The sequence below is a fragment of the Hevea brasiliensis genome, chromosome 4 (genome assembly GCF_030052815.1).
Source record: "Hevea brasiliensis isolate MT/VB/25A 57/8 chromosome 4, ASM3005281v1, whole genome shotgun sequence".
Classification (NCBI taxonomy): Eukaryota; Viridiplantae; Streptophyta; class Magnoliopsida; order Malpighiales; family Euphorbiaceae; genus Hevea; species Hevea brasiliensis.
In genome coordinates this window covers 82671767-82743855 of record NC_079496.1, presented here as the reverse complement: position 1 = coordinate 82743855, position 72089 = coordinate 82671767, and the positions used below count along the sequence as shown (strand labels likewise).

General features: G+C 34.9%; 1 protein-coding gene across 7 annotated transcripts; it reads left to right on the top strand.

Annotated features, from left to right (window-relative positions):
* The first annotated feature begins 25588 nt into the window (after positions 1–25588).
* On the top strand, positions 25589–60553 carry LOC110663802 (vacuolar protein sorting-associated protein 54, chloroplastic). Of its 7 annotated transcripts, none has more exons than XM_021823220.2 (19): positions 25593–26730; positions 27468–27530; positions 29274–29353; positions 29775–29892; positions 30581–30655; positions 32142–32298; positions 32436–32524; positions 33825–34081; positions 38561–38732; positions 38819–38902; positions 38992–39410; positions 39748–39901; positions 40091–40172; positions 40905–40984; positions 53499–53660; positions 56783–56850; positions 58411–58491; positions 58621–58871; positions 59619–60022. In XM_021823220.2, exons 1-18 carry the CDS (start codon positions 25900–25902, stop codon positions 58754–58756), a joined length of 3108 nt encoding a protein of 1035 aa, XP_021678912.2. In that variant the 5' UTR covers positions 25593–25899; the 3' UTR covers positions 58757–58871; positions 59619–60022. The 7 variants fall into 7 exon arrangements, with proteins under 7 accessions (XP_058001704.1, XP_021678913.2, XP_021678912.2 ...); XM_021823219.2 differs by having other exon boundaries at positions 59610–60022; XM_021823217.2 differs by having other exon boundaries at positions 59601–60022.
* The last annotated feature ends 11536 nt before the right edge of the window (positions 60554–72089 follow it).

Below are 72089 nucleotides of genomic sequence, written 5' to 3'. Positions count from 1 at the left end.
ATTCTTTATAATTCCAAAAAGAGACAAGGACCAGTTTTCAAAACTTAGAGAATTAAAAGAGCCAACTAGCTTCTTTAGTGAGTAAATTAGAAGCACAAGAGTCAGGTAAGCTTCCTTTCCAAACTCTTATTAATCCCGAACAAAATGTTAGTGCAATTGTGTTGAGGAGTGGTAAAGAGTTGGAAGAACCACCAAAAAGGACCATGGAAAAAGAAAAAGCAAATGAAGTAGAAAAGGAGTTTGAACCATCAAAAGAGGCAAGTGCATCAACTTCATCATCTAAGGTAACACCTCCTACTTCTAATCTTGATTTTAAAGTTCCACCCCCCCTCCCCCCCTTCCCTAGTAGATTTGCAAAGTCTAGGAAAGATAAGGAGGAGAAAGAGATTCATGATATGTTTAGAAAGGTGGAAGTAATCATTCCCCTCTTTGATACTATTAAGCAAGTGCCTAGTTATGCCAAATTTCTAAAAGAATTGTGCACTTTTAAGAAGAAGTTAAGATGTAATGAGAAAGTAAGTGTGTGGGAAAATGTTTCAGCTATCATACAAAAAAAGCTTCCCCTCAAGTGCAAAGATCTAGCTATGTTTTCTATTCCTTGCAAGATTGGTTGCACTAGATTTAAAAAAGCTATGTTAGATTTAAGTACATCTATAAGTGTTATGCCTAGATCTATATGTGCTTTATTAAACTTGGGACCATTGCAAAATAGTGGTGCCATCAAACAATTTGCTGATAGGTCAAATGCATATCCTGATGGTGTGACTAATGATGTTTTAGTGCAAGTGAATGAATTAGTCTTTCTTGCTAATTTTTATGCTCTTGACATGGAGGATGATCATTCTTCTAGTTCATCTCTAATTTTAGTTCATCTTTAATTTTATGAGGTAGACCTTTTCTTAAGACATCTAGGACAAAGATTGATGTGCATGATGGTTCACTCTGAAATTTAATGGTGAGATTTGTAGGTTTAATATTTTTAATGCAATGAGATATCTTGGTGATATGCATTCTGTTTGTTATCTAGATGTTATTGATGAGTGTGTTGATGAGATGCATGAGTTAGGTGATGAGAACCAATTAAAGGAGTAGCTTTGCCATGATTTGGAAAAAGGAAACATCACCAATTCCAAAAGGGAGCTTACCATTAGTGAAAAGATGGAGGAGATTTTGAAATTCTTTGAGGCTATATCAGAAGAAAGGCATGAAGTCAAGCAAACAACTTTAAACAAATGCGTTGCTTGGGGATCTTAAATAATCAGATTTTCTTTCTTTACCTTTTCTTCTTTTATTTTTTGTTTCTATTTTCCTTGCCCTTACATTGAGGATAGTGCAGTTTTAAGTGTGGGGGAGGGATTAGTGTCTTTTTCCATGAGTTTAGGAAAAAAGAACAACTAAGAAAAGGAAAAAAGAAAGAAACAAAGTAATTTGCATTCATTCCTATTCTGTCATTTCTATAAGGAAAGAACATCAATTGTTATAATTTTTGTTGTTGAAAAGGTGTGAATAAGAAAGTTAAAGCTAGAAAAGAGCTTTGTTGTGTAATGTGATGAACTCTATTTAGTATATGTTTTATGTTGTAAATTCATGAGTTTTGGATGCTCTACTAGTTTCTTTGATTCTTTAACTTATATATCCTTTGTTCCATACCTTGTCTGTAGCCCAATTACAATCCTAATAAAGACCTTTTGATTTATGATGTGCATATAATCTAAGTTGTGGAGATGAGATGAACAACAAGCATATGGTAGGTCATGTTCATGGATTAAATTTTGAGACCAAACGCTTTACCCAAACACATGAGAGATGGAGTGATTCTTGTGCCAATGTGAGGATCCTCCATTTTGGTATGTTTAGCTTTTTTATGAGATTGCTATGTTAACTGAAGGTCTAATGTATGTGGAGAGATTTTTTCTTCATGATATTATGATGCTTAGAGAGCTTGGTTATGTTCATGCTTATGATATGCTTGTCTTTGATAACCTTGGGAAGTATAGATTGAGTCATTGTTCTAGGTTTTAATTAGTTTTGATCGAGAACAACTAAAAGCTAAGTGTGGGAGAATTTGATAGTTGCTTAAAATGTCATATTTTTATCACTACATACTTAGCCTTTTGAGTTTGTTTCTTGTTTAATTAGCTTATTAATGTTTGTTTTTATTTTATTAGGTGTCTAGAGCTTATGAAGCACAAAGAGATGAACTGAACACAAAAAGAAGTAAAGCACACATCAAGCACTTTAAGGCATAAGGAGGTGTGATTTTGATGAGGACTTAGCCAATGACAAAATGGGCTCAGAGGTGTCTTATTCATGGTATTTAGAGGTTAATGGTGAAAAACGAATAGATTCGAACATCAATCCATATTGAGCTTTTTTCGACAGTCTTAATAGAGTTTGTATATGATCCACTATTCAGAGTGTAAATTTGACCTTTTAGGCTTAGATGGACCTTAATTGACAACTGGGCCAGATTACATTAAGGGTCACATATTGAGTGTGTTTGAGCTCTTTATGTTAAGTTATGTGGGATAGGAGTTAAAGCCTTAATTGATAGGTTTAATCATTTTATTTAAGGCCTAAAATAAGTAAAATAGAGGTGTGTGGTTCCCTAAGGTCATACAAGTGGCAGATCTATATAAGAAGAGTTGTTTTTAACTTGTTTCCTACTTTGACTAAGATTCTTGAGAGAGTTTTAAGTCAGAATGCAACTATGACTCCCAAATCAAATCTGGAGTCTTAGTTAACCTATTTTTCTCTATAAAATGGTCCAAAATACATATCTAGAGCTAATCAATTCTCTTCTACTCATAGTTGGCAAATTCCCTCTTTGTGCATTCAAGGGTCTCAATTACTTGATCTAGTTGTTGGGATGATTTCTTCTTCTTCTTTGGCTTATGGAGCACTTTTACATTCCTCTTGTCACGACCCAGGGATGGGGTTGGGATGTGCTTGTTCAACCAGCAATGCACTGGGGTGGATTCGTGTCCCACATCAGAAACGGGAAGGAAAGATTTGGGCCATATATGTGAGAGCCTTCCTTACCTGGTCAGCGCGCTTTTGGGAATGAAACCTCCCAAGGGACAAATCTGTGAGGCCCACGGGCCAAAGCGAACAATACTGACTGGAGATGGATTGGGCTGTTACATTGTGGTATCAGAGCTGGACTCCCTCTAGTACGGTGTGTGGTGCGAGGACACACCAGGCGGAAGCTGGTGGGCTTGTCACAACCCAAGGATGGGGTTGGGACGTGCTTGTTCAACCAACTACGCACTGGGGTAGATTCGTGTCCCACATCAGAAACGGGAAGGAAAGATTTGGGCCATATATGTGGGAGCCTTGCTTACCTGGTCAGCGCGCTTTTGGGAATGAAACCTCCCAAGGGACAAATCCGTGAGGCCCACGGGCCAAAGCGGACAATACTTACTAGAGATGGATTGGGCTGTTACATTGTTTGTGCGCAACTAACTATTTTGTTACATTTTACTTCTAAATTAATTTGAACAAGTTTATTTTATGATTTATAATTTTGTTGTGTTGAGGATTTTAATTTGTTGAATGAAATTGCATAAATTAAATGCACATTTTCTTATGCATTTAAGGATTTATTGCCAATGTAACAGCCCAATCCATCTCCAGTCAGTATTGTCAGCTTTGGCCCGTGAGCCTCATGGATTTGTCCCTTAGGAGGTTTCATTCCCAAAAGCACGCTGACCAGGTAAGGAAGGCTCCCACATATATGGCCCAAATCTTTCCTTCCCGTTTTCGATGTGGGACATGAATCCACCCCAGTGCATAGCTGGTTGAACAAGCATGTCCCAACCCCATTCCTGGGTCGTGACAAGCCCACCAGCTTCTGCCTGGTGCATCCTCGCACCACACACCGTACTAGAGGGAGTCCAGCTCTGATACCACAATGTAACAGCCCAATCCATCTCTAGTCATTATTGTCCGCTTTGGCTCGTGGGCCTTACTGATTTGTCCCTTGGGAGGTTTCATTCCCAAAAGCGCGCTGACCAGGTAAGGAAGGCTCCCACATATATGGCCCAAATCTTTCCTTCCCGTTTCCGATGTGGGACACGAATCTACCCCAGTGCGTAGCTGGTTGAACAAGCACGTCCCAACCCCATCCCTGGGTTGTGACGCCTTTGAAGTGTGTGGCATCATCATCAACATCAGATTTAAGTTGTTCAAATTCTATTCAAAAAGGGTATGTAACACCCTCCCTGTACCAACTCCGTACATTCTACTGTTCCGGTGACCGGTGTCGGTCCGGACAGCTAGAACGTCCGGAAAAATATTTAAACTAAAGTCGGGAATCATAATTAACTCAAATATTAATAAGAAAAATTTAGTAAAAATTTTAGAAATAAAATACAACCAAGTTAAACGAGCTGGTGCCCTAGCGATGGGTAACCAGAGGGAAGTTGCGGTTCTCGCAACGAGGAGCCCTAGACCCGGGGGAAAAATTATAAAATAATTTTTGGGACTCCAGAGAAGGGTTATTGAGGTACCCATGGCATTAGAATGCCAAGAAAATACCTAGAAAAATTTTTCAATCGGTACAGACACTTTTGACCCGTTAAGCCAAACGGAGGGCATTTTGGTCATTTCGCCTTCAGAGGTGATTTTTGGCCGACATGTCTAGTTGAGTAAATAATTAATATGACATAAAATATGAATAAACATTACTAAAAATTAAATTGAAAATGAGTAGTGGAGAAAAGAAAGGAAAATAGGAAAAAGACTTATTTATGACATCATTGTGATGTCATTTAAAATTTTCCACCAATCACATTTAAGCAATTAATTGACTAACAAATAAAAGAGACTAAAAGAAGACCAAAATAACAAAAATTGCAGCAGCCATCTCCCTCCCCAAAAGCCAGCCGAAACATGCCCTAGACCCCTCCATTGATTTTTTTTCAATCAAGCTTAATTTCTCCCTTTATTACACCACTAAACCCTAACCCCTTTCATTAAACATTGACCATATCACTTGGGGAAGCTTTTGGCAGCCAAGAAGAAGAAGGAAAGTGAAGTTTTGAGCTTGGGAAAAATCTCCCTACAAGAGGTTAGTGCATTTATGTAGTTAAAACTCATTAATTCCATGATTGAGGCTTGTAATGGATGAGAAATTGTGAAATAAATGAAACAAATTCATGTGTATGTCCACCATAGAATTCGGCAGCCCTAATAGAGGAATGGTTTTGATTGTTTTAATGGACTTAAAGTGAGCTAGAAATGGTGTTTAAGGTATGAATATGCATGGATGTTGAACTAGTGTACTAATTGAGGTTTATGGGTAAATTGAGTTGGACATTAGGGTTTTGAGAAGTGAAACTTTGACTTGGCTTATGAAACTATTAAAGAACACTCTAATGGTCAATTAGTAACCATTTGAGGTATGTTGACCATAAATTGGACTGAAAAATGGCTTGGCAAAGAGAATGACTATGCTGCCTAAAGACAACAGAATGGGGACTGAGAATCCAGTCCAATTACACAGCCATAACTTTGGCTGTGTTGGTCCAATTGGTGTTTGGCCAATTGGACATGAAACTAGGCTTATAATGGCACATTTTTGCTGAAGAAAACATGCCCAAAAGACCAAAGCAAGAGGACCAAAACTTGGCCCCAATCCGGATACCCTGCAACTGATTCTGCAGAATGACCAAATGAATAATAATTGTTCATTTGGCCATAACTCACTGTAGATTTGGTCAATTGACCTGAAATTTTTACAGCAATAAGTTAAGACATAGACAAACAACTTTCATGAAGGAACTTACCCCAAATTATGGCCAGAACCCATCCAACCAAGTGACTCTAGTTACTGTTTATGTTACTGTAGATATGGTCAATTCTGCAGATTGGCAATCCGGCCAGCTGTGGTTTTTGGACCATATCTAGAATTACAAAACTCCAAATAGAGTGATTCAAAAAAAGAAATTCAACTAGACAAAATAAAGAACAACTTTCATGTTTGTCATTTCCTCAAATTCCCACTGAAACAGGGCCCAATGGAACAGTATAGTTGGGTCTCAAAAACTGAAATTTCTGCCCTCTTAGAATTAAGTTGAGAAATGGAAATGGCAATCAATTCCAACAAGTTTTAAATACAAAATGTGGTATGTTTGGGGTGTTAAAACCAATACACCTATTTTCTATCCAAAAGTCAATATTTTTGTTGACCAATGAGGTGAATAGTGACATCAAAACTTGAAATGCACAAATTGAAGAATTTAAAAGTTTCAAATGCCCTAGTATACCTAACATGATTGGTTTGGATAGTTTGGCATGCCAATAGGGTTCGATTAGCGATCGCACATGGCAACATGCCATTCGTGATTTTATGGCTTTAGCCATTCGACCTTGTATTGAGATTTGGCATTGTGCTCGATGTATTTACTGACTTGTTAGTTACATTACTGCACACCGAGATGCATATGTGACCGATGGTGTGACGGCCCGAGGTACTAGATACCCAGTGCCAGTTTACCCGTTATCCAGTCCAGTCGTCTAGTGTAGGTTACTTGGGGCAACCAAATGAATAAAAGTGGACAAAGTAAATGATATACAAATACCAAACAAATAAAACGTAAACATTCACTACACATTTAATTTCTTGCTATTTTCTTTTATTATATTATTGCACCACTAAGCATTATTGCTTAGCGCGTTGCTTTTGCCACGCGTAGGTACTGGAGATACAGATCGTGAGCCCCAGTAGACCACAGACTGGGTGAGTCCATCCTGCAGTTCTACATAGTGTCCTTGTCACCTCAACTTCTGCAGTGCATTGGTAGGACACTAGGTGTCATTTTGATATTTTGTAGCAAATTTTTACTTTCTCATATGTATTTGAACTTATGTAATATATTTTGATGTTCATGTAAATAATGAAAGTTATGACTATGAATGCAAAATTTGAGCATTTATTTATTGCTTGTATATGAGTATTATGAGAAATGGATGTTTGAGAAATGAAAAGGTTATTGAGAACTGAAATTGAGAAATATTGTTGAGATTTTGGATATTGGAGTTTGAGATGATTGAATACAAATATTGGAAGTGTTTTTAATAGGTTCCGAAGAACTGTTTTCTCCATTTTTAGCCGGTACTCTGCCGGATTTTCTATAAAATTTTCGGAACCTCAAATAAATTATAATTTCAATAAATGAACTATATTTCACAAACTATATTCAAAACTTTGATAAAAATTAATCAAGGAAAAATAAAGTGTGCCGGTACACCGTGTGGCATAGCCTACTCGGCTACACTGTAGACGGGTAAGGGGATGTCACATTTAGTGGTATCAGAGCACGGTTTAGGCGTTTCTGGTCCTAGATTGAGTCCATACCATGCATTGCATTTGTAAGAGTCGAGGTGACACTAATGCAGCTCTGTTTGTTTTTCTTATTTTAAATAGGATATGGACCTTTCATCTCAGAGGGCAGTTGAGGAGGAAGTGGAGAGTCATGCTCCACCTGTAGCAGCTGAGACTGGGGGTAGGGGAGAACCTACTCCGCCAGCTTAAGCAGAGCCTGCTCAGCGTCCACAGGCCATGTTCTAGCAAATGGCCGATTTCTTTAGACAAATGGCCGGGGTAATGCCAGCACCACCACCACCACCACCAGCTCCACAGCAGAAATCACACCTGGAAAGGCTAAGAAAGTTTGGAGCAGTGGACTTTTTCAGTAAGAGAGAAGATGACTCATTGCGGTAGAATTGGTTGAACAGAACGGGCAGAGTCTTAAAACAACTCCACTGCACCTCAGAGCAAAATCTAGAAGCTGCAGTATCCTTGTTGCAAGATGATGCCTACGAATGGTGGGACACTGTGTCCAGTGAAGTGCAGCTAGAAGTCAGAATTTGGGACTTCTTTCTCTCGAGTTCAAGAAGAAATATGTGGGTCTTGTATACGGAAGAGAGAAGAAGAGAGTTCATTAACCCGAGGCGAGACAGTATCGAGTATGAGAAGGAATTTGTCCGATTAAGCCGCTACGAAAGGGAGATAGTCCCTAATGAAGTTGAAAGGTGTAAGAGATTTGAAGAGGGACTAAATGATAACATCAAGATCCAGCTCACTGTCTTGGAAATCACAGAATTTAGCAAGTTAGTGGAAGCTGCAATAAGGGTTGAAAAAGTGAGAATCAGTGAGCAGACTGTAAGGGAGAGCAGGAAGAGGAGCCCGGGTCGGTCTAGCTCATCTCCGCACTGGGAAGAAGTTCGAGGTCCATCTGCACGCAGTTCAGTCGGCCACATGGTCGTGGGTCTCAAGGGCCCAGCCACGATTCACCCCTAGGAGAGGTCGGTCCACACCATCGGTGGGCGCTCTCCGAGGATGGGGTTCAGGGACCAGCCCCAACATCTTCTCGCATGTCCACCATGCGAAATGGCACAAGGGGGAGTGTTGGAGAGTAATCGGTGCCTGTTTGAGATGTGGGTCGAGAACATCACCGAGAAATGGCGCCACGCAGAACTACTACAGCTGCTCCAACACAAGCAGACAGACCTGCTCCTGCACCACAGAGAGGTAGAAAATCTGGTAAGTCTAACGCAGTGGGACCATCACAGAGGCCTGCATCTGAGCCAGCAGAGAGGCCAGATAACAGACCACCTGCCAGAAATTATGCCCTGAGAGCTCAGGAGGAGCAAGATGCCCCGGACGTCATCAGGGGTACGTTCTCCCTCTACAATACACCTGTGCATACATTGGTAGATCCAGGATCTACTCATTCCTACATTTGCATCAACCTACCCGTAGAAAGGGGGATACTGGTAGGGGAGAGTGACCAAGACATTCTGGTCACTAATCCACTGGGCCTCAGTGTAGTGGTGAACAAAGTATACAAGGGTTGCCCATTAAGGATTCAGGGGTATGAATTCTTGCCCGACCTTATTGAGTTGCCCTTCCACGAGTTTGACGTGATTTTGGGAATGGACTGGTTATCACGTCATCAGGCAATAGTTGATTGTAAATTGAAGAGAATTTCTCTGAAAACTCCTGAGGGTAATGAGATTACAGTTGTGGGTGAAAGAACAGATTTCTTGTCCAATGTCATCTCAGCCACAGTTGCAAGAAGAATGATGAGAAAAAGGCTGTGAAGCCTACCTAGCACATGTGGTGGATACTAGGCAGGCTAAGCCAGACCTGAGTAATATACCCACAGTAAGAGACTTCCCAGAGGTATTTCCTGAAGAATTGCCTGGTTTGCCACTAGAAAGGGAAGTTGAATTTGCTATTGAGACACTGCACAAAGACCCATTTCCATTGCTCCTTATAGGATGGCACCCACAAAATTGAGGAGTTGAAAACTCGATTTGCAAGAGTTGCTTGATAAGGGGTTCATACGCCCAAAGATGTCACCATGGGGAGCTCCAGTCTTTGTTTGTGAAAAGAAGGATGGGACTTTGAGGCTTTGCATTGATTCTGGCAGTTGAATAAAGTGGTATGAAGAACAAATATCCGTTGCCTAGAATTGATGACTGTTTGATCACCAAGGAGCAGGAGTATTTTCTAAGATTGATCTCGCATCGAGGTATCATCGATTGAGGGTGAAGGATGTAGATGTGCCCAAGATCGCATTCAGACCCGGTATGGGCATTATGAGTTTCGTGATGCCCTTTGGCCTAACAAATGCACAGCGACATTTATGGACCTTATGAACCGTATCTTCCATCCATACCTAGATCGGTTCGTAGTGGTCTTTATTGATGATATTCGGTGTATTCCAAGACCGAGGAAGAACATGATGAGCATTTGAGGATTGTTCTGCAAACCACGAGAGAAAAGAAGTCGATGCTAAGTTGTCCAAGTGTGACTTTTGGTGAATGAGATTACATTCCTGGACACGTATTGTCACCGATGGGATTAGGTGGATCCCAAGAAAATAGAAGCGATGATGGAATGGAAGCCTCCCGTAAATACAACCGAGGTTAGAAGCTTCTTGGGGCTAGCTGGGTATTACGAAGATTTGTGAAGGATTTTCCTTAATAGCCGCTCCAATGACCAAGCTATTACACAAGAATGTCGATTTGGATGGAATGACAAGTGTCAAACCGCTTTGAGAAGTTGAAGGCTATGTTGACAGAGGCACCGGTGTTAACACACCAAGATCGTGAAAGGACTTTGTGGTCTATAGTGATGCTTCTCATAATGGGTTAGGTGTGTCTTGATGCAAGAGGGGAAGGTGGTCGCTTATGCTTCCGCATACCTAAGGCCACATGAATGTAACTACCCTACCCATGATCTAGAGCTTACAGCAATTATCTTCGCACTGAAGATATGGAGGCATTACTTGTATGGTGAAAAGTGCTACATTTATACAGACCACAAAAGTCTCAAATATTTGCCAACCCAGAAGGAGCTCAACCTTAGACAGAGGCGATGGATTGAATTCTTGAAGGACTATGATTGTGTAATTGACTACAATCCTGGGAAGGCAAATGTAGTTGCTGATGCTTTGAGCAGAAAGTCCATCACAGCTTTGAGATCATTGAATGCCCGTCTCACTTTGATTCGAGATGGAGCTATTTTGGCTGAGTTGCAAGTGAGGACAAACTCACAAAGCAGATTTTAGATGGGCAGAAGGTAGATGAGAAGCTAATGGCTATTATGAGCAAAATCCCAGAGGGAAAAGCAGCTGACTATGAGGTGAAAGCAGATGGGTGTCTGCACTACAAAGGAAGACTGTGTGTACCAGATAATGGGGAATTGAAAGCCAGTATTCTAAAAGAGGCACACACCAGTGTATATGCTATGCACCCAGGAAGTACAAAGATGTATCATGATCTGAAGCTTCAGTATTGGTGGCCTGGTATGAAGAAAGACATAGCTGACTATGTGACTAAATGCTTGACATGTCAGCAAGTCAAGGCAGAACATCAAGTTCCATCGGGTTTGCTACAGCCTATACGCATACCTGAATGGAAATGGGATCGGGTCACCATGGATTTTGTAAGTGGTCTACCTCTCACCCGGAAGAAACATGATGCAGCATGGGTAATAGTGGATAGATTGACCAAGTCAGCACACTTTCTGCCAGTTAGGACTGACTACTCACTGGAGAAGTTAGCAGAATTGTATATCAGTGAGATAGTTAGACTTCATGGAATTCCACTTTCCATCATATCTGATCGAGACCCAAGGTTTACATCAAGATTCTGGAAGAAGTTGCATGAATCCTTGGGTACACAACTCCACTTCAAAGATGACTTTCCATCCTCGACGGATGGGCAATCGTAAAGAGTAATCTGTAAACAATTGAACCAATTGAATTAATACAAATATTGAACTGAAATGATAACAATAACATGAAATATATGTCAGGTCCTTGAGGATATGCTGAGGAGTTGTGTCATTGAATTTGAGGGAAGTTGGGATAGATACCTCCCACTGGCAAAATTTGCATACAACAATAGCTACCAAGCTAGTATCCAAATGGCCCCATATGAAGCACTGTATGGGAGGAAATGTAGAACTCCAGCAGTCTTTGGATCGAATTGGGTGAAGACAACTGGTAGGGCTGCACTGTGAAACAGGCTGAGGAGAAGGTAAAATCAATCAAAGCCAACTTAAAGGTTGCCTCAGATAGACAGAAATCCTATGCCGACTTGAAGAGAAAAGAAATAGAATACACAGTTGGCGACAAAGTGTTCCTCAAGGTGTCACCGTGGAAGAAGGTATTGAGATTCGGAAGAAAAGGTAAGTTAAGCCCTAGGTTCATTGGCCCATATGAAGTCATTGAACGTGTGGGTCCAGTGGCCTATAGGCTAGCTTTACCACCAGAGCTGGACAAGATCCACAATGTGTTCCACGTGTCCATGCTTAGAAGATACCGCTCAGACCCTTCACATGTCATCTCCAGAGAAGAAATTGAAATACAACCAGATTTGATGTATGAAGAAGAACCTCTACGGATCCTGGCTCGGGAAGTAAAAGAATTAAGGAACAAGCAGATTTCACTGGTGAAAGTGCTTTGGAGGCACCACAACACCGAGGAGGCAACTTGGGAAAGTGAAGAGACGATGAGGCAACAGTTCCCTCAACTGTTTGCATCAGGTAAATTTCAAGGACGAAATTTAAATTAGAGGGGAAGAGTTGTAACACCCGTACATTCTACTGTTCCAACTCCGTACATTCTACTGTTCCGGTGACCGGTGTCGGTCCGAACAGCTAGAACGTCCGGAAAAATATTTAAACTAAAGTCGGGAATCATAATTAACTCAAATATTAATAAGAAAAATTTAGTAAAAATTTTAGAAATAAAATACAACCAAGTTAAACGAGCCGGTGCCCTAGCGATGGGTAACCAGAGGGAAGTTGCGGTTCTCGCAACGAGGAGCCCTAGACCCGGGGGAAAAATTATAAAATAATTTTTGGGACTCCAGAGAAGGGTTATTGAGGTTCCCATGGCATTAGAATGCCAAGAAAATACCTAGAAAAATTTTTCAATCCAGATGCACAATTTTGACCCGTTAAGCCAAACGGAGGGCATTTTGGTCATTTCGCCTTCAGAGGTGATTTTTAGCCGACTTTTCCAGTTGAGTAAATAATTAATATGACATAAAATATGAATAAACATTACTAGAAATTAAATTGAAAATGAGTAGTGGAGAAAAGAAAGGAAAATGGGAAAAAGACTTATTTATGACATCATTGTGATGTCATTTAAAATTTTCCACCAATCACACTTAAGCAATTAATTGACTAACAAATAAAAGAGACTAAAAGAAGACCAAAATAACAAAAATTGCAGCAGCCATCTCCCTCCCCAAAAGCCAGCCGAAACATGCCCTAGACCCCTCCATTGATTTTTTTTCAATCAAGCTTAATTTCTCCCTTTATTACACCACTAAACCCTAACCCCTTTCATTAAACCTTAACCATATCACTTGGGGAAGCTTTGGGCAGCCAAGAAGAAGAAGGAAAGTGAAGTTTTGAGCTTGGGAAAAATCTCCCTACAAGAGGTTAGTGCATATATGTAGTTAAAACTCATTAATTCCATGATTGAGGCTTGTAATGGATGAGAAATTGTGAAATAAATGAAACAAATTCATGTGTATGTCCACCATAGAATTCAGCAGCCCTAATAGAGGAATGGTTTTGATTGATTTAATGGACTTAAAGTGAGCTAGAAATGGTGTTTAAGGTATGAATATGCATGGATGTTGAACTAGTGTGCTAATTGAGGTTTATGGGTAAATTGAGTTGGACATTAGGGTTTTGAGAAGTGAAACTTTGACTTGGCTTATGAAACTGTTAAAGAACACTCTAATGGTCAATTAGTGACCATTTGAGATATGTTGACCATAAATTGGACTGAAAAATGGCTTGGCAAAGAGAATGACTATGCTGCCTAAAGACAGCAGAATGGGGACTGAGAATCTAGTCCAATTACACAGCCATAACTTTGGCTGTGTTGGTCCAATTGGTGTTTGGCCAATTGGACATGAAACTGGGCTTATAATGGCACATTTTTGCTGAAGAAACCATGCTCAAAAGACCAAAGCAAGAGGACCAAAACTTGGCCCCAATCCGGATACCACGCAGAATCGATTACGCAGAATGACCAAATGAACAGTGGCCATAACTCACTGTAGATTTGGTCAATTGACCTGAAAGTTTTACAGAAATAAGTTAAGACATAGACAAACAACTTTCATGAAGGAACTTACCCCAAATTATGGCCATAACCCATCCAACCAAGTGACTCTAGTTATCATTATGTTATCAGAGATATGGTCAATTCTGCAGATTGGCAATCCGGCCAGCTGTGGTTTTTGGACCATATCTAGAGCTACAAAACTCCAAATGGAGTGATTAAAAAAAGGAAATTCAACTAGACAAAATAAGGAACAACTTTCATGTTTGTCATTTCCTCAAATTCCCACTGAAACAAGGCCCAATGGAACAGTAAAATTGGATCTCAAAAATTGAAATTTCTGCCCTCTTAGAATTAAGTTGAGAAATGGAAATGGCAATCAATTCCAACAAGTTTTAAATACAAAATGTGGTATGTTTGGGGTGTTAAAACCAATACACCTATTTTCTATCCAAAAGTCAACATTTTTATTGACCAATGAGGTGAATAGTGACATCAAAACTTGAAATGCACAAATTGAAGAATTTAAAAGTTTCAAATGCCCTAGTATACCTAACATGATTGGTTTGGATAGTTTGGCATGCCAATAGGGTTCAGTTAGCAGTACTGCACATGGCAACATGCCATTCCGTGATTTTATGGCTTTTAGCCATTCTGACCTTGTATTGAGATTTGGCATTGTGCCTGATGTATTTACAGCTTGTTAGTCGCTCGCTGCACACCGGGAGATGCATATGTGACCGATGGTGTGACGGCCCGAGGTACTAGATACCCAGTGCCAGTTTACTCGTTATCCAGTCCAGTCGTCTAGTGTAGGTTACTTGGGGCAACCAAATGAATAAAAGTGGACAAAGTAAATGATATACAAATACCAAACAAATAAAACGTAAACATTCACTACACATTTAATTTCTTGCTATTTTCTTTTATTATATTATTGCACCACTAAGCATTATTGCTTAGCGCGTTGCTTTTGCCATGCGTAGGTACTGGAGATACAGATCGTGAGCCCCAGTAGACCACAGACTGGGTGAGTCCATCCTGCAGTTCTGCACAGTGTCCTTGTCACCTCAACTTCTGCAGTGCATTGGTAGGACACTAGGTGTCATTTTGATATTTTGTAGCAAATTTTTACTTTCTCATATGTATTTGAACTTATGTAATATATTTTGATGTTCATGTAAATAATGAAAGTTATGACTATGAATGCAAAATTTGAGCATTTATTTATTGCTTATATATGAGTATTATGAGAAATGGATGTTTGAGAAATGAAAAGGTTATTGAGAACTAAAATTGAGAAATATTGTTGAGATTTTGGATATTTGAGTTTGAGATGATTGAATACAAATATTGGAAGTGTTTTTAACAGGTTCCGAAGAACTGTTTTCTCCATTTTTAGCCGGTACTCTACCGGATTTTCTATAAAATTTTCGGAACCTCAAATAAATTATAATTTCAATAAATGAACTATATTTCACAAACTATATTCAAAACTTTGATAAAAATTAATCAAGGAAAAATAGAGTGTGCCGGTACACCGTGTGGCATAGCTTGCTCGGCTACACTGTAGACGGGTAAGGGGATGTCACAGGGTAACATGTTCTTCTTTGCTTTTGTTATTTTGATTGTGTTTTCTTTTATTACCATGAGTGAGTAGTTTCCTTATTCAAAGAGAGGATTGTTGAAACCATGGAATAATCATCATGAGACTATTTTGAGCTATTAATTAAATCAGTATTTTCTTCACTTAAATATCTATGTTTCTCTTGTGATTTATAAAAGATGGCATGTTTAATTATTTAGGAGTCCTACTACTTAATTATTTATGTATGCCTAATGCTACTATAGTTGATTAAGTCCATAATTGCTTGATTAACTTTACATCAATAGCAAAGGCGATATTGTGTGAATTCATCATATTACTTAGAGATTCATAGTCTAGGTTAAATGATTATGCCACTTGTTGTGTAATTGTTATCTATAATTAATGATGTTTCTTTAAAGCTACCAATGAGCTAAATCTTATTCTTGACTAAGGTTGTTCAATTGGTTAGGGGTTAATTAGATGCTTGCTTTGATTAATCTAATAAGTAAGGAAAAATAGGGAAATTGATGCTTGTTTGGCTTCTACAGCCAATTTGTTTAAGTGAATAAATTATTGAATTAGTGTCAATGATTGATATTGAATTCCTATGGTGGATACATATCCCTCTACTAAGTCATTTACCATGTTGTGTTTTTTGTCTTAATTGCATTCTTGCCAATTTGCATACTTTTAGCTTTTAGTTTAATTTGCTTAGTTTAGTTTCCTTAAATTTAATAAAATTAAAAACCTTCTATTTACTTTATTGTTAATGTGTGTGAGTACTTAAGTTCACCTTACTAATTGGTCAATCATTCTCTGTGGGATCGACCTCTACTTGCTCTTGCTACAAGTTGGTTAGTTTAATAGAGTATTTTATTTAATTGGTGTATTTGACATACCTCAATCAGCCTTTGTTCTAAGGCTTCAATCTCATCTTTTTTCTCATGAGCTAAGCTCACCTAAGACTTTGTTTGATCACCAATAAATAAAGGCCCACCTTTTAAGACATAAAGTCCTGAATTTCTCTAGTTAGAGACTCAACCACCTTCTTCTTTTCCATGTTCTAAGGAAATAGATCAGACAACTGAGCTCAGAAGTCACCAAACTGATTAGAGGACTCAAAAGTAACCAAGGTAGAAAGAGAGGTGAAGATCATGCCATGCTAGTCCTTAGAGATATTACTAATCTCTAAAGAAAAACACCCACCATTTCCCAATGTCAGAATTTCTATCGCACATGGAATTTTTGGCAAATTCGAAGATTTCGCAAATGAAGGGAACGGTGGTTGAAGGTGTATATGTTTATGCGTATGTGTGTTTGAGATGTTTAAAATGTATTTAAAAAAAATGTTTTAAAGGTTTTCTTTTCTAAAAGTTTTGAGTGTGTGTTTTGAGCAAAAGGAACTTTGGTAGCCAAAGGGTGGACTTTCGGCAGCCAAAAGATAGACTTTCCGTAGTTGAAGCCCTTTTTCTTATTCAAATTCTATTTTTGGATAAAATGGAATCTGGTAACCAAAAGCTGGATTTTTAACAACTGAAAGTCCCTCGACATTGAAGGTATAAAAGGGATTGAAGTTTGTGTTTTTGCCAAAACACTTGGATTTTTCTTTTTTTTTCTCCTCTCTTTCAACTGCTGGAGCATGCAAGGAGGGTTTGGAGAAGATTTCCTTGATTTTTTTCAAAGTTTGAGGGTAGATTCTTCCATTTAGAAGTTTGGGAGAATAGATTCAAACTTTGGGTCTTTGATTCTCTTACCTCCAAGCTCTAAAAAAAGAGGTAATATTCTTTTCTTCTTGATTTAATAGATAGATCCAAGCATGTTAATGAGAAATTAGGTTTTTATAACTTTAATTTCATGTAAAGTTGTATTTAAGATGAGATTTAGGAAGTTTATACATGTTAGGGTTAGTGTTTTGTGATTTATGTTGAAATTGCATGTTTTTATTATTAGTTTAGACATGTTTAAGTGTTATGGGCCTCAAAAGGCTAGTTTCCCTTGATAGATTTGAGGGAATCCTTATATATATTATGTTAGGTCTGGGAACAACCTAGGATTTGAGTTTTTGGTTAATTTATGTGGGAATTAGGTATGATTTTAAGTTGTTTTAGGCCTTAGAAACTTGTTTATATGTTTGGTTTAAGTTTTGGAATTTTGGAATGAGTTTGGGTGTTAATGGGAGAAGGATTCTGTAGGTTTTTTACTTGAGAATTCTAGAAATTCCCAAGTTTAGCTACCAAAAACCATAGTTTCAGCAACTAAAGCATGCAGTTTCTCAAAAATCTGAAAAATTTTCAGGTTCGGCAACCGAAGTCTAAGACTTTCGATAACTGTGGTCAACACTGGACTAAAAGGTCATTCGAAGCCTGAGACCTCGGCAGCCAAAGTCCAGAAATTCAGTAGTCAAAATAGATTCTGCCTGACTTTTTCTCCTTTCTTTTCTAAAGTTCCAAAACATGATTTCATGATTCCAAAGGGCTTAGAATAAGATGTTTATTTTGTTTATAAATTGTTAGAACCTTATATAACTTTCTAAGGTCCAATTTTATGGGATCGGGCCTGAAAAATTCGAAAAGTTAAGGATCTAAGGATAGCTACCATTCGAGATAAGATGTTACCACCCAATTTCTAAGCCAGACCAGTATTAGGACTTTGGTCAGCGTAAGGCCTCTAAAGCCCATAGTAAGCCTAACTATTTCTAATCCATTCATAAAGCCCATTATCCAACAGGAAGCATTAATTCACTCGACCAGTAAATAAATAATATCAACAATATGAGGAGCTTAGCTCACCCTCACAATCCTCAAATTACATATATCAATATTTAGAAGATCAGCTCCCTCAACAATCAATAATAAATATCTCATACATCCGTGCAATCTCACATAATTAATTTTACAATTCCATAACTAAGTTATTACAACCCAAATAAAAGTACAACTATTGGTCCATGCTGAGTTCTAGGTTTAAATAAAAGACAATAAAAGCAAATCAAAATATTATCTGTTTAAACCTGAGGGAAAAGAAAGCAAGATAATTACAAATAAAGCCACCTGTCACCTAAGAAAGAAATAGTTGAATACGAGTGAGCGTTCGACTCAGAGAGTAAGTTATTGATTTTAAATATAATTTCTATAACTATCTAAATCTAATGTATTCCTTTGTATGAAATACAACACGTTCATATAGTTCAAACAATTCAGTGAATATTCACACAAAAGATAACTTGGAGCACGCACACACCCATATGTCACATCAATATGTATATGAGAGCTGATCCCCTATACAGCTTTCTTAATCCAATACCTACTAGTGAGGTCAACTCAAGCCAACACTGTAACACCCCTATTTGCATAGCCTGGTATATTTTACTGTTCTGATGACCGAAGTCGGTCTGGACAATTAAGGGGATTAGAACCACACTTAGGACAACTAGATAAGCCATAAACACAAATAATTAGTAATTGTCAATTAGTTAAGTATAAATAAGAAAAATAGAACATAAGAAGTTAAAGCGAGCCGAGAGTCACAGCAATGGGTGACCTTCTCGGGAACGACTACGAAGTCATCTTAAACTCAAATTTCGAACCGTAAAATGTGACGCCGCTGTCCTTAGGACCATTACGAACACAGTGGAAAAGAGAAAATCATGGAAAAAGGTTGTTAAGCTAGTCAAATAATTAGGTCAGGGAGCCGAAAGAAATATTGAATTATTTGCAAACCGGGTTGAACCGGCGAGGGGCAATTTGGTCAATTGACCCCGAGAGTTGACTCCTGACCTAACTGTCAAATAAAATCGGAGAAAAAAAATTTTTGGAGTCGGGAATTAAATTAAAGAACTAATAAAAAAAAAGAAAATGAAAAAGATGTAGGGAGATGACATCATGCATGATGCCATAAATGTTATAATTAATAAATTTAATTATATTGATTTTTTGTCTTCCATAAGATAAAGACATAAAGAAAAGAAAAGAAAAAAAAAAAACTAAAAGTCTTCTTCTTCTTCCCTAGTGCCGCCTCACCCTCTCCCTTAAGACCACCATTACCACAACTCCATTAAAGCACTTTCAAAAATTTTCTCAACCACTACTTCAATTTCACAATCAATCTCAACAATTTCTCAAATCTCAAAATTCAACAGTCAATATTTCTCAATTTTCAAAGTTCAATCATCAGTAAAATAATATCTATCAATCTCATTCAAATTAAAATAAAACATTTCCATTCATTAAAGACAACAAACTATATATATATACATCATACCAAAATCTACAGTATGAAAATTGTTTTAAAATCCCTTGTAGGGTACTTAATGAGTTATCGGTAAGTGAAGTTCAGTAGTTCATTAGGTATTCTACGGGATCATGTTATGCCTTACAGAGGGGTAAGGTGTGACAAACGCACACACACAGAGCTCCAAGTTATCTTAAGGTGACATCCATAAATAAACTCAATAACATATGCAGCAAAGGAGTGTGCCTAGCATTTAACTAATTATATACATACATATAAGTGAATGCATGAACATGCCTTAAATATAAATTAATAATATTGAAATTACAAATAAAATCAATATCAAACTCATAGTATAACCCAATACTTATTGGTTCTATTGAGAAGAAGAAAACTGTTGATTTGGATCACCAAAGCAAACATACCAAAAAACTATCAATAATAGACCAACAATAATCAATTAAAGAAACAAAAGATTTCCTAGGTTTATGTTGAAAATTTGGTAGAGTTTCTCCTATATTTAGGATCTAACCTCTTTGCAAGAAAAAATTTATTTATATCTCAATAATCCAAAGGCCTCAGGCCCATAATAGAGCACAACATAATACAATACAATGCACGCTTGAGGCCTACAAGCATCCTAAGCTACGTCCAAAACTTTGATCTCCAGCTCGGTTCCTAAACTCTACTACAGTCTAATTAAAACCACAATCTCAAAAGTTTTTACTAAAATATCATGATATAATTATAATCAGGTTAATTAATAAAACTTCAATTCCATATTAAATTTCTAATGAATATTCGACAACATTCCCTCTTGAAATTAGACGAAATTTCCTACCACAAAACTCAAATCAACTATGCAATAATTATATCAACTTACACAAATTTCTAACTTTTATCTTCATACAATTATTAATTCCAACACTTCATACTCAAATCTAAATTAAAATATTTCACAATATATCCATATCACCAAAAATTCAACTAAATATTTATATTTATTTCTCAAAAAATATTTCACAATGACTTAAAAATTCATTAAATCCCATATACTATCTCAAAATAATTTTAGTTCTATCAAAATAACATATTCAATTTAACCCAATCCTTCATACCAAAATTGACAATTTATTCATTCAAATTTATATAAAATATTCTAACCATCAGATAAATTTCAAATTTTAACTATATGTTCAAGACATCCAAATACAACTTCAGTAAAAATTTTAGTATCAAATTATCTCTACATCATGAGATATTAAAATATCTATCAAACCCTTCAAATTCTGAATTTTTCATAATAGCTCTTACTCAGATAACTAATATAAAATAATTTATATCTCATAAACCATAAGATCAAAATTTACCAAATTTTACCATAACAGCTCTAACATCCTAAAGATTATCTCTACCAAATTTTATAATTTTTTAAGTATCCTAACTATTTATTTTCCTCAAATTTTAAAGCTAAAAATCAGAATTTCAAATGCAGATAGCCTATGTTTAATAATTTATTTCTCTAAATTCAACTATTAAAAAATTACTAAATTTTAATCATAACTTCTACATATATAGACCTCAAACATAACAAAAAAATCGACAGTGAAAGATGTACCAAACTCACCTAGATGGAAAATAAAATTACTGCCCCTGCTCAACCCTTGTTTCTGCTCCTATTCTTCATCTTCTTTTCCTTCTCTCTCTAATTTCTTGGTTTTTAGATCACTCTTCCTCTTTTCCCCTTGTTGGTGTCCTTTGTTGGAGAAATCTCAAAAATCTAGCCATTATCTCCCTCCTTCCCTTCTTTTTCTTCTCCTTCTCTCTCTCTCTTTTTCCTTTTCTCTTTCATGATTCCTCTACTCTCCATTTCTTTTTCTTTTTTTAAATTTTAGAGAAGGAGCTACTAGCTATCCCTCTTTTTAAACAAATTTCATTTTGATCTTTGAATTCTCTAAAAATTATATTTTTCACTCTAAAACTTTTAAAACTTTACTTTTAGGTTCAAAATTAAATTAAACTTTTCTCTCCAAAACTTATAAATTATATTTCCATTCAAATAAAAACCATATTTAATATTTCTTCAAAAATTTGGGTGTTACATAGGAGGTTGATAGGCTACAAGAGGTGAGTAACTCTAACCTTAATAAAATGGAAACTATTTACATTTAATTTATGATCATCCTTATACATCATATCATATTTATTTAGGACATATGTATCTAGAATACGAATATATTGCATAATTGCATAATTATTGTTGGTGCATTTAATGGATGATGGATGACCCACTAACTCTCCCCATGTTATGACTACGTTATGTTTTGTACATTATAGATCCATTAAAATCCAAGGGGAGCTCTTTATGATGCCCTTAGTGCATGACACAGGTCATGTTTTAATTGAAAGTCTTGAGGAGACTATACATGAGCCAGCACATTGGATATATTTGTTAAGCAAAAGTCTTGAGAAGCCTCTGTATAAGCAGAACACATTGGATTTGGGGAGTCACTAGTGACAAGTCTATCATATGTGAAATATTTATGATATGAAAACCCACTTGGATGATGCATACGTGAAATGTTTATGATAACCCACTTGGATGATGCATTGCATATGTATAAAATGAATGATATAATTAATATTTGTTAGTTTACTCACTGAGCTTGTATAAGCTTACCCCCTTCCCCTAACCTCTAGGTGCAGGTTTGCAGAATTAAAAGAGTTCTTTGGAGAAAGAGAGTAATAGGGGTAGCTTTAATGCTCTTATTTTTTTTATGATGTATGGATAGATGGATATGCAAAATGAGAATAGATAATACTGTACTGGTAATTATAAAAAAATTAAAGTTATGTAACATTTTAAGTATGAATGATTATGTTAAGTCTTTTAGGAGTATATATATGTTGAACCATTGCACTTTAGAGCTTATTTACATTAAGGTTCAAATTATAAATCACTTTTATGTTGAAGACATTTATGTGTGGATGAAAACACTAAAGTGTATGGTTTGTTATATGTTTGAGTGTTAATAGAACAGGTATTAAAGGTATGTTTACAGTATTTAGGCTGGCTATGAGTTCTAGCGGCTTTAAGCTGACTCGATCTTTAGCGTCGGTAACAGCCCTAGCTTGGGTCATTACAAAATTGGTATCAAAGCTCTAAGTTAGATAAGTGGACCTAGATGCTAGTAAAAGTAGAGAATAGAGGTGAAAGGAAGTATGTTAACCAGAATAGTTAGGAAAACACATGTCCATTAAGGTTGAGTCCCTGTATGATTACATGTTATACGTTATATGTATGCTATGTTTGATGATATGTTGTGTGTTCATATGACTCCATATGAACTTTTTATATACTCAACACTTCTGATTTGCTTTTAGAAATGTGAGGTTCAAGATGGTCTGCTAGGTTGACTATCGCTCCACTCGAGAAGAAAGGTATTAGTACACTAATAGCTAACCTTATCGCCAGAGAGAGAAAGTAAGCAAAAGTGGAAGGGGAGAATCTTCAAGAGGTCCTAAAAGGCCTTTTAAAGTCAACAGGGAAACTGCAAATGCACCCAAAATGTATGTAGATACACAAAGGAGTTTTCATGGCTTTTTCCAACAGAATGAGAATCCTAAGTCTGCGAGCATGGGAAGAGCAGAAAAAGATAGTTTCGTAGAGGGAGGAAATGAGTCAGAGTTTATATCTCCTCTGCAGCTAAGAACAGAGTATAGGTTTGAGTATTAACATCCTTAATAGGGAAGTTCTGGAAACCCTGGGTTTATGAGTTATCCCTAATGCCCTCCTTTCATACTCTACCCACCTTACTTCTCACCGTTTAACTCATATCCCATGTACCCTCCATAACAGCATGCCTAAAGTTCTTCAACCACCGTGGGAACTTAAAATCCCATGGAGGGAGTTACAAGAGAGCAAGTACCACCCCTTGCAGCCCTTATAGTTCCTACACAAGAGACCAGGATAAGTAGTAAAAGTAAATTAAAGATGATGGACTGCTTAAAGCTGGATGCACCCAAGTACAAGAAAGGAGATGATCCTTAAGGTGGTAAAAATAATAGCCGATGAATTGGACACAATAACAGTAGGGCCATTTAAGTGGCTGGCTTTTACTTTGAAATGTAAGAAGGCGAATGATTGGTACAAGTTCTATGTTGTTAACAGGGTCGGCAGTATGACCTGATCTCAGTTTATGGTAGAGTTTACCAATTGGACTTTCTAAGAAAGCTCTAGGGAACTGAAGGTGGTGGAGTTTGAACAGTTAAGACAGACTGTTGATATGAGTGTCAATGAGTATACCGATAAGTTTATTGACCTTTTGCAGTATGTGGGGTAGGAGTATGATACTAATAAGAAGAAAGCAAAAAGGTACACTCAGAGGCTACACTCCATACACTCTTCATTGATTCCATTCGATAGTAGATATTATATGAAAGATGGATGCATGGGCTATCATTGAAAAGAGTCTGGAGCTAAAAAGTACAAGGGCTGAACAGTTCACAATTCCCATAGCTATAGATGCAGGGAGGTGAGGTTTGAGCGTGAAAAAAAAATTGTCCATATTAGAATGGCCTAATCGGCCAACCAATGTGTGGGGGACAATTATTTATATCAAAATAATTAATTCAGCTTATTAATTATTTTTATATTTATGATTAATTAAATTAATTTTTTGTAAAATTAACTTAATTAATTTTGTTATACTAGTTTAATTAAGAGGTCTGAAATAAATGTGATTAATTATTTTGGGTGATTATCAAATATTTATTAAAGGAAGTTAATTAATTAACGAGAGGTTATAAGGAGTTATCAGGTCATAGGAAAAGTTATAAGTAGGTGCAAGAGAGTTGTGGCAACCAGTTGATGTACAGAACGTGAGATGATGCTAGTTCCAAATGTTTCCAGGGTCAGTTAGGTTTGACTATAAATAACATGTACTATGCAATGTGAAAAGGACCAGCTAATCAACCAGTAAATCCAACAATAGACTCTAGCAATATATCTATTTTTATTTTATTAGTCATTTAATTTTGCAAGCCTTATATTTTACTTCCAAACTTTGTACTCAATTTCTAAGCAATAATTTCTTTAGTTCTTTGTCCAATTTATTGTAAGATTTAGATAAAACTGCATTCAGTGTAGTCAAATTCCTATAACTGTTTGATAAAAGTCAAAAAGAGCATAGTTAATATACTCAGTATCTGATACGCTTGCGTTTTTCTAAACTGTTAGCTAGCCAAAATTGTTTTTTAAGAAAACAATAGCATGAACTTGCAAGGCATTTTTGCTTTTGGCATCTATAATAACAATAATATAAAAAATTAGGGCCAATTTAACTAAGATTGTCAATATAAAATTTGGGATAAATCAAAGCAAAATTATATGAAGAAGATTGGACAAAGCAAAGAACTTCAATTGGCAACACTACCATTTTAATCATTAATTGCCTTTACCAAAGTCGAAACTTTCTAACCTAGAAGGGTTAACATGACCATGAAGGCACTTGATGATCATATCGCTCGTGGAATTTATGTAGCAAGCATCTAGATTATGATCGTAATGTATAACCAAATCTCAACCCATAACTCAATTAATTTATAGAAACCCATATGAATAAGTAGAAAAGTAATGAAACAGGAGCAAACTCATTTGTAAAAGCAAAATAATACAATAATTTAAGATAAAATATGAAGAATTACAATAATATCCATTTCTAAAGTCATACTTGATCTGACTACTTAATAAAAATTTCGCTAGTTTATTGAAAAGTTAAGTGCGGAAATATTCCTCAGCTCTAACAAGCTTTTGGCAAAAAAAAAAAAGAGTAAAACAAAGTTTAAAAAAAAAACTAAGATGTCAAATAAAGCATAGGATGAAAACTACATACGGATCATGGCAAAGGAAAAGGGCATATTGACAACAAAATTATCAAAGCGATGCCATTTTGCTTGTTGAGTCTATAAAATGGAAATGAAAAGAATGATATCGTACAAAAGGAGGTGGTATTTCACCCACCCAAAGCCCACCCCTCAAATTCTTCACAAAAAATTATTTAATATATACATCGAGGCCCAAACCCAGTTTTGGGTCCAAATCCTGATCAGAAACCCAATCTCTTTGCCTCTCTCCCCCTCCTCTCTGACTCCCACCTCTGCGGTTGGATCCAAGTAGCGTGAGAGAAAGAGAGAGACAGAGAGACTAGATTTTTTATTTTATTTTTACTTTTACATATAAAGCAAAGCACCAAAGCACATAACATTCAGCGACCAGATCTAACTTGAAGCCTGCAAAGGAAAGCTCAACATCTGCATCATCCTTCTCATTTTTTTTTAAATAATTATATTATTAATATAATTCACAAATAATTTTCTCTTCTCTTATCTCTTAGATCTGTCAAATTCAATTCTCAGATCTCCCTAGGGTTTTATTTGCTCATTTCACTCTTTGATGGTTTTCCAACCTTGAGTATGGATTCGCAGCCTTCCCAATTGGGAAGGTATACAGTTGATTCTCCTACCTCCACCTCCACCATCACCTCCACTGCCAGTTTCCTAGCTAGTTCCTCCTTGTCTAAATCTATCTCGGATGCTGGCATCCAGAGTCTCTCTTCAATCCTCAACAATCCTCACGTCGGCAAATCCGGTGTCTACGGCTCTGATGCATCCTGGGTCGGCTGGTGGTCTTCCTCCACTTCCGTCGCTCCACCGGAGTTCGCCCCGTTGATTCCCAATAAGGCATCATCCGACTTGTCGAGATCTGATTTCCAAAGCTACTTGTCGTCCATTGCTGAGCCTTATCACCGATTTGAGGACGTTAGGAATCACGCCAGCAAGGAGGAGAATTTGGACTTAGAGAGCATCGGCGGCCAAGGCGAGGCACTTGTGGCGTGTTTGCGAGAGGTACCCGCATTGTATTTTAAAGAAGATTTCGCTTTGGAAGATGGGCCCACCTTCCGCGCTGCTTGCCCCTTCTCCAACGTGTCGGAGAATGTAGTGCTGCAAGAGAAGTTGTCGCAGTATTTGGACGTGGTGGAATTGCACTTGGTGAAGGAGATTTCGTTGCGATCTAATTCGTTTTTCGAGGCGCAGGGGCAGTTGCAGGATCTCAATGTTAAGATAGTGGGAGGATGTAGTCGGATTCGGGAGTTGAAGGAGACTATAAGGCTTTTGGATAAGGATCTGGTTGAGTCCGCAAGGCATATTCAGGAGTTAAATGCTACCAGGAGTAATTTGTTGGCTCTGCAGCACAAATTGAGGGTTATATTATATGTTAACCAAGCTCTTTCAGCTCTCAAATTGGTAAACTTCTGTTACTTCAATCTGTCAGTTAAAAAAAAAATCTAATCTGTTTAGTGCTTACCTTCTTGTACTAGCATTGTAATTTTCTTTGAAAATTTTTGGGTCATAATGTCCCATGCTTGTTATGTTTCTGTATTGTAGTGTACAAGGAAGCGCTGGCAGTTGGCAATGGCATGCATATTTTTGTTAATTTTATTTTATTTTATTTTGTCTATAAATGAAAGTTCGATTCTGTGAAAATAGACAAACTTATGGGAAATTGGAAATGAACCTCAATTTAATTCTCTATGTGTATAGCGAAGGCCATCTTCTTAACTTAATGGCCTTCTTGTTTTGAAGATGGTTAGTACAAGATTTTAGTGTTAGGACTATTGATTGCTAGGTTTGTGACTTTTCTAAAATCAAAATGCATTCTGCCTGTGTTATTTACACCTAAAAATATTCAGCTCTGTGGATTCGCCTTATGGCTTTCTTCTGCATGATCTGCGCAACAAACCCAAATTATTATGCTTTCATTTTACTCTTACATTATATTTTTACAACTTTGGAAAGATATGTTGATTACTTGCAGAAATTGTTTTAGAAAATGTATTCTACTTGCATGGTCCTTTTTTGGTAGCTCATTTCGTTTATTATATTTAATATTCTTGGAACTTGAGGCAAAAGTAATGTGTTTTCAAGTTGTGATTTTCTTCGCGATTGAAAATATAAAAGTAATTTTGCTTTTTGTCATGCAGCTTGTTGCATCTGCAGATTGTGCTGGAGCTTTGGATGTTACCGATGATTTACAGCATCTGCTGGTATGTCTTGGTTTATGGATGAAGTTCCCTTTTTCTTACATTATAATGCTAATTGTTCTGGTAAGTTCGTTTTTCTGGGAATATTTAAGTTTATCGAATTTATTATACTTGAGCCAAATCCTATCAAAATTAGTAAATTTGCAAATGAATTCTACAGGGAGAATAGTGTTTTGGAATCTTTAAGTGGCTCATAATTTAAAATGAATTTATGTATTAAAAAGTAAGATACCAAACTTGAGACATTCTATATGTTTATTTGCAAATGAAATGAATTGCATATCCATTTGGTTCCAAACACAATGTTATAAGAAGTTTGAAGTCAAATTTTTATATTGCAAGTTGAGAGTTAAATTTGTATCTAGATATACTATTTTGCCCAGAATTTGGGCTGGTTTTATATATGTACTTGTGGTGGAAAATCCATGTGCTTCCTACTACCTCATCGTTTGTTTGCAATAGGATTGTGCAGTCTGCTTCTATCTTATTTTGTGTAGATTTCGTGGTTATGCCTGCTTCAGAGGTTTGGATATTAGCCAGTGGATAGAAATTATTTTGATATCATAAGAGTGGGGCTGTTTGGAGGGTGATTCCTTTGTCACTATTGTGGAGCTTGTGTTGAGAAAGTGAGAGATTTAGGTGCACTGTTAAGAAATGGTCCGCAAAATCTCCTTTTAAGATTGATATTTAGCTTGATTCAAATATGGTTGTCTCTTCCTATTTTCAGGTTTTTTTGGCAACTCCTTATTTCTTTTTTATTTCACACGCTCTTTGTTATCCTGTGGGCAACCTTATATATTTACTGTGCACTAGGGTGGCACCCCTTTGTCCTTTGCCTGTGGGACTCCATTTGGATAGGTTTGAATTTCAAATGATTTGATGTTGTGTTGAAGTTTTATACTCTTTTGCTTGAAACATAAATCTAAATCCTTGAATTTCAAATGCACATCTATCCAAAGAAGCCTGAATGTAGTTGTTAATTTGAGAGAGAAAATTTTTCGCATTTTTTTTATTTATCATTACAGTTCTTTGAACTTTGATCCATATATAACATGTAAATATTTTGATTGGTGTAATGTCCCTTGCTATTCTCTCTCTCTCTCTCTCTCTCTCTCTCTCTCTCTCTCTCTCTCTCTCTTTTCTTTGGGGAGAAGAATATACACTGCCATTCTTGAGTTGAAAGTTATGCCAAATAGATCTTATTAGCAGTTGGCAATTTGCATTTGGCAGCTGAAGTGATATCACATGACTATGAGGTGATGAGCCACTCGTGTTCGACATCCCTACTTCTACACGTTGAATATGTTCACGTACACCCTCTTCCATTGGTGTGTTGAAGTCGGGATGTGATGTACGGTGATATGGGGAACTGTAGCAGAAGAATTTGAATCTAGATCATTATACCATTTGCTACATGTTTATGCCAAGGCTTATCTTGTATTTTAGTCTAAATACTTAATTTTCTGTCTGTCCTTGCCCCACAAAATTGTGGGACACTTTTTTATGGTGCCAATAATCTTGTGAACTACAACAAGTTAAATGTGGCTCTTTTCCAACATTTCTTCAGAGAAATAAAAAACTGAAATGTTTAGATACAGTTATTTTCTTTTTCTTATAACTTTACTGGCCTTAACTGAATCTTTGCTCTTTATTTTTCTAATTTTCAATTTCTTTCTTCTATGGAACTTTTCTTTTAGTTAAGCTTAAATTTTGGGCAAAATCTTACTCATTATATATGTTTGTTAGGATGGAGATGAGCTGACTGGTCTGCATTGTTTTCGTCACCTTCGGGATCATGTGGGAGCTTCAATAGATTCCGTAAACTGGTATAGTTGCTTTAAAGACAATAGCAAAAAATTAGCTACTTTGGTTTAGAATCTGTTATTAAGCTATTATTTTCTCCTTTTTGTATAATCTGTGTGTGTTATTTGCTGAAATGAAAAAAATTCTTTGGCACATTGCATTTTATATTCAACACTTTGCAACATTTTGCCTTTTACTATTAAACCTATCTTAATATTCTCTTTATTGTAGTGTTGCTTCAGAGAAAAACTGTTAACACTTTGGCCACTGAATAAATTTTATTCTTTGATATAGTGACATTTTGCCAATTAAGAGCTCAATTAAGTAATACTGGTCTGTGTTTAGCTTGTACTTTGAGTAAGAAATGCCTTGTGATTTAATATGGTAAAGGAAATGAATGACATTCTGTTGGTGTATGGTAACTTACTGGATTTATTTTTATAGCATTCTCTCAGCAGAATTTATGCGAGCTGCAATACATGATTCTGGGGATGCAGATGTGGTTATTTTATCTAAAGCTAAAGTCAGGGCTTCCATTTCCCCAAATGGAAAAGATGATGAAGTAAGCTAAGTTTCATATATCCATTTTCTTATTTTGAAAAAGTCCTGCACTTTTTTCTTTTGTTACTCTGGTGTACTTGATAAGTCTATAGCTGTAATTCCATAATTAATTTATCCACTGAACGTTTATTAAGTGGGGGATAATAATCTTATGTATCAGATATGGTAATAATACAAGTTTGTTGCCTGCAATAGTTTTGTATGGGTTTGAGAAGAGTATGTTGCCTACTATAATTATCTATGGGTTTGAGATGAGTTTGTTGCCTACTATAATTTTGTATTGTACCATGATGACTTGCATTATGCTGAATATGTTGCCTAAAGCAGTATGCTCAATTATCAGATTATGATATGAGTACGTTTCCTGCTATAGTTTTGCTTATCCTTCTGTATTTTGCTAACAGTCTCAATTAATCATTTTGTATGAGACATCTAATTCAAGATCTATATTTTTTGGTCTATTGCGCACATGATTTATTAGTGGCGCCTCATATTAAGATTTTGGATGTAGATTTAGCGCTTGACTCCCATTAGTTCCTTGATTCCTGAAACATATGATAGCATGATACATATGACTTAATGTGAATTTTCATAGTTGTTTTCTTTGTATAACTTTTTGATGGTTGTTTCTATTTTAGTTAACTATCTTTAATGAGACTTGTGCGCTTCATTAACTATCATGTGAGCAGGTTAAATTAGATGAAGAAGAGACCTCTAATTTTCGTGATCGACTCCTCCCTCTCATTGTTGGGTTGCTGAGAACAGTAAGTATCATGCATAATAATTATTGCAGTACATTTTTGTCACTGAAGTTGAAAATTTTCACCTCAGAATTTAATTATTTAAGCTGAGAGCTGGCGGCATGCAGTGCATGTATTCGACAGACTTCCTTGAGACATTGTTACTATCAAGTATAGTAATCTCGACGTAGTGGTGAACGTCATGTTTCTGTATTTGACCTTCTTTTAATGACAATTCTGACTGTTGTTTGTAGGTTTTAAAATTGAATATTGTTATGTTCATGTTTCTGTCTTTGACCTGCCTTTAATTTGGGAAAACAGTGAGATTTACAACGTAAAACAAATTTATGTTGGCATCTCAAATTGTACGGTGTAATTTGATTTTTATCTTTAGGAATTCTAAATTGTGACCAGTAAATGTTAAGAAAATTCTCTGGCACTAAAGGTTGAGTACCTTGAAGTGGTAGGAGATCAGAAAGGGGGGAGCACATCTAAGATGACATGGAGATAAACAGTGAGAAAGGACTTAAGAACCATAGATCATTCAGAAGTTGTAGTCCTAAACTGGGTGGAATGGAGAAAATGGATCCATATAACGAACCTCAACTAGTTTGGGATTGTGCTTAGTTGAGTTGAATACATGCAAGATTTTGTTAAATTGTTTGACACCTCCTAGGATATTTTGATGATTTAACATAGCAAAAGTTACATATGGTTTTGGTTTCATGTGTGAATGCTGTATCTATGTGTGTATGTGAGAGTGCACTTGGCGTGGCCAAGTGTTGCAGTTTTAACTAGAGAAAAACCATATTTTGGTGTCTGAGGCTTGCATAAATACTTCCATGTGACAGAAAAGAGTTAGGCTCTATGTTCTAATTTCCCTGGATTGTATAGAAATTTTGTGTATGCTAGTCCTGCCTTTAATTTATTAATTTCTTAGATATATTATGGATTAATTTCTTAGATATATTTCTGCATCCCTGAGAATTACGCTTGGGTATCACAGGTTGGGAGAATCTTTATGGTTAAAGACCTGGTTGAAGGTGTCATTTATTTAGCATCTCTCAAGGGTCGGGAACGGCCATTGTAATCCTTTCTGTGGGGATTCAAATGCAATAACAAAGCCTGAAAATAAGTTTAATTGAAGATAATAAGCTACTGGTAGAAGATTATCATGTTCCCCCTCCCCTCCTTCTCTTTCATGCTCTCTGTTGGTCTTTCTCTGAGGTTCTTGTAAAGGAAATCAACTAGTTTAATTGTTCATTACTAACCCACGTTAATGTGTACTCTGACATCTTCACGTTTTAAACTCCACAGTTTTTTATTTTTATTTTTATTTTTTATTTTTTTTACAGCTAGTGAATCTGTTAACTTCATTGAGACCTGATGTGTCAAACACTTTTTTGTAATCTGCATTCCTTAATTTATTATGTTATAATTTAAAGTGGTGTTTTGTTTTAGGCCTGGATTCATTGTGTAATTCTCTCATGTACAATTATTTTTGTTTCAGGCTAAGCTTCCTTCTGTGTTGAGAATATATCGTGATACACTTACTGCTGACATGAAAACTGCTATTAAAACTGCAGTTGCAGAGCTGCTTCCCATTCTTGTGGCCCGGCCTTTAGAGTCAGATTTTACACCTGGAGAGCGAACAGTAGATGCAGATGGTAAGTTCTTAATGCCAAGTTCAGTAATTTTAGAGTGCTGGAATAGCTATTCTTTTAGATTGAATTCAGTTGCCGGTGAGAGGTTTATTATGTGCTTTTGTTACATTTCTTGATATATCCTTTTGTGTTCAATTTAGGTGGAGGTTTATCACTTGCAAGCAAGTTAAGGAGCTTGTCATCTGAAAGTTTTGTTCAACTTTTAGGTGCTATTTTCAAGATTGTACAGGTAATGTATACATCACTAGTATCCTTCTGAACACTGAGTTTTTTGAGGCCTCTAGATGATTTATCGAAAAAAATGCTTCATAAATTCTTTCTTGAATTCCCAAATATTTTATTGGTTGTCGGAATATGTTGAAGGTGGTTTTTTGCAGATAATACAAATCCTATTTTTGATTACATGAAAATAATGGTAAAAGTAGGACAAGCTAAAAAAAGTTGAGGATTATATATTATACAGAGAAGTGCAACTTCTGTACTCAAATCTGGAATGCCATAGTTTGTTTAAACTGTGTGATACTAGAAACAGTACGTGTCCTATTGATTGGGTGATGGCAGGGCTTTTTGTGATTTGATCAATGACTTCAATGAACTATTGATTTAAGTGAGGCCCAAATTCTTAGCCTTGGGTTCTGACGTTGAGCATGGATGACTAGCTTGGAGTTCCCGGGTCAAGATTGTAAATTATAATTACTAATTTTTTTGAGGAAAGAGATTTTGTGGAGAAATAAATAAGGATTGTGCACTGTGGGGATAAAGTATCCTTCTATATATCTCAACATACATCTAAAACCAGAATATAAAGAACAAATTAAAAGAGTAATTCCCTCCAATCAAGTTGAATAATGAGGAGACCCCCTTAAAAGCTCCAGCAACAGAAGCTCAGATAAAAGCCAAAAAAACCTTGTCCCAATGGCCACAACAAATTAACGGCCACACTTTTTAAGTTCTGATAAAACAGTGATAATCTGTTCCACTCTATAGGGCTTCCCAATGGTCCCAGTTATCTAGAGAAGTGGACTTTATACCACACAAGAAGGTGCTGTAACAATGCAGCCAGCATGGAAGGTGGGTGTTTTATAGCCAAAGCCAATTGAAAGCTCTTTTTAAGACACAGATTGAGGAGCACTTTTTAAGAGTGTTTCACATTAGGCATACATGGATATATAAAGTGTCAATGGCATGAAGAATTAGGTATATCTGCATATGCGCATGAAGTAGGTACATATGCATATGCACACCTGTTTCACCTACCTTTTTTTGGGTATTCTATTCTTCCACATAGTTTCTCCCCCTCAAAAGCATTTGTCTAGAAATTTTCTTCATTATAAATTGAGATTATGAGAAAATTCTGGAAATTATTTTCTATTAAATGTTGTATGCCTTTATATACTGATAGGGTGAACTTAGTTGTGACTTCTGGATAATTGGTCTGATTGCTGCTCCAAATTTGAACTTATATTTTTCTCATTAAGTATCATTTTAACTAAGATTTAATATGATTTATTTTCTTTTAGTGAATGCAGGCACATTTAGTACGGGCTGCTGAAGTGAAAAAGGCAATTGAGTGGATTATGTGCAACTTGGATGGACACTATGCTGCTGAATCAGTTGCTGCTGCAATTGCAGTTGGTGCTGCAGCTGCTGAAACTTTACAAGAGAGTGACATTCAGGGCAGTTCAGTTCCTTCTTTTTTGCCTCAAAGAAGTTCTGTTAAGGTTCCTTCATCTCAGGGGAAAACAAATGATGCAGCGAGTCCCTCAAATATGTCTAGAAACTTCAGGTGAATGTTTCTTTTTTTATTTGTTGAATTTATAATTTTGCTCATATGATGTTTAATTTTAATATAAAATCTTCCTTCTCTTATTGGAAACTTTTTTTAACTTTATTCTAGAGCTATATGCATTGTGCAGTCATGCGTGTTATTTACATAGAATAATTATTAGGTATTTTTGGTGGTATCATAAGGTGTGACGAAATTTTTACGCTGATTGTCACTTACCGTAGCCCTCCTCCTTTATCCGGGCTTGGGACCGGCTAAGCACAAACTGCTTAGGCGGAGTTATTAGGTATTCTTGGTGGTAATTTCACTAAATCTTTTCTCTTCATTAACGATTATTAGGAAGAGATAGAAATAAAATATGTTTTGATATATTTTATAGTTATAATTGAGCTGCAATCATCTTTGAGGTTTCAGTAAAAGAACTTAATTCCTTGGTAGAAAAAAAGAACTAAAGAACACCTTTTGAATGATCTATATGATAACAATTGGATAATTTCCAATTGGAGCATCTCTTGTGGGATGATCAAAGAGAACCTCAGTGCAGTATTTCCAGCCTTGTTCAAATGGAGATGGTGTTAATGCACAATGCAATGAATTCCATATTCTTAATTCTGAAATGCAATTATAGTTTTGTGGGCGTAGGTTCCAGCTGCACTCTGGTTCACTGGATGACTGAATAACATTTCACACAGCAAGATTGGTCTCTATGGCAGTACATATGGTGTTAAAGCTGGAGCTTTTTATAGCAATAGCAGGAATACTAGTGAATGATTTGAATGAATATCTTATTGACTGCAGCAATTATGCTTATTTAAGGATAGAAGTATTTTATGTTCCTAGGAATAGGATCTCGTCACTATGGCTTTAAATCGTGCTTGCGGTTGCATTCACGGGTAACGGTAACGGGCTTGTAATTGGCATAATGTAACGGTAATGGTCTAGCGCTACGCAAATTTTTCAAGTTTATGAAATGAGTAGATAATGGTAAATACAAGTAAAATTAAGATACACAACTATATAAGAAGCATAAATACATCAAATTAGATGCTATTTTGTAATTAATGATGTATTTTGTTAAAATTAGTTCTAAAAATAGTTCAAATTAAAAAGTATTATTGGGGTAATGGCCGTTACCATTACTTAATGGTAAATAACAACCATTATCATTACATAACAATGGTAACAATAATGGCCGTTAACGGTGCAAATCAATATATGCCTTTAAATAATGGCTTAATGGGTAACGGTCCCTCTAAAAACCTGTAAATGACAGTCATTACGTTATGTAATGGCTGTTATTTAAAACTATGCTCATCACAGGTCAATGAACTCGGAAATCCTCCTCAAATCTTGCTGTCTTTCCTTTGTTCACGTTCCTGTTCTTCCTTGAAGAACCTATGTTGAAAAGCTAACATGAAGGCTCATTAGAGAGAACCCTTCAATCTCATCGACACTTTTTAGATAAAATGATGCTTATTTTATTAATCATAATTGATGCCTTATATAAAAAGGCTACAGCAGAATAAAAGAACAAGACTTCTAAAAAAGAATATGTCATAACTAATTGTTTTTGAAACTTGAAATAAAAATCCAAAATTAAAGTTGCAGATGAAGATTCTGGTTGAAATAAAAATCTAAAATCAAAGTCGCAGATGAAGATTCTGGTTTGGTCCCTTGATTTTCGAAACAACCTCTAACTGAAATGGATTTACTGCAATTTTAAATTTCAAACAAGTTAACCTACCCACATAAGCATCCACAACACTACTCCTTTCTTGAAGATGAAGTTGGTCCTCAAGCTTGATATCTAAATAAGCAGCACGAAATTTATTCAATGGTTCCCACCAACTTCTACGCCGTCCGACTCATCAAAAAGTGGTCTAGGATCCTTTAACTGCACCCCAAATAATTTCGTGCTGCGATGGTTGAGTGTATACAGCTTATCATAGTTGTAACATAATCCCTTTGCATGATGTTCTGCCATTTCCGTGCTGCTAAGCCGTTTAACAAATGGAGTTGAAGCACTATCCACACTCGAAGTCACTGCACCGCTAACTTCCACTCCCTTTGATTCTTGTGAGGTTGGTTAATTTTTCGAATGACCAAGTAGAAGTTGTTTGTTTAGTGTCAAATTGAATTGAGAGCTGCTACGTCTCAAAAGCATGAACAAAATTCATTGCAAGAACCAAATTCGAAGGATTCTGTAACTCAACTTCTAACTGAGTATTTTCAGATAATCCTGTTATGAATAGGTCAACTTGTTGGTATGTTCGGACGGAAATTGCCCTTGCCAACAAGGACCGGAATTGCCGTTGATATTCCTCTACGGTCCCAGTCTATTTTAAGTTAATTAGTTTGCTTAAAGGATTGCCGTTGATAATCCTTTATGTTCCCATTCTGTTTTGAGTTAACCAGTTCGCCCAAAGGATTGCTATGCAAAGGCAATCCAAATCGCTAGTTACATTATTCCTTAAATGCTTGCCATGCCAACCCCGCCTCTTCTTGTTCAAGTCTATAGTACCATAGCTGAGCCTCACCAGTCATGTGAAAGGCAGCTAAATTGACTTTTTTTTCTTCTGCAGTACATTGGTTATGAAAAATTCTTCACATCGGTTAAGCCATCCAAGCGGATCATCGGAGCCATCAAATGAGGGAAAATCGAGTTTTGCTTATCTAGGCACCACACACCTTTTAATCTGCTCATTAGCCTGCTGGCTGAAATTTTGTTGACTACTACTTGTTCCATCTGGGTTATGATTTATTCCTCTTTTAAAGGTTCGAACCAGCTCGGAAAGTTGTCGAGCCAAGTCATGGTATCGCGGATCATCGAAGCCATCAAACGAGGGAAAATTGAGTTTTGTGTATCTAGGCATCACACGCCCTTCTATCCGCTCATTAGCCTGCTGGCTGAAATTTCATTGATTGCTACTCGTTCCATCTTGGTTCTGATTTATTCCTTTGTTAAAGGTTCGGACTAGCTCGGAAAGTTGCCGAGCCAAGTCATTGTATCGAGCTTATTGTTGCAAGAAAATATTTAGCTTCTCTTCTAGACTTGTTGGTTCACCCATGATGATCGGCTCCAATATCAAGTTGTCATGTTTCTAAGGATAAGAACTGGTCACAAGTAGATGAACGGAAATCCTCCTCAAGTCATGTTGTCTTTTCTTTGTTCGCGTTCTTGTTCTTCCTTGAAGAACTTATGTTGGAAACTTAACGTGAAGGCTCGTTAGAGAGAACCCTCAAATCTCACAGATACTTTTTGGATAAGATGCTACTTATTTTATTAATCATAATTGATGTCATATATAGAAAGGCTACAGTAGAATAAAAGAACAAGATTTCTGAAAAAGATTATAACTAATTGTTTTTGAAACTTGAAATAAAAATCTAAAATCAAAGTTGTTGATGAAGATTTTGGTTAAAAAAAAAATCTAAAATCAAAGTTGTAGATGAAGATTTTGGATTGGTCCCTTGATTTTTGAAACAACTTCCAACTTAAATGGATTTACCGCAAAATATGTTGAGAAAGAATGGTAGAACCTAATGTCTTGTTTCTAAACTTAACTGGACTGCTCGTGATTGCAAGTTCTCTAGTGCTTGGATTCTGAAGTGGCTTTTATACCAACTGTCACGGGCTCAGTGTAAGAACGCCCTTGGGACCGTGTGATACTTGGCTTGAACTCTTTCAAGACAAGTTAGTCAAGAGAATTTCACGATAATTTGTAGTTCTCTAGTGCTTGGATTCTGAAGTGGCTTTTATACCAACTGTCACGGGCTCAGTGTAAGAACGCCCTTGGGACCGTGTGATACTTGGCTTGAACTCTTTCAAGACAAGTTAGTCAAGAGAATTTCATGATAATCTGTTCAACAAGATGAGTATATTAGCATAGCTTGGCAAGCCAATTGGGAAAAATATCATAAGCATCGTATATGATCAAGTATCTCAAGCATAATAAATAACGAGACAACAAATATATCAAGAATGGGCTACTTATTTCATTTATATATTATAATCAATACAATTAGATTGGTTGTCCTTACATCACTTGTAGGCAGGAGGGAAACCTACAAGGAGTAGTGGAACAGAAACTCACTATGGCATTGGCTAGCTATATCTGTCGCTCCACAGTAGTCAACTAGTCACTCCCCTCTAAAGAGCATTAGGGACACAATGGGGTGTGGTAGGAGGAGACATCACCGTGCTTGAGCCATCACATCCCTAGAATTACATAAATGGAAATAAATAGAAAATATCCCATTTAATCCTACTTCATGGTATTAATTACTGCTTTGGCTTTTATGGACTTGTATTTGGCCAACCTCTAATGCCATCCCAGCCTTGGATGCCATGGCATTACCTGCATGAATGAGTTTTGCAGCAAACATTTGCTACTATCAGTTTTCCTTCTTGAACTCATCAGTTTAGATTCTTTAATTTGTGCTGAAAAGTTAATGATCTGAAGTGATTGTTTTTGTCAGGGCTGATGTATTACGAGAGAATGCTGAAGCTGTCTTTGCTGCTTGCGATGCTGCTCATGGAAGATGGGCAAAGCTCCTTGGGGTCCGTGCTCTTCTACATCCTAAGTTGAGATTGCAGGAGTTTTTAAGCATATACAACATCACACAAGAGTTTATTACTGCTACTGAGAAGGTATTTTTCTTTTCACTTTTCCATATTTGAAGCAATAGAATTCATCTGTCAATTGTGACAGTATTTATATTGCTAAACCTAAACAGATAGGTGGAAGGTTGGGGTATAGTATTCGTGGAACACTACAATCACAGGCCAAAGCATTTGTTGATTTCCAGCACGAAATGCGAGTTAGATTTCGAACAATCTTTTTTTGGCTTAGTTTTTATGGGACCTCATCATTTTGTTATTTGGCTAACCCTCACATTGGAAATTGTAGATGACAAAAATTAAGGCAGTGCTTGATCAAGAGACGTGGGTGGAAGTTGATGTCCCTGATGAATTTCAGGCCATTGTTGCCTCGTTCTTTTCTTCTGAGGCATTGATATCTGGGGACCTTGATGATGCTCAAGGTATCATGACAACAAGATATGGTGAAGAGGTCACAAGCAATGATGGTTCAATTCTGGCTGACAATGAAGCACAAAATGCTCAACATCCACTTGGGAGGAGGGACTCTGGTGAGATATCTTTACAAAACACCGTGCAAGTGAAATATGCTCCTTTAGCTGAAGCAACGGAAAGCAATAAAGTAGATGTTACTTCAGCTCAGAGCAACAACACTAATGCAAAGGAGCGTGGAAAGTTGGCCTCTCAAACGCTTATATGTGGAGGTGTTGGATATCACATGGTAAACTGGTTAGTTACCTCGGTTAGCATTTTTGTCTGGGTTTTCTTTTTCTTATTTATTTATTGCGTAGTTTTCTGCATGTCATCATTTTCATTTCCCTTCCTTGAAAGGCTGTATCCATTTGTTATTAATGCAATTCTAGCTACTGGCATGTAGTACCTATTGGTTAAAAATGGATTGTGGTCTTGATAATATTTTACCTTCCTCTCATGTTATTGACTGATTATGATCTTTACATTCTGTTTTGTTTGGAAAATATTTCTAATTTTGCATCATTTAAGCCAACTTTCTGAAGTGAACAATTCCTGATGCCAATTGTGATCTTTTTTCCCCCTTCTTCACCAGTGGCTTAATATTGCTGAAGATGTTGTCAGAGTACATTGATATGAATAATTTTTTGCCAGCACTGTCTTCGGAAGTTGTTCATCGTGTTGTGGAGATATTAAAATTTTTCAATACAAGGACTTGTCAACTTGTTCTTGGAGCTGGTGCCATGCAGGTAAAAGTCTTAAGTATTTAATATCTTCATTCTCCAAAGTGTTGCTTGTATATTAACACACTTTGACACTGGTATGGTATCATCAAAGATGAACTGCTCTTTCATCCATGTTTTTTTCTGCTTAATATAAACTTGAAGAAATCTTGGTCATTTTTCTAGCTCTTAATTGGGTTTTATGCCATGTTACAGGTATCTGGATTGAAGTCTATTACTTCTAAACACTTGGCCCTTGCAAGTCAAGTCATCAGTTTTACACATGCTATTATTCCTGGTAGGTTGATATGCTAGATGTTGCTTGTATCGTGGGATTATTAATGGGGATTGTTTTTATGTCATAGCGAGTTTTAGGCAATTAAAATGAATTTCCAGATTGTTAAATGTTACACAAGGAATTTGTCTGGTGAAGTTAAGGATTGTTCTTCATCTCCCCCTGTTTATCCATCTGTTGGATATTTTGGTTTGGATTACAATTTATAAAAATGGAAGTTTGCATGGTCAACATGTGGTTCTCATTTTTACTTACAAGCACAAATCAATTATTGTACTTAATCAAATCTCTTTTGATTTGTTTAACATTTTTCCAGGGATCACATTGGAAAACTTTGAATCAACATGGGTGCACTGATGTTTTTATTTACAAAACCTTATGTGCTAAAAAACACCTATAAGTTCCTTGCCTATGACAAGTTTGGGTCATGCACTGCATGTGGACTGATTTTCTGGATATGTTTTGCCTATATTTTCACAACAGCTTTTTTTGTTAGAAGGCATAAACTAGTTTTTTTTTTTGGTTTCATCATGTTATATGTTTTTACTCCATTCTCCTCTTGTGACTTATGTACTCATCTTTTATTTATTTATTTGTTTATTTATTTATTTTTTTTTGTCATAATGATTCTTCCCCTGAATTATACTAGTTTACTTTTGAAATGAAGAGAATAAGTATAATTCATTGATCGGCCTTTCTGAATAGTTTACCTTTGTGCTTTGTGTCTGGACTAAGAAATCAGGCGAGTTCTTTTCCTTAAAGTACCCGAGATAAGAAAGCTATTGCTGCTCTCTGAGATTGATCGTGTAGCACAGGTATATCTTTATTATTTATTTATTTACTTATTTTACAGCTTCTCTTATATTATTCGTACTTCTAGATTTAGTTCACTTTATTTCCCATGGAAGGTGTGAAAGAAGATGTTGGGCTGATATTGGAGTACTTTGAGTACAAAATTGTATTTGGTTCAATAGATTGGACCAGACAAGACAATTCCTTCTTCTTCTACGTTTTGTGCACCAATTGGATGGAACAAAAGTGGATTTATATCTTTTCTATTAACTTTTTTTGCCCTCCACTAGATTCCCATTTCACACACATGCGCGCGCGCGCACACACACACGCATATTAGTTCCTTCAATGCCTTAAATATTGTAAATTGAAAAAAAATTGATTTTCTGGATTTTTTTATTTAATTTTCTACATGCCAAATGACCAAAAAAATCCAAAATCCAAATCTTTGCTCGCATTTTCAATTTTATCCAATGCTTATAATTTTATCAATTTGATAATCAAACTTTGACATCAGTTTCAATTATAGCAATGGGTCATTTATATGCAAAATTGCTTAAGTTGAAATAGGTATTTAAATTAGTAAAATATTTTTTAATTAAAAATATTAATCTTATTATTATTATTTTTTGTACTAATCAGCACGCCATGTTAGCAATTTCATGTATTTTCATCTATCAAATAACTTGATTGCTAAAATTGAACAAATGTCAAAGATTGATCAAATTGATAAAATTAAAAGTGCATGCAAAATTTTGGATTTTTTGTCATTAGGCCTTTTTTTATACATTATAATTACATATTAATATTAATTGATTACATATTTTATAAATTGTATAATTTATGACAATGACATATTAATATTAATTGATTACATGTTTTATAAATTGTATAATTTATCTACTATATCAATTATTTTTTTATAATTTATATTTAGCATTTATTAATAAATAAGATATTAGATTTTTTTTTTCTGTCTCATGGCTGCATTACTGGTCCTTTAATATTTGACTAAAAATGCAAGCTTTACCATCTATATGTAAAATAAAATAATATTTTGGCATATTTTTAGGCATTTTTCTTATTTTAATTTTCTATAGTATCAATTACTATACGCTAGGGTTGTAATCGAACCAAGTCGAGCTAAGCTTTGGCTCGTTCAAGCATGGCTCGCAAGTATATGTTTCAAGCTTGAGCTCGAATCGAGCATTAATATTAAGGCTAGAGCTCGGCTCATTTAAATTTTATTAAAATCGAGCTCGATTCAAGCTCGGCTCACTTTAAGTTCATTTAAATAATAAATGAGCCAAGTTTGAACTCGGCTCGTTTAAATAATAAACAATAAACAAGCCAAGCTCGAGCTCAGCTTGTTTAAATAATAAACAAGTCAAGCTCGAGCTCGGCTCGTTTATAATTATAAACAAGCTCAATTTAAAAAAAAATTGTAAGTATTAAAGAAGTCATTATAAAGACTTAAATAAAATTTTAATTTAATTAAAGTCTCATTAAGACTAATTTTAAGTTTTAAACCACATTAAAACTCAATGAGGGGTTCTTCCTTTATAATGAAGCCAGCCCCTCCTACTTCGCTAAAACTTCCAATGTGGGACATTGGGTTTTCACTTCAGCATTTGAAGTGCGTTATATATATTTTAGCATGATTAGCTTCCATTGAGAATTAGATGCGGTCCAATGGCAGAGGAATGAAGTAATTTGTTTACTTCCTTGGGTTTGATTCCCACCTTTGTTTAATTTGTATTTTCTCTTTTTTTTTTTAATTTTAAATTTTTTTTTTCATTTCCACCCTTTTTATTTATTTTCTTTATCTCTTTTAACATTTACTTTGTTTCTTTCTCTTTTATGTTCTTTTAGTTTCTTTGTTTAAGTACATATCAACAAATTCTTGAGTTCTATTTTTATTCTTTTTTAATAGAATTTAATTTGAAAAATTACTATATAATATAAATATGTAAATTATTTAAAATACTTTTTAAAGTTCCATTATTATTATTATTATTGCCGACCCCAATAAATTTTTGGGATGAAGGTTTAGTTGAGTTGAGTTGTATTATTATTATTATTATTATTATTATTATTATTATTATTATTACAACTTTAAATATGAACTCTTATTGACTCAAATGCTAATTAGAACCTTTAATTATATGTATGATACACTAAGCACTTATAATATATCACTCTATGATTAAATCTTTTTATTTGATTTGAACTTTATAATTATATTACAATAACACAAAAGTATATGTGTATGTGTTTGCGTGTGTGTGCATACTAAATGTTTAATTTTTAAAATATCCCTTATAGAATTTATAGTCAATACTCATTTAGCACCTTGTGTAATTTATTCCAGTATAGTTTAATTAGTTTTTAAGGACTATATAATTGAATATTGAAATGTATATTATATAATACACTAATACACTTATATATATATATATATAGAGAGAGAGAGAGAGAGTGAGAGAGAGAGAGTTGCTGCTGAAGTCGAATTCTTTTTAGCCTGGTTACCTGGTTACGATTCAATCTGTCTATTCTATGAGATTTCGAGTTAGCGCATAGTGCGAAAGAGAGAACAAGCATTATTGCACAACCCTCGAGGCGAATCTATCTATCTAATAGCGGTCGATTAGCAAGATAGAATAGAATACTCTACGTACTAATACAACTACATCCTAACTGCACCTAGAATAGGCTGGATAGCTGAGGAACGATGAAAATATAAAGGTTAAAAAAACAGAGAATAACAAACCATGATGTTAAAAAGAAAGAACACAGGGTCAAGCATGCTATATCTATCTTGATGTGAAATAGCAATATTCTAATCTTTATTCGTTGCACAGGTGGTAGGCTTGCTATGATTTATTTATTACTGTCTTTGCTTTTGCATTTTGTTCGGCAATAGCAATGTACCATTCAGCTCCTTCCTCCGATCCACGTAACTGCTCTGTACTCTCTCTCTCTCTCTCTCTCTCTCTCTCTCTCTCTCTCTCTCTCTCTCTCTCTCTCTCTATATATATATATATATATATATATATATATATAAATAAGTGTATTAGTGTATTATATAATACACATTCCAATATTCAATTATATAGTCCTTAAAAAACTAATTAAACTATACTGGAATAAATTATACAAGGTGTTAAATGAGTATCGACTATAAATTCTATAAGTGATATTTTAAAAATTAAACATGTAGCATGCACAACTCAACTCAACTCAACTCAACTAAGCCTTTATCCAAAAAATTTGGGGTCGGCTATATGGATTCGCTTTTTCCACTCTGAACGATTTTGGGTTAAATCCTCAGAAATGTGTAATGCTTCTAGGTCATGTTGTACTACTCTCCTCCAAGTCAATTTAGGTCTACCCCTTTTTTTCTTTCTATCCTCTAACCTAATGTGCTCTACTTGTCTAACTGGAGTCTCCGTATGTCTACGCTTCACATGACCAAACCACCTCAATCCCCCTTCTCTCAACTTATCTTCAATTGGCACCACTCCTACCTTTTCTCTAATACTCTCATTACGGACTTTATCTAGTCTAGTATGGCCACTCATCCACCTTAACATTCTCATCTCTGCAACTCTTATCTTAGATGCATACGACTCTTTCAGTGCCCAACACTCACTACCATATAACATAGCCGGTCGTATGGCTGTACGGTAAAATTTTCCTTTCAATTTATTGAGAATCTTACGATCACATAAAACTTCTGAGGCACGTCTCCACTTCAACCATCCGGCTTTAATCCTATGACTAACATCCTCCTCACATCCCCCATCTACTTGAAGAACTGAGCCTAGATATTTAAAGTGATTACTTTGGGGCAGTATCACTCCATTCAAACTAACTCCTTCCCTATCACTAGTTTGGCCTTCAATGAACTTGCAATGCATGTATTCTGTCTTTGTTCTACTTAACTTAAAACCCTTTTACTCTAGAATACTTCTCCAAAGTTCTAGCTTTCTATTGACTCCTTCTCGTGTCTCATCTATCAGAACAATATCATCCTCAAACATCATGCACCAAGGAATACTCTCTTGTATATGTTTCGTCAGTTCATCTAAAATTAATGTAAAAAGGTAAGGGCATATAGCTGATCCTTGGTGTAATCCAATTGAGATCGGAAAATCTCTTGTGTCCCCTCCCACTGTGCGCACAATAGTTGCTCCTTCATACATATCTTTCAATACTTGTATGTACCTAATAGATACCCTCTTTTGTTCTAACACATTCCATAAGACCTCTCTTGGAACACTATCATAAGCCTTCTCCAAATCAATAAAAACCATATGTAGATCTTTCTTCGCATCTCTATATTTCTCCATCAAGCTTCTAATGAGAAAGATCGCTTCCATAGTTGAACGACCGGGCATGAAACCAAATTGATTGAGAGAGATAGAAGTATCATGACGTAGTCGATGCTCCACAACTCTCTCCCACAACTTCATAGTATGGCTCATGAGTTTAATTCCCCTATAGTTTGAGCAACTCTGTATGTCTCCCTTATTTTTAAAAATAGGTACTAAAATACTCTTCCTCCATTCATCAGGCATTTTCTTTGAGTTTAGAATCTTATTAAATAATTTAGTTAACCATGCCACTCCCATATCTCCCAAATACTTCCACACTTCAATTGGTATTTCATCGGGTCCACAGGCTTTACCCACTTTCATTCTCTTAAGTGCTTCCTTTACTTCTAAAGATCTAATCCTTCTAGTATAATTCACATTCTTTTCTATTGTTCTATAATCTATATTCACGCTATTACCATTTTGACTATTATTAAAGAGATCATTAAAATAATTTCTCCATCTTTCTTTAATGTCCTCATCTTTCACCAACACTTTTCCTTCTTTATCCTTAATGCACCTAACTTGATTGAGATCTTGACATTTCCTTTCTCTGCTCCTTGCTAATCTATAAATATCTTTCTCCCCTTCTTTAGTTCCAAGTTTCTCATATAACTTTTCAAAAGCCTGTGTTCTTGCTTGACTAACTGCCTTTTTTGCCTCTTTCTTTGCTATCTTGTACTGTTCATATGCCTCATTATTATCACATTTAGGTAATTTCTTATACCATTCCCTTTTTCTCTTCACTGCCTTTTGTACTTCTTCATTCCACCACCATCTCTCTTTTGAGGGTGGTCCATGTCCTTTAGACTCTCCAAGTACTTTTCTAGCTACTTCTCTAATATTTGATGCCATCTGTATCCACATATCATTGGTCTCCATATCCAGCTTCCATACTTCGGACTCGAGAAGCTGCTTCTTTGAATTTCACTTGCTTTACTCCTTTGAACTCCCACCACTTTGTTCGAGCTACACTATTTCTTCTGATCCTACTTGAATTGTTCCTAAACTTGACATCCAAGACTACCAACCGATGTTGACTTGTTAAAACCTCTCCTGGAATGACCTTGCAATCCTTGCATAGAGCTCTATTTGTCTTCCTAGTTAAGAGGAAGTCGATTTGGCTTCTATGTTGTCCACTTTTGAAAGTCACTAAATACGACTCTCTTTTTATAAAGTAGGTATTTGCTAGTATTACGTCGTATGCCATAGCAAAATCCAGGATGCTTTTTCCCTCCTCATTTCGACTGCCAAAACCAAAACCTCCATGAACATTCTCATAACCTTGTCTATCTCTTCCTACATGCCCATTCAAATCTCCACCAATGAAAACATTCTCTTTATTCGGTATGCTTTGCATTAAATCATCCATATCTTCCCAAAACCTTTGTTTACTCTCACTGTCTAGTCCTATTTGTGGGGCATAAGCACTAACTATATTTATTGTTTCTCCTTCTAGTACTAGCTTTACTAGTATAATTCTAACTCCTACTCTTTTCACAGCTATTACTGCGTCTTTCAATGTCCTGTCTATGATTATGCCCACTCCGTTCTTATTTTTCTCCTTTCCGGTAAATCACAGTTTGTACCCTGAATTACCCACTTCCTTACTTTTCTCTCCTACCCATTTAGTCTCCTGAATGCAAGCAATATTCACCCTTCTCCTTTCCAAGGTATCCACAAGCTCCATTAATTTTCCTGTAAGTGATCCAACATTCCAAGTACCAACCCTGATCCTCCTCCTATCCTGCTCCTTCCTAATTGGTCTCCTTCTATGATATCTTCTATTGTTTTCTATGTCTATCTTGTGTTCTGTTCGACTATTTATTCTACTATCTGTCCTATGGACTAACTTCTTTACCCACACCCGTCCATAATGTGGGAACCCTTGCTCACTTAACACCACACCCGGGCGCCGGCATGGCGCGTTGCTTTCGGTGAACGCCCTACACCCTTGCATATTTCTCACTACACCCGGGCTCCGATGTAGCGCGTCGTTAGTAGAGGACGCTCCAACGTTTATATCATTTGAATCCATATCATAGGGTGTGACGAAATTTTTACGCTGGTTGTCACCTACCGCAACCCTCCTCCTTTATCCGGGCTTGGGACCGGCTAAGCGCAAACTACTTAGACGGAGTTTAAACATGTAGCATGCACACACATGCAAAAACATACACACGTATACTTTTGTATTATTGTAATATAATTATAAAGTTTAGAGAGAGAGAGAAGCTATGAGAAAGTATTTATAGAGACAAACTATATAGTCATAATAATAGATGGATAGATTAATTAGTATTAATAGAAAGAAATAGGGGGAGATTGTAGAGAGAGAGGGAGAGCGAGTCATAGTAATGGTTAGATAATTAGTGTCAAAATTGAAGCTTAATCTGTTAAAATTTCAAAATTTAGAGAGAAAGAGGAAAAGAGTGAGAGAGAGATGAGTTCATACTTTTGACTCATATAACTAGTCTAATATTCTAAATTTATTTCTCATATAAAAATTAACTTGATTTTTTCATAAAAAATTAATTAATATTAAAAAATATATTTTGTAAATGCACTTTCTATTTTGATCATATCATAATTTTATAGAATAATATAATAATTTAGTAATATATTATTTTACATTGAGAGTACATATTTATGAATATTTTAATTTTATTTTTATGTATAAATTAACTCAATTTTTATAAAAAAATTAAAGTGTGAATAACTATACTTTATATATTTACGAATAACTATATTTTATATATTGATTATGTTATAATTTTAATAAACTCAACTCAACTCAACTAAGCCTTTATCCCAAAAATTTGGGGTCGGCTATATGGATTCGCTTTTTCCACTCTGAACGATTTTGGGTTAAATCCTCAGAAATGTGTAATGCTTCTAAGTCATGTTGTACTACTCTTCTCCAAGTCAATTTAGGTCTACCCCTTTTTTTCTTTCTATCCTCTAACCTAATGTGCTCTACTTGTCTAACTGGAGCCTCCGTATGTCTACGCTTCACATGACCAAACCACCTCAATCTCCCTTCTCTCAACTTATCTTCAATTGGCACCACTCCTACCTTTTCTCTAATACTTTCATTACGGACTTTATCTAGTCTAGTATGGCCACTCATCCACCTTAACATTCTCATCTCTGCAACTCTTATCTTAGATGCATATGACTCTTTTAGTGCCCAACATTCACTACCATATAACATAGCCGGTCGTATGGCTGTACGGTAAAATTTTCCTTTTAATTTATTGGGAATCTTACGATCACATAAAACTCCCGTGGCACGTCTCCACTTCAACCATCCGGCTTTAATCCTATGACTAACATCCTCCTCACATCCCCCATCTACTTGAAGGACTGAGCCTAGATATTTAAAGTGATTACTTTGGGACAGTACCACTCCATTCAAACTAACTCCTTCCCTATCACCATTTTGGCCTTCACTGAACTTGCAATGCATGTATTCTGTCTTCGTTCTACTTAACTTAAAACCCTTTGACTCTAGAGTACTTCTCCAAAGTTCTAGCTTCCTATTGACTCCTTCTTGTGTCTCATCTATCAGAACAATATCATCCGCAAACATCATGCACCAAGGAATACTCTCTTGTATATGTTTCGTCAGTTCATCTAAAACTAATGTGAAAAGGTAAGGGCTTATGGCTGATCCTTGGTGTAATCCAATTGAGATCGGAAAATCTCGTGTCCCCTCCCACTGTGCGCACAATAGTAGTTGCTCTTTCATACATATCTTTCAATACTTGTATGTACTTAATAGATACCCTATTTTGTTCTAACACATTCCATAAGACCTCTCTTGGAACACTATCATAAGCCTTCTCCAAATTAATAAAAACCATGTGTAGATCTTTCTTCCTATCTCTATATTTCTCCATCAAGCTTCTAATGAGAAAGATCGCTTCCATAGTTGAACGACCGGGCATGAAACCAAATTGATTAAGAGAGATAGAAGTATCATGAGTCGATGCTCCACAACTCTATCCCACAACTTCATAGTATGGCTCATGAGTTTAATTCCCCTATAGTTTGAGCAACTCTGTATGTCTCCTTTATTTTTAAAAATAGGTACTAAAATACTCTTCTTCCATTCATTAGGCATTTTCTTTGAGTTTAGAATCTTATTAAATAATTTAGTTAACCATGCCACTCCCATATCTCCCAAATACTTCCACACTTCAATTGGTATTTCATCAGGTCCACAGGCTTTACCCATTTTCATTCTCTTAAGTGCTTCCTTTACTTCTAAAGATCTAATCCTTCTAGTATAATTTACATTCTTTTCTATTGTTCTATAATCTATATTCACGCTATTTTCATTTTGACTATTATTAAAGAGATCATTAAAATAATTTCTCCATCTTTCTTTAATGTCCTCATCTTTTACCAACACTTTTCCTTCTTTATCCTTAATGCACCTAACTTGATTGAGATCTTGACATTTCCTTTCTCTACTCCTTGCTAATCTATAAATATCTTTCTCCCCTTCCTTAGTTTCAAGTTTCTCATTTAACTTTTCAAAGGCCTGTGCTCTTGCTTGACTAACTGCCTTTTTTGCCTCTTTCTTTGCTATCTTGTACTGTTCATATGCCTTATTATTATCACATTTAGGTAATTTCTTATACCATTCCCTTTTTCTCTTCACTGCCTTTTGTACTTCCTCATTCCACCACCATCTCTCTTTTGAGGGTGGTCCATGTCCTTTAGACTCTCCAAGTACTTTTATAGCTACTTCTCTAATCTTTGATGCCATCTGTATCCACATATCATTGGCCTCCATATCTAGCTTCCATACTTCGGACTCGAGAAGCTCATTTTTGAACTTCACTTGCTTTACTCCTTTGAACTTCCACCACTTTGTTCGAGCTACACTATTTCTTCTGACCTTACTTGAATTGTTCCTAAACTTGACATCCAAGACCACAAACCTATGTTGACTTGTTAAAGCCTCTCTTGGAATAACCTTGCAATCCTTGCATAGAGCTCTATTTGTCTTCCTGGTTAAGAGGAAGTCGATTTGGCTTCTATGTTGCCCACTTTTGAAAGTCACTAAATGTGACTCTCTTTTTATAAAGTAGGTATTTGCTAGTATTAGGTCGTATGCCATAGCAAAATCCAGGATGCTTTTTCCCTCATCATTTCGACTGCCAAAACCAAAACCTCCATGAACATTCTCATAACCTTGCCTATCACTTCCTACATGTCCATTCAAATCTCCACCAATGAAAAATTCTCTTCATTCGGTATGCTTTGTATTAAATCATCCATATCTTCCCAAAACCTTTGTTTATTCTCACTGTCTAGTCCTATTTGTGGGGCATAAGCACTAACTATATTTATTGTTTCTCCTTCTAGTACTAGCTTTACTAGTATAATTCTATCTCTTACTCTTTTCACAGCTACTACTGCGTCTTTCAATGTTCTGTCTATGATTATACCCACTCCGTTCTTATTTCTCTCCTTTCCGGTAAACCACAGTTTGTACCCTGAATTACCCACTCCCTTACTTTTCTCTCCTACCCATTTAGTCTCCTGAATGCAAGCAATATTCACCCTTCTCCTTTCCAAGGTATCCACAAGCTCCATTAATTTTCCTGTAAGTGATCCAACATTCCAAGTACCAACCCTGATCCTCCTCCTATCCTGCTCTTTCCTAATTGGTCTCCTTCTATGATATCTTCTATTGTTTTCAATGTCTATCTTGTGTTCTCTTCCACTATTTGTTCTACTATCTGTCCTATGGACTAACTTCTTTACAGCATTATGAAATGTAATTATTAATATAAATGTTTTTGTAAACTAGCAAGCTCACAAACTTATAAATGAGCCTGTTTATGAGCTTTATTACAAGCCTATTCAACAAGCCTTAGGAGTCTGTTTAACGAGCTGACTCGCGAGTTTATAAACGAGCCGAGCTCGAACTCGAGCTTGAGCCAAATACTAATGAGCTCGAGCTCGGCTTGTTTATTAAACGAGTCTAAAATTCGAGTTCGAGCTTGGCTTATTTAGAAAACAAACTAAACCAAGCTGAATTTTTATCGAGCCGAGTCTCGAGTAGCTCGCGAGCAGTTTGGTTCTTTTATACCCTTATTATACTCCAACCATAATACAGGATAAAAGTGTTATCATTATTTTTGCACGTTGTCCAATCCCGTCCAAAGATTACTAACTGTAAAATGGGATGACTAAGGGTGCATTTGGGATGGTTGCGTTTTTGTGATTTGCATTTTTTTTTCTTAAAAATAAAATAAAATTGGTTGGAGCACTTGTTTTTTATTTTCATTTTCTGTTTTATAACTAAAAAACAACAAACACAAACCACAAAAAGCGGCTTCCATCATTTTTTTTTTCTCATTTTGACTTTGACTTTATCATCTGCCCTTTTTCTTTCCAGTCTTTATGATCCGTCCCATGTACTTGCTCTTGAATTGTTCAAGACTGAAGTCTGCAGGTGCAAAGACTTCAAGAGTTTCCATCCTTTACGACTTGTAGAGGAAATGGGATGAAGGCCTATGGTTTTTATCTTTTACTGCATACATAGATTCCTGTCCTTCAATTTTCATCTTGAATTGCTTCTCTTCAAGCTTCAATTAATAATTTGCATTCCTTGGTTCTTTGTCTTGGTGCAAAAAAAAAAAAAAAAAAGAAAAAGTCTTGATTGCAAAGGAAGAAACAAATGAGCATAAAGAGAAGGAAGAAATAAGAAATAGAGGGATACAGAAAAGCAAAGAATAGTGAAAAAAAAAAGCATTTATTACAAATCAACAACTTAAAAGTAAAAACAAATTTTATGTATTGTAGAAACAAAAAACCAAAAACTCACCTTAATTTGTTTTGTCATAGGTGCATCAAACATGATATGTGATTACTATTTCTTGTCTTTTCTTTTGTTATCATTTCCTATCTTGGTCAATGTTGGCCACTAGGGATGTGCGGTTCCGGTTTGGTTTGGGGTCTGCCTAGGAACAGAAATTGCATTGAAATTTCGGTATGGTTCCGGTTCGGTTTTTCGTTGTTTCGGTTAGATACGGATCTGGTTTGGTTATCGGCTCTTGAAACAATTTTATGTAATTATTTCCTTTAAAAAGTCATATTTGAATTAATATTTAAGTTTTGGATTGGGTTATTAATACATAATATATCATATAATATATATTTTAACTATTTCTAAATTGTATAATCTTTAATTATAAAGTGCATATATAATTTAGGATTAAGTATATTATGTAATATAGTACTATAATATACATTTTAACCATTTATTAATTATGTAATATTTAATTATAAGATACAAATATATTTATGAATTAACGTATATATAGAGTAAAATATCATATATAATTAAGAATTATAAGGTCTTTAACTTATTTATTACTAAAATTATTAAAAAAATATAGAAAAATAAAATATAATATTAGGTTGTATTTAGTTTATAATTAAATATACATATATAAATATTAATAATTTTATTAAAAGTATATAATATATCTAAAAAAATATAAATAAGCATACGTATAAATTCGGTTCTCGGTTCGGTATGGTTCTGGTTCAATTCTTAGTAAAGAACTAGAACTGAATCAAAGTTTCAAAAGAACTTCGATTCGGTACGGTTCTTGTTGGTTCGGTATTGTTCTTCGGTTCGGGATCCCGAGAACCGTGCATAGCCCTATTGGCCACTCCCTTATGCCAATGGAGCCTAAAGTTTCTATTTTTATATATTGATCTTCATTTGAAGGTGTACTTGGTTCTGGTCATACTAACATCTGAGGCTGAAACATTTATGATAATCATAAAATTATTAGTTTATGCTGTTTCTGCTGAGTGGAAGCATCTAAATTGTCATTATGCTGTCATTCCTTTATTATGGAAGTGAAAGATGACTGTTTATCACACTGAATTTGACAAATAATTTAACTTTTTTAATTATTGTGTTCCCCACCTTCTTGGTGCCAAGTAGTTTTTGACTACATATAGCCTTCCATGTGCTTTGGTGACAGAAGCCTTTGTAATATTTATGGTTCCTTCTTGGTGCCAAGTAGTTTTTGACTACGTATAGCCTTCCATGTGCTTTGGTGACAGAAGGCTTTGTAATATTTATGGTTCCAATTTGCTTATCTTTTGTGTGATTTCAATTCAGGATTACAAGGTTCACCGAGATGAAATACATACAAAACTGGTTCAGATAATGAGAGAAAGGTTGTTGGTTCATTTACGTGGATTACCTCAAATTGTTGAGAGCTGGAATAGACCTGAAGATGCTGACTCACAGCCTAGTCAGTTTGCTCGTTCTCTTATAAAGGTAATTACTTTAATCCAGGCTGACTGGCTTAGTACATTTGTGATTGATTTTGTCTCTGAGTGTAAGTTGTCTGTGTGTGTGTGTGTATGAGAGAGAGAGAGAGAGAGAATTCTTCAACTTATTCTTCTATGAAGCTACTCTTTGCAGTAGGTTATTGCATTGTACTCAAATTTTGGAACTTAAAAAGCTTTTGGAAAGCAACAGAGACACTACTCTAGTTTACCTTTCTGTGGGTCCACTTATTTTTTCTTATAGGATTATTTGGTTAATGTGCTTGTAGGAGGGAGGGAGACAGGGAGTGTACCTTTTTATGAGTCCACTTGATTTTTTTCTTATAGGATTATTTGGTTGGTGTGCTCATAGGAGGGAGGGAGGGAGGGAGATAGAGAGAGATACATTATAGAATACTTGAACTAATTCTTCTATGAAGTTGTCGGAGGTACTTAAACTCTAATATGAAACTCACAAAGCTTTTCCAAATTACACCTGAAAGCACCTGTATGACACACTACTGAGTAAATCTTACTGTGCCAGCCACTTGACTTGTGCGCATATGATTACTAAGTTCATGTATGGATATTGTAATTAAGATGAGTTGTTAACCAAAATTATAACATTTTAGCAATCGTTGTCTTAAACGCTTTTGAATATTTTACTAGTCTAGATGTTTTGGTGGATTTTGTTCCTGTGGTGAAATGATTTTGTTAAAGTTTGCCTAAATAAAACTTAAATCTTTGTACTGAGTTGATTCAGAGTTTTATGGCATAACTGGATGGATATCCGGAGTTGTGGGCTCTATTAGAGCTTGTTACGACCATGGTTTCAAATAACGGCCGTTATGTAACGACTGTTATTTACAGGTTTTGGAAGGGCCTTTTACGGGATACATCGTTATTTGCAAGCAAATTTGGAGTTGCAGGTGTAACGGTCGTTATGACCTTACGTAGCCGTTATTTACTGTTACGTAACTGTAATGGTTGTTACTTTAATTATTCCTGTGCTTCAATCACATAGAAATAGCATTATTTTCCTTCTCTTTTCTTTGTCTGCGTATTCTCTCTTCCATAGTTGCTGTATCTCTTGTATTCTTTTAAATTTTCACCCAAATTTCTCCTTCCTTCTACAAAATCTCTCCCTTATTGTTTGCTAAGTTAAGATCATCATTAAATATCTTTGTTCTACCTATAAATTGTTTAATGCTAATGATATCTAAACATGATAAATTTAATGTTTTTATTTGATATATTTGTGCTTATTATATTGTTGTATATCTTAGTTTGACTTGTATTTAACAATATATAGTCATTTTATAAACTTTCCAAATTTTTCAAAAAAGTTTGCATAGTGTCAGGCCATTACTGTTATGTTATGGCTGTTATAGGCCTATTTCCTTTACCCATGACCACGACCGCAATTTGAAACCATGGCTACGACCCACATAAAGTTCTATTTAATTCAACGTGTTATTGTTGAGCCAAAATTTAATCAGTGGTGGACTGAAAAGTGTTTTCAGCTCTTTTTTCCCCCCTTCTCTTTTTCTTTCCAAAATAAGCAAAGAGTGAAGCGTATAATAATGGGGTGGCTATTTGAACATGCTACCTAAAATTCTGTATTATATTGATTCTGTGGACATACTGAACCTAAATGGTGGAATATGGCTTCCTATATTTTTCATGGCTATAAAAAAGTAGTAACCTTTAAATTTCTGCCGCCTTTGTGCTGGAAATTGGGTTTGAGAATTCGTAATAGAAAGAATTGTAGTTGGGCTGGTGCTGAAATTAATAGTTGGGCTGGTGCTGAAATTAATCTTTGGATAATTGTTAGTCTTGTTTCTGGAATTGTGAAATTGATTGAATGTGGAACTGGACCTTTGCTGGGCTCATTTTTTAAGAGGCAGTCTTTCTGCATTTCTAGGATGACAGCTATGGGGCTGTATTTCGAAGCACAGCTTCTATAGTTATGTAGTTGTTCTGCAGTAATGTTAAATCTCAATAGAATTATTGTTGTTGAGCTTTTAATTATATATTTATTCTTTGAACACGCAAGCCTGCATGCACTCCATTAATGACACTATAATTCTATACACCATGAGTGCTTTGTTGTATATTTAGTTAAAATTCAATGTCACGAGTATTTGGTAATCTTATGGGTTTTGGGTTGTTCAACATTTTCTATATGTTGCTCTCCGAAGTTTCAGCTAGAATATTGGTTAAAGTTGTTCTCTTGAAATTCTGGCATTTATTGCAACTTAGTTTTATACCCTTAAGACTTGTTGCTCATCAGCAAAAGTGTCTCTTCAGTTTCATTTGTCAATCCCTTAATTTAAGCTCTATATTAGATCAAGGGGTCTGCATTTTAATTATTTTTACAGTTTGGGCTGCATGTGTTTCCAGTCACAGCTTTGGGGATGAAAATTGATACTGCTTAATTGGGAAAATATTGGATAGGAAAAAAATATTAATTCTTGGAAACAAGACGATTCTTTCTGACTTCTCCATTTGGTCTAGACTCACTAGAAATTGCTTCCTGAAAAATGTACAATAAAAAAATTCTACATTTAAATGAATGCATCGATCAGTATAAAAATTACTATTCAAGTGGTAATTTTCTCTCCAAGTTGTGTAATCAAAATTTTCCTTTATCAATTCTGATAGAGTTAGGAACGAATCAAAATAAATGAACAGAGCAAAACACTGAAATGTAGAGGAAGGCAATCTGGTATTATTTTGAAGAAGTAAAACAGCAATACAACTTAGTTCAGCTGGTAATGGCTATTACAAAAACTAATTACACCAGAGAATTCCCAAAAGAAATTACTCAAGCCCAACACTATGCTGAATAACTCAAGAAAAGCATGCCTTCCCTCTCTCATGGTTGGTTACTTATAGCTTTTAGCAGCACATGAATAGAGCACCATTCTGTTATCCACGTCAATCCTTCCAGAATTCTCTTCATAAGCAATGGTTACCATTCTGTTATCCAAGTCAGCACCTCCAGAATTCTCTAAAGCCTTAGCTTCATTCCTTCTTATTTTTCTCCTTGCATAAACCAAGTTGTCCAGGCCCATTACCAGTCCTTGTCATATCAAATTCTAACTGATTCGCTGTTCAATTTGTTTTCAGGAAGTTGGATACCTTCAACGTGTTTTGTCTCGAACTTTACATGAGGTAGATGTTCAAGCAATTTTTAGGTGAGTTTTTCTTGTTTTTAGCATGGTGAAAAATCTTTAATTGCTGCAACATCAGTAAATTTCTTTTTTTTTTTTTTCCTTTTATGTTCTCATGCTGATGCAAAATTGGTGAGGAATCTAAGTATCACAAAAATCCTGAATGACTTCAACTTGATATTGAGGCTGAGTTGAGTGACTTTTTTTTTAGCTTGTTTTATTGCTTTGATTCTTAATAGTTGAATGCTCAGGCACAAAGTTTGGTTGTCTTAGCAATGGGATTTTAAAACCATTTGTTATGTCAAATACTTGTTGAAGAAGTTGGCCGAAGTATAAGTCATTTTTTGCCTAACTTCTTGATATTCATGTAATTTCATAGTGCAAGTGGATTTGTTAATATTCTGTGTTGGCAATAGAATTAGACAATTTTTTCGGAAAGGAAAAAATTACGACTCATATGGGTGCTCGTGTTACTGGTATATGTTCTTAAACTAAGGTAAATTAAATGGGTAATTGGGAAATCGGTAGTCAGTACCTATTTGACTTTGACCAATCCTTAGCCCTTCACATTACTCCTAAAATTTCCAAAATTGCATTCCATTGTAGATTCAAGATTTTTCAGACGATATTATGAATTGTGCACTATCTTTTTTGGTTGTCAAGCAATTTTGCATTGGATTACATTTTCCCCTTCCTTATTTTTACTTTAAAAATTATTGAATTTTTATTGAACTTGCTATTGTAATTGTGATATACGCTAAAACTCACTTTCTTGACAATATTCTAAGAATGGTGTTGCATTTACAAACAAGACTTGTCATTTAAATATTTTATGATAATGATAGCCACTAAGGATAAATTTTTATAGTTCATTTTACGCATTAGTTAAACTCAAATTAATTAGAAAAAAATCCCTTGTAGTTTAGTATAAAAATAAACTTTAATAAATTGATGCTTCCCTGGATCAACGGTGTACTCAACGTACACTAAAAACAAATCCAAACAATGTTGTTGAAATGTAGTTTTTAATTTTCAAATAATGGAAGTGCTTACTTTTGGAGGAAAAGATGAAAACAGAAGTGCATATCACTTGAGGATACTTTTTGTAGTCACTTTAACCATTATTATATTCTTTCATAAAATTTTATATCTGATTACATTTTGACTCAATGCGTAGCATATATTACTAAACTAAGCTTGTGCTGAGATATTATATTGTTTATAGTGATTAGTTTTATAACAGAAATATTGTTATATGATTCATGTGCAGCATGATTGTAGGGAAAAATTAATTTTGGTTTCAGTTTAAGTGATTTAATTGTTCTTTTAATCAATACTATGCAGTTTTTTTAATTTAATTACATTAGTATATTACGTTTTAATTTATGCTATGGAAGTATGCTCAGTATATCAGATAAATTTTATGTCTGAAAATTAATTTAAAATATGAATTTTGATTCTACATGTATGTGAACTATGAACTAGCTTTGTTATCTTCTTATAGAACTTTTATAATAAAAATTGATGCTCCTTGTTAAAACGTATTACTTTATAGCAATCACTTGTGTGGTACTCTTTTTGCAGACAAGTGGTTATAATTTTCCATTCACAAATTTCAGAAGCATTTTCACGGTTAGAGATCAGCACTCCACAAGTGAAGGAAAGGTGCTAATGTTATTTTTTAATCATTTATGTAATGAACTTTAGATATAATAATTGCATTTGTTTTATCATTTGTCTACTGCTGTTGTAATTGTTCACTTTTCATAAATTTATAGTGGTTTCATTTGCCAGGCTTCATCGAGATGTTAAACACATTCTTGGATGCATTAGATCATTACCAACTGATAACTTGAGTAAATCTGGTACCCCTAACTGGGGGCTGCTTGACGAATTCTTGATACAAAAGTTTGGAGCTGAAGCTGGTTAAAAAATTGTTGTCAAGTACCAAATTGATTGAGGCTGTAACAAGACTTTCAGGAAACATATAGAGATCTCAGAACCAGTTCTCAGCCTATACATTTACCTTGTAGAATAGAATTGAGGTAATGAGCTTAGTCATGTTTTTCTGTTCTTATACTGCCTGTTATTCTTTTCTTAATCACAAATAGCTGTAAAAAGCATACCAGCAAAAGTTGAAACTCATGATCACCAATTTAAAAGCATAGCTGTTATTAACAAGCTGTTTTAGTAATTTACCTTCCAACACATCAAAGTTTATTAATTAGAAAATTACTAATACATGGTGAACATTTGCCTTCTTACTTGGATTCTGCATCATTGCATATCCTTTCATTGATGACCACATCATCTTGTAGGTTTCCTTGGAGTTGCATGACTTTAATATGTTCTGGTTTCCCATTGTTCGAATGGCAGTGGCAATATCATTCCATGTTGTTTTATGTCATATACCCTTATTTAGAAATTAGAATCTTTGCAATTGCTAGAAACCATGCAATGACTTCTTGTAATATGTCCGTCTCACCATAAATGTCTATAGCGATTCTAATTCTAAATGAAATCACTAGGGCCAGACGTAATGAGACTCAGTTTTTCCTGGCATCTTTGGAGTTGCCATGCTGAGATATCTCAAATGGATTTCTGAGATCAAACTGCCCTTCTTATGTAGGAGGAGATATTTGTTAGATTGTATCTTAATTGGTTTATTCAGCTCTGTGTGGTTGCATTTTCTTCTAATTTATTTATTTATTTATTTTTACAAGTCTTTAGTTTTTAGACATAAATGATGACTTTTTGATTCCCACTTTGGTAAGTATCGTCAGCGTATTCAGGGTAATTGACGGTGACTACAGACAGATTGTGGTGATTGAATTTAAGCTGAAACCTCCCCACTTTGTGAAATCCAATGTCAAGTTTTACACAATTGTACAATTATCGATCTATCATCTGCACAAAAGTTCAAAGAATGCCTCAAGCACAACTTCTATGCTGGTCGTGTTTTTATTTTAAGGTGTAAAGGTTCTGGAGTTGAGTTGTGAATTGTGATGAAAGACTGGTACATGGAAGGAATTCAGTTGGGCCTCAAATGCGTTGGATGAAACTGATTGTTTGTGCTGGCTCTGCTTGTTTAAAATTCGAGATTATTTAAATACAAAGAGTAACTGACATAGACTCATTCGCCTTCAGAAAGCATATTCAAATAAAAATCACATGACAATTAGATTTGATGTAACTATGAATTACTTGCATGTGGCTGTTTGAAAATGGTATGTTTAGCGTTTAAAATAAAGCTTATTGCTCTATGTGCCTACTAAACTTGGTAAACTTCATTGACTTTGCTCTCCCTGATTTTTCGTTTCGAGTAATCACAATTCCTCACCATTTAAAAAGGTGTGAAATACACAGTTGATTCTAATTTCTCAATGAATTTTGTGTGAAGCATTTCAAGTGCTGAAGTTTTAAAATTTTGGCAGGCGCATGGGTTGCTTGTCTAGATAGACTACTATTGTATCACATTCAAAAATGTCAAGGCAGGAAGTCTCTGAAGCAGAATTTTTGTAGCAGTTTAAACACTTTGTGTACAATTTATTAGCTTGTTGGAAGTGGCGTTCAGCTGGTACTAGTTACGAAGTATGTTTGTTCCTTTTGTATCAATTTCGGGTACTTGGTTGCTTCATATCCTGACATCTATTGTACTGTAATATCATTATTGAGATTTTTATTATTTTATTTTATTTTATTTTAGTAAAAAGTTTATTTCTTTTTATATTAATGAAATTGATTTTAAATTAACCAAGAAAGAAAAAAAACTATATTGATATGAATTGGGACAATTATAAATTCATATATTACCAATTACGTAGTTCGCTGATACTTTAAGTTCAGTTTGATTTTTTTAATTATTTTTCTTGGAAGCAATTTGAATGTTTAATGATATATCTGTGCATGTATGTAACAAGTCAGCACATCAGTATTCTACGATTGGCCAAATTCAACACCAGTTGCGGACGCTTGGGCGCCTCCGGACCAGGAGGGGAATTTGCCACCCCACCAATTGGAAAAACTCTTTCATAAATGTTATATGCTATTAAAAACGTCTTACCACCCTCTTAGTTTTTTAAATTTCCTATTACCCATAAAGCATTTTTAGTTAGAAGTAAAAATTTTGATTTAGTTAAAAAATATAGTTAAAATTCTAGACATGTTTGAGCTATTATGGACTCATAAATATAGAAAGTAAACACTTAATATAATGAAATTAATTGTCCTTGGCATGTTTTTAGATTCTATAAATTTCTAACAAGACTTTTAATATTGAAAGTATCTATATGCTTGTAAATAACTTTCATCGCGAACCTAAGCAAGAAGGGCTGTATATAAATGACAGAGGATAAATTACATCTTTAGGATTTAATAAATATACATTAATTTCTATATTTTAAAAATCTATTTATTTGGTTGTTAACATTTTAATAAACTTATAGATTAGTTTCTGCTGCTAGAATCATAGTTCAATCGTTAATTTTAGAATAAATTACTTTTTTATCCTTCAATTATGTCATAATTAATACTTTTATCCGTAAATTTTTAAACATTAATGGTTATGTCCTTCCTACAACTATTACAAGGGCTTAAAGCCCATAAACCCTATGCAAAGAGTTTTGGAATCCAAAAATTTATTTTTACAATTAGGTCCACCAAATAGTCCATTAATGCACCATTACTCTTGCCCATTCGGTTTTGAGCCTCCAAATTGTGCTCGATGTATTTAATTTATTTTACATGAAAAATAACTTAAAAGAAACATAGAAAATAAGTATTTAAATAAATAAAAAATTACAGGAATTAATAAAGAAAAAAGAAAAGAAAAAAAAAAGAACATAAAGGATAAAATCAAATAATCCAACAAAACCTAAGGACTACAAATAAATTTTGGTTCACAGAGGACTTTTAATTCTAATTAAAATTTTAAAACTTAAATTTCAGAAATTCTATTATGCCAAATAATTAAAAAAATGTGATTAATTATTTTTGAAAAAAAGAGAGTTCAATTTCAACTAAACTAACCTAATTTAGTTTCAGCTCTGTATAGAATTTTTGTAAAAATCATAAAAAATATAAAATGTGAAAGATAAATTAAAAAAAAAAACTACAGCCCTGACCATGTTATAACTTAATCATTAAAAAAAAAAAAGAAAAATCCGAAATTAGATAACATGAAACATGCAAAAATCAATAAAGTTGATTATAATACATATTTACTAGATTTGAATAATAGAAAGTAAAAGCACACTAAAAATACTAAACATTCTTGATAAGCCACGAAAATTTATGGTATTGTTGCTAACATGTCATATTTTGTTATAGAAAAATTAACATGTCATATTTTATTATAGAAAAATTAGTTAACCTGTTTCTAAATAGATTGATGTTGCAATCAAGAGTTTCATACTGAAAAGATCACCTAGACAGAACTATGCATGAAATTTTAAAAAAATATGTATAACAAACTTCACGGAATTAAGCAAATCCAAAAATATGGCCTGAATCCGAACACATCTAACTTTAATTTAAAGCAAAAAAACGAATTTTTAAACTAATATTTAGGTTCATGCGGAAACTAAACTATGCAGGTCCAAATTTTCAAAAATCATAATTACCTAATAAAAATATCAAATCAAGTGATTCAAAAATAAAAGTGCATGGGAACATCCTAAAGAATCCACTAAAAATGGTTTTAGATAATGAAATACAAGAAAAAATTTGCACAACAGAGAGCATGCAAGCATATGAAGCCATCGAGGACCCCTTCTGATCTTACCTTGTTTAGAGATTAATTCCTTGGAATTAAGGCAATCTAGAGACTCCTTTGGGACCTTAAGATACATGGTAAGCTAAGGAAAAAAAAAAAAAAAAACTTAATTAATTATAGAATCAAATTAAAACCCTTAAACCTATCAAATTATATTTTATATTTTTTACATTCTATTTTTTGTGTGTGTACTTTCTATCCATTCCAAATATCCCTGGGATGATCTGAAACTCTAGATCTTTGGAATTTATCATAATTGGGCTTCTCACTACCTCTTCATATGCCATGCTCTAAAGGATTTAAAAAAAAATGTCTACAATTTGCCCCCCACTTCGGCAAAATTTGGAAGCAATACCACAACTAATTGTGTCAAATTTCATCAAAGTGTTTTGACTCATGCAATGTAAGAAGTGAGGCTAGAGTATACCACCTTCAATAATTTACTCACTGCCTGAGTTAGGTTAGAACTTTGATTATGCTTCTACTTCTTCTGATATTGATAGTTACATAGGCTATAACAAAAGTGTATGATTTTGAAAATTTTGAGACTTTGTATCTAAAACCTCTAGGCTTCCTAAGTATCTTCTTTTGAGGGAGACTCAAATCCTCTCGCAGTTCCAAATGTATTTGCCATACTTTGCACCTTCTACACCTTATGAGGTACCTAGTTATTGCTTCCTACTCCTTCTAAGACTGACGATTGCAACAAAATCTTATGATGATGCCTGTATTCTATGCCTATATTATACATGTTACATAACGTGCCATGTGTCCTAAACTAGGTCTAAGGACTTAGCACTATGAAAACCTACTCATTCCAAGCCTTATGGTGTGCTAACTTTAAAATGATTTGAGGATTTGAATATAATTGCACTTAGACGTCATATGTATCTCCGTTTGAGAGAGAATCAAATCCTCTCATAGTTTAACATGTGCAATTTTTGAATTCTGACTTGAAAATTTTGTGAGATTGCTCACAAATGATGTATATTAGAGTCCTTAAACACCAATAATGCCGTGCTCAAAATTTCTGAAGTTTCTACTGGGGAATGATTGTTTTTCTAAAACTAATTGGGGGGTTTTGGACTTATTTGCAAACCTTTCCAATTCAAGGACCAAAATGTAATTTTCTATCTCATGGATCAAAAATATAATTTTCTAAATTTTGAAAACATCATTTTGGAGACCTAAAAATGTGAAATTTGAAATAAAATTTTGGACCTGACAAAAAATTTTCAAAAAAGATCTAGGGACCATTTTGTGATTTTCCCCTGTTGAGATGAAAATGCAATTTTACAATTTTTTTGAAAGAAAATTTACATTTTGAAACAAAAAATGTAAGAAAAATGCAAGTTGTAGACTCCTTTTCAAGCTAAAAGACTCCCTCTTTATCACTTTGTTTTAGTAAGCTCCACATGACCTATTAAGGTTAGGATTTCTCTAAATCCTAGTAAACTAAGAAGATAAATTTTCTCCTATATTTTCTCTCTCCTCTGCGCCACTTAGGGAATCCCGTCCCCCTTTTTATTAAATTTTTTTTACTTTTTTTTTACACTTTTCATGTTTATTCTTATCTCTCCAAAATCCTAATCATTCTTTTATTTGGGATACTCTTTAAAAGCTCTATAAAAGCACACTCCTCTCTCATTATTTTTTCACTTCAATATTCTTCTCTTTCTCTCTCTCTCTCTCTCTCTCTCTCTCTCTCTCTCTCATCATCTTTCACCATGCCTTCAATGCTCAAAACTACGCTTGTAACACCCTCCCGGTAGCAACTCCGCACAGTCTACTGTTCCGGTGACCGGTGTCGGTCCGGACAGCTAGAACGTCCGGAAAAATATTTAAACTAAAGCGAGGAACCATAATTAACTCAAATATTAATAAGAAAAATTTAGTAAAAATGTTAGAAATAAAATACAACTAAATCAAATGAGCAGGTGCCCAAGCGATGGGTAACCAGAGGGAAGTTGCGGTTCTCGCAACGAGGAGCCCTAGACCCAGGGGAAAAATTATAAAATAATTTTTGGGACTCCAGAGAAGGGTTATTGAGGTTCCCATGGCATTAGAATGCCAAGAAAATACCTAGAAAAAATTTTCAATCGGTACAGACAATTTTGACCCGTTAAGCCAAACGGAGGGCATTTTGGTCATTTCGCCTTCAGAGACGATTTTTGGCTGACTTGTCCAGTTGAGTAAATAATTATTATGACATAAAATATGAATTAATGTTGATGAAAAATTAATTTGAAGCTAGTAGAAAAGAAAAGAAAAGAAAATAAAGAAAATTAAAGATAATGACATCACATGATGTCACTCACTTAATCCTAACCAATCACAAGTTAATAAGCATTCTTAAAACACTTAAAAGAGTCCAAATGGACCAAAATAAATCTGCTCTTCTTCTTCTTCTTCCTCCAATATGTGACTCTCTTCTCCATAGCCTCCATAGAAGTTTCTTTCATCACTTTCATTTTTCCCATGAATTTCCACTACTAAACCCTAAGTCACCTTCATCAAAACTTGTCCATACCTCTTGGGGAAGCTTTTGGCAGCCAAGAAGAGGAAAGAAAGTGAAGGTTTAACAAGTTGGGAATTTTATCAAATAAGGTTAGTGCATATTAACTTCCTAATCTTGTTTACTTATTGAAATTTAGTTTGAATATGAATAAATAATTAAGAAATTGAAGAAAATCATGTGTGAAATTGAGAAGCAAATTTTGGCCAGCACTTATAGGATGAGGAATTGATGAGTTTTATTGGGCTAAAACCTAAATACAAGCTTAGATAGTGACATATGAATGATTGATGACCTTAATTGGGATGTGTTGCATGATTCATGGATTGGAAGCTAGGGTTTTGAGAAGTGAAATTTGGATTTAACTTATGAAATTGTGAAAGAACATTATAAGGGTCAATTAGTGACCATTTTAGGTATGTTGACCATGAATTGGACTGAAAAATAGTATAGCCAAGTGAATGTGTAGGCTGCCTTGTTAGTGCAGCAGAGTGACTGAAAATTCAGTCCACTTGGACTGCCATAACTTGGGCTGTGTTAGTCCAATTGATGTTTGGCCAATTGGACATGAAACTAGGCTTATAATGGCACATTTTTGCTGAAGAAACTATGCCCAAAAGACCAAAGCAAGAGGACCAAAAGTTGGCCCCAATCCGGACACCCTGCAACAGCACCTGCAGAAATGACCAAATGAACAGTAACTGTTCATTTGGCCATAACTCACTGTAGATTTGGTCAATTGACCTGAAATTTTTACAGCAACAAGTTAAGACATAGAAAAACAACTTTCATGAAGAAACCTACCCCAAATTATGACCATAACCAAATCAAATCATTGAGCAAAGTGAAGTTTACTGTACTAAGATTTCCAGAATTTTCATTTGAGCAGCAATGTTTGGAGGACTATAACTCTCTCTAGAAAACTCGGATTTAGGCGATTCTTGAACCGATGAAAACCTAAGGCATGGTAGAACATTTCATATGAAGAAAGTTAGACCAAATTATGAACTTAACTTGGTCAAATTACTGACCAAAGTTGGACCAAAATTTGCCAAAACCCAAAATTTCAGCAGGAACAGTACACTTGAACAGTAAACTTATTTTGGCCATAACTTGAGCTACAAAACTCCAAATGGAGTGATTCAAAAAAAGAAATTCAACTAGAAAAAATAAGGAACATTTTCTATGAAGGAAGTTTTATCAAATTCCAACAGTAAATCGACCAATGAAACAGTGCAACTTCGGAGCACCAAAACCGAAAATTGGCAATTTTGCCAAAATGACCTAAGCTTTGAGAAAGTGACCAAAACCAACAAGTTTTAAATGAAAAATGTAGTATGTTTGAAGTGCCAAAGTCAATGTACATATTTTCTATGCAAAAGTCAACATTTTAGTTGACTAATGAAGTGAATAGTGACATGAAAACTTGAAATAAGCTTGGAAATGGATTTGGTAATTGATTCCAACAAGTTTTAAATGCAAAATGTGGTACATCGGGAGTGTTAAAACCAATGTACCTATTGTTTATGCAAAAGTCAATATTTTTGTTGACTAATGAGGTGAATAGTGACACCAAAACTTGAAATTCAAAATTTGAAATTAGAAATGCATCTAGGGGACTTTAAATTGCAATTGGCAATTAATACTAGTAAATGTAAAACTCAAAATGTGGGATCTTGGTGTAATTAGAATTAATATATCCATTAAGTATAAAAAGGTCAACATTTTGGTTGACTAGTATGGTGAATAGTAATCAAAATGATTAGTGAATTAAGATGAAGACCTAGAACCAATTCTAAGCTTAAATGATTAGAATTGTATGACAAATATGGACTACGCATCCTAGTCAAAATTGTTAAAAAGAAATTTAGGCCATAAATTTGAAATCCATGAAATATTCATGGATTACTTGAAACATGAAAAATAAGTCACCTAATTGATGTAAATAGATAGTTTGGGCATATATGCCCATCACAAATGGAATTCATAAAATATTAGTAACTCAACTTGAAATATAAAATTTGTAATTACATAAGTATATTCTTGAATGTATAAATGAGAAAGGAAAAATGTTTTGAATACAATGGTACATGTGAACCATTGTTTAGAATTGTGATCAATATGAATAACATAATGAATGGATAAATAAACCATATAAATGTATGAATGAGACATTAGTTCTCATTATTGTAAAGAGGAGAAGTATTTTGAGTACAATGGTATAAAAGAATAATTGATGTGAATTGTGATCATATAAATGATCAAATGAATGTATGAATTATGATTGAAATTTATCATGAAATAATGAAGTCATAAAGCACAATATATTAACATTTTAAAATATCAAATGTCCTAGTATACCTAACAAGATTGGTTTGGATAGTTTGGCATGCCAATAGGGTATTGTTTTAGCAGTACTGCGAAAGGCTTTATGCCTGTATTCATGGCTTTATGCCCGTATTCATGGCTTTTATGCCCGTATTCATGGCTTTTATGCCCGATTATGTGATATCATGGCTTTTTAGCCATACTGACTGCATACATGGTTGACGTTCTGCGTCCCATGGTATGACGGCCCGAGGCACCGCGGTGTCCAGTGCCAACGACCCGTTATCCAGTCCAGTCGTCTAGTATAGGTTACTTGGGCAGTCAATTAAAGTATTATTCAATTCAGCTAAGTTAAGTTAAGTATAATGAAAATCCAGTACAATTAAATTAAGTATTGAATGAATAGGCAAAAGAGATTAGCAAAAGAAACATAACAAAAATATAAATTGCAGAACCGTACAGACTTGAAATACAATACAGATAGAATAAATTATATACCTGCTAGTATTACTGAAAAGTTATAAACTAAGCACTTCCAAAGAGGAACAAACTAGTATATAAGATCGTTGATACTAGAAATACCATACCAAATTAAATTGACTCTGAGTATCTGAATTATCATTTATTTCTTTCTTTACTTGTATATATTATTTCTGGTTATATTATTGCACCACTAAGCAGAAATGCTTAGTGCGATGGAATTGCTTCCTCGCGCAGTAATCAAGGTAAAACCAGAGACTGTCGATCGAGATTTTTGGAGTCCAGATTCTGCGAAGTGTCGAAGAGTTCAAGATTGTCACCTCTTCAAAGAATGCATGTAGATAGGGCTCATTTTATACATGTTATGTATATTGTTCATTCCTAGCACATTGTAAATTATTTGTATATCTTGTACAAAATAAACTCATGTAATTAACCTATGAATTATGGAAGCTATTCAAAGTAAGTATTTTAGTATGTGAATTGAATTTGAGTTATAATGAGATTATACTTGTGAATATTGAGATATTGAAAATCTAATGAGATTTTTGAGAAATCTGGATACTGTATTGAGATACATTATGTTTGAAAATTTTTGAGACTATTAAGTTTGAGAAATTGAGTATATATTGAAATTGTCTTTAGCAGGTTCAGAAGAACTGTTAGTCCAAATTACAGCCGACACTTTGTCGGATTATCATTAAAATTTTTGAAATTTCCAATTTAGTTAGATTTTGATAAAAGTAAAAATAGCCTAAATCTTCAATAAAGTTTTTGAATAAATAAATCAAGGACTGTAATGAAATCAGATAAAATACAGTGCTCCGGCACACTGAGTGGCATAACTTGCTCGGCTACACTGTAGTCGGGTAAGGGGTGTCACAACGCTCAAGAACCGGATGGAAGATGTAGTTGCTGTGTGATACCCCTCACCGGTCTACAGTATAGCCGAGTAAAGCATGCCACATTCGGTGCTGGAGCACCCTATCTTATCCTGTCCTATTCATTGTTAATTTTATACTTCATTTAAAACATGTGGTAATTTTTTATTTATTTATCACAATTCATTTTTGTGGAGACCCAGGTAGAGCCTTCTCTGTTTTATTAGCATCTGGCGGGTTCCACTAGTTACCTGTTAAAAACAATTTCATATCCATTCATATGATCATATAACATATTATTCATTTTCTCATATAATAAGTCATTCATAAGAAAATTCATATACAGAAATTCACATCTTTATTTACAATCTCAAAAATATCATTATAATTTAATTACATCACCAACTATAATTACATAATGCTTATATACAATGAACCAAAACACTAAGTCTATACATGGCCTTACCAAAATACTACAACTAATGAGGTGAACTCTGCACTGTAGCAGATTTGGTCAGCTGTAGTCAAAACACTACTGTGGCGGCTGCTGATCTCCAGTACCTACGCGATGGAAAATCCAACGCGCTAAACTAATTGCTTAGTGGTGCATAATTTTAAAGAACAGTAACTAAATAATTCAAATAATAATTATAAGTAATATTTTGCAATTTTGGGTCAATTGTATATTTTATTGCACTTTGAGAATAAATTAATTATCAAGATCTTATTAGTGTATTTATTCCTTTCTCTGTCTTTTTAAAGTCATATCAGTGTCTTATCTATTCATTTGTTTCATTCTCAGTCTTTTAAAATCATATCAATGCCCAAGTAACCTATAACAGATTATAAAGCTGGATACACGGGAGTGTACTGGTTAGACAGCCGTATGTGTATCCAATATACATCTGTCATATTAAGTACAAGGCCAACGGGTAGGCTTTTAAAGCCAGAAATAAAATTTGGCACGATGGTCAACGGGCAGGCATATAGCCTGTAGAACAATTATATCAGACATATATTATCTATTAATGATTATTTATGTAGGTAGTACTGCTATCTGTAGTCCCTAATTGATATAAGCCTATGTTTACTTTGGGCAAGTAAGCATTATTAATTATTTAACAAAATTTTTTTCTCCATGTATAGTGGGAAAAGTGGGTTCCACATACCTCTTTCATGTAATTTAGCATATAGTGGCCTATTAGGGATAAGTCCCTATCAAAAATAATTTATTTCGAGAACCTTTCTTTAGTTTCAGTTTTACTGTTTTGACTTTACATATCAAATTGAGCAATTTATGGCCACTGTTTGGCCTCACTTCCTTCATGGAAGTTGTTATTCTATGTCTTGTCTTTATTTTCCTTTTTGAATCATGTCATTTAGATTTGTATAACTCAAGTTATGGTCAAATAACCATAACTGATTCAGTTGCAAATTCTGGTTCCTTTAGCTAGGTAGTTTTGGTATCATACTTTGTCAAATTCTTTGGATAGGTTGTAGCAACATTTAGTGTAATACCCCCGTTTTCATAGCCTGGTAGATTTCACTGTTCCGGTGACCGGTGTCGGTCCGGACAATTAAGGGGATTAGAACCACGCTCAAGACAACTAGAGAAGCTATAAACACAAATAATTAGTAATGTCCAATTAGTTAAGTATAAACAAGAAAAATACAACATAAGAAGTTAAACGAGCCGAGAGTCACAGCGATGGGTGACCTTCTCGGGAAGGACTGCGAAGTCGTTTTAAACTCAAATTTTGAACCGTAAAATGTGACGCTGCGGTCCTTAGGACCCTTATAAACACAGTGGAAAAGAGAAAATCACGAAAAAGAACTGTTAAGCCAGTCAAATAATTAGGTCAGGGAGTCGGAAGAAATATGGAAGTTAAACGCAAACCGGGTTGAACAGGCGAAGGGCAATTTGGTCAATTGACCCCGAGAGCTGACTTCTGACCTAACTGTCAAATAAAATCAGAGAAAAGAAAACTTCGGGATCGAGAATTAAATTAAAGAACTAATAGAAAAAAAAAGAGAAAATGAAAAAGTTAAAGTGTAGGAAGATGACATCATGCATGATATCATACATGATGCCATAAGTCATATAATTAATAAATTAATTAAATGGATTTTTTAGTCTTCCATAAGGATAAAAACAAAAGAAATGAAAAGAAAAAAAAAAGTAAAAAGCCTCATCTTCCTCACCATTTATGTTTCTCTATCCCTCACCATTGTAAACTTCCATTAAAGCTTGCTTCAAGCTTTGAAACCACCATTAAACACCAAATCCTCCCATACTTGCTTCACAAAAACTTGATTTAATCACTTGAGAGGAAGATTGGTCATCAAAGAATTGAAAAAAATTGAGAGGAAGTGAAAGTTCAAAGACACCTAACAAGGTAAGTAATGCAAACTTTAAGTTTTTAGTTTAATTAGTGTATGTTTAGCATCAAGAGCATAGAAATAAACTTAAAATAAAAAAAATATGTGTGAGGGACTAAACTGAAATTCGTCCAGCAGGGAGGGGAGAGTGGTTTGCATGAGTTTGATTGAGTTAAACATGTTAAAATGCTTGAATGAGTTGAAAGATTGTGTTTATATGCCTTGAATTAGTTAATTGCAATGGATTAGAGTGGTTAGGGTTTGAGACCTAGGGTTTTGAGGCAAAAATTTGGAGAAATTTGTAAATGGTGTCTTTGACCTAATGTGAAGTGAAAAATGGTCATTTGTGACCAAATGAGGTGTGTTAGAAGTGTTGGAATTAAAAGCCAATTCGGATTGGATAAGGTCATGTGCTAGCAGCATGACCAAAATCTCCTTTGAGGGACCAAAAATGAAATTTCACAAGTCCAATGGATATGGGACCAATTGGGGATGAAAATAGGCACTAAATGACACAATTTTCATTTAGGAAGCCTGCCTAAAAAGTGACTAAAAGCTAGTGAACAAAGTGGCCGAAGTCAGAAAATCGCAGGCTGCCTCTGCACAAACTGACCAAATGAACAGTATTTGTTCATTTGGTCATAACTCGAGCTAGGCAGGTCAAAATGACCTGAAATTTTACCAGTAATTAGATAAGATATAGATCTAAAACTTTTATGAAGAACACCAACCCAAATTATTCCATTAACCCAATCAAAATACTGAGCAAATTCGGTGACCTGAATCTGCAGAACTGTAGATTGCCATATGAACAGTAAAGTTTCAATGGCTATAACTCTCTCTAGAAAACTCTGATTTTGGCGATTCTTGAACCGATGAAAACCTAAGGCATATTAGAACATTTCAT

Coding starts and splice junctions, on each gene's coding strand:
- LOC110663802 (XM_021823216.2), top strand. CDS start 25,900: ATGGATTCGCAGCCTTCCCAATTGGGAAGGTATACAGTTGATTCTCCT. Junction 27,531..29,273: donor ATGATTTACAGCATCTGCTG/GTATGTCTTGGT, acceptor TATGTTTGTTAG/GATGGAGATGAGCTGACTGG. Junction 38,733..38,818: donor TTATTACTGCTACTGAGAAG/GTATTTTTCTTT, acceptor AAACCTAAACAG/ATAGGTGGAAGGTTGGGGTA.